This window comes from Pyrgilauda ruficollis, unplaced genomic scaffold (assembly GCF_017590135.1).
Source record: "Pyrgilauda ruficollis isolate IOZ18807 unplaced genomic scaffold, ASM1759013v1 scaffold7, whole genome shotgun sequence".
Taxonomy (NCBI): Eukaryota; Metazoa; Chordata; class Aves; order Passeriformes; family Passeridae; genus Pyrgilauda; species Pyrgilauda ruficollis.
Window position 1 is genome coordinate 3,431,958 of NW_024528821.1, and position 71,060 is coordinate 3,503,017.

The 71,060-nt window shown below is 45.3% G+C and overlaps 2 protein-coding genes and 1 long non-coding RNA gene across 6 annotated transcripts; all 3 read right to left on the minus strand.

Annotated features, from left to right (window-relative positions):
- Positions 1-7,612: 7,612 nt before the first annotated feature.
- LOC121363109 lies at positions 7,613-19,706 on the minus strand. 4 transcript variants are annotated; one of them, XR_005956635.1, is made up of 4 exons: positions 17,639-19,706; positions 16,094-16,361; positions 14,806-14,986; positions 7,613-10,746 (listed from the first exon to the last, which is right to left on the minus strand). It is a non-coding gene; the product is annotated as an uncharacterized LOC121363109 (long non-coding RNA). The 4 variants fall into 4 exon arrangements; XR_005956634.1 differs by having other exon boundaries at positions 7,613-14,986; positions 16,094-16,336; XR_005956636.1 differs by having other exon boundaries at positions 7,613-14,898.
- A 403-nt stretch (positions 19,707-20,109) lies between these two features.
- LOC121363227 (transmembrane protein 182-like) lies at positions 20,110-34,693 on the minus strand. The gene is made up of 5 exons (XM_041485376.1): positions 34,433-34,693; positions 31,790-31,907; positions 29,766-29,864; positions 27,165-27,302; positions 20,110-20,400 (listed from the first exon to the last, which is right to left on the minus strand). Exons 1-5 carry the CDS (start codon positions 34,583-34,585, stop codon positions 20,171-20,173), a joined length of 738 nt encoding a protein of 245 aa, XP_041341310.1. The 5' UTR covers positions 34,586-34,693; the 3' UTR covers positions 20,110-20,170.
- Positions 34,694-42,098: 7,405 nt separating this feature from the next.
- LOC121363185 (sodium/hydrogen exchanger 2-like) lies at positions 42,099-66,943 on the minus strand. Its single transcript, XM_041485320.1, has 12 exons — positions 66,904-66,943; positions 65,055-65,518; positions 64,018-64,268; positions 60,579-60,796; positions 56,816-57,012; positions 53,484-53,573; positions 51,266-51,336; positions 50,053-50,217; positions 49,510-49,624; positions 48,170-48,304; positions 43,145-43,211; positions 42,099-42,244 (listed from the first exon to the last, which is right to left on the minus strand). The coding sequence occupies exons 1-12, from the start codon at positions 66,926-66,928 to the stop codon at positions 42,099-42,101; spliced, it is 1,944 nt and encodes a 647-aa protein (XP_041341254.1). The 5' UTR covers positions 66,929-66,943.
- Positions 66,944-71,060: the final 4,117 nt, after the last annotated feature.

The window sequence follows — 71,060 nt, forward strand, 5'->3', positions numbered from 1 at the left end:
CTGAAAAAGGGGGACAACTCAGTAAAAATAAGTAAAGCAACCCATGAATGATGTGTGGGAAGTCACAGGAGGAGGAAGCACAGCTGTCACAGAGGATGAGAGTAGAAGGGAATAACCACCAAGAAATAACATTTATGAGCTAATCATGCTCTTTTTTTCCTAAGGATTCTTATTCTTGATTTAATCCCTCTGAAGGTCTGGCACAGCTTTGGTGACCATGACTCCTGGGAATGTTCATCACTATCACTTAGGTGGCAGGACTGTAGTACCAGGCTTGGCACTGCCTTTTTATCTCAAGGAATTTTGAAGGTGCTTCAGGCAACTTTAGGAAATTGGATATAAGGGAGAAAATCCTGCTCCTGTTGGGATGGTGATAAAGGTCCTCAGCCTCCATCCTTCCCTTTCAAGCTAAGCCCTGCCAGACCTTGATGAGATGTCTCAGACCACAAACAGAAAGAGCTCCAGACCCCATGGGAGGAAGGGACAGCCTCTGTCATGAGAAATTTCTTTTGCTATTCAGAAAACTCAAACACAAATAACACCTTCCCAGCTGTGTCATTGCAGCAAGGTGAACTTTTAGTGCTCCAGGCTGAAGGATTCCTCTGGAACAGCACTTCTCCCATCAGGAGCCCCTGGCAGCATGATGTGACCATCACCTTTTCTGGCCACAGCTCCTGGGTGAGCAAGTGACCCAATGCATGATTTGCACGTTCCAGAACCTGTCAAAGTGAGGAGAAAATGAATGTGCTCAAAATCTCATTGCAAATTTCAGTCTTCTGCTGAAACAGAGCCAAGAACTTTAATTCATATTCACATCCCTAATCAATACTTCAACAAAATCAAAGTGTAAAGCTCAACCTGTATAATTGTGGTTCTGCCTTCATCCTGATTGCACTTAATTTCATCAGGGTCACACTGAAGAGCTCAGGCTTGTTTAATTCTAAACTCCAATGACAGTCAGAGGAACCCAATTTTTGTTGTGGCTCTGTAAGATTTTTTTGTTCAAAAGCAATTAAATGCCTTTCTTTGGCCTCCTTAAATTGACAAACTGTAAATAAGGGATGTTTCTCCATAGGAAATTATACCACCATATTTAAAACTTATATAGAATGCCTTCTGATAACTGCTGCTACCTCAATAGATGATAAGCCAATAAATTAAAGTAACAGCTCATGAAATTATGAATTCTGGTAGACTTAAGGTTATATAAAATAATTGGAGACTTCACTGCTATTTCCATTTTTAATGGGGTTCTGTGACAGTACGTTCTGGCAGCAGGGCTGGAAAGGTAAATTAATCTTTATGCATCATCATCAAGCAGTGTAAACATGGCCAAACTTAATTAGGACATAATAGATTGTTAAGTGTCTGCCCCTCAGAGGTGAGATTTCTCTGGCAGGTGATTACAGACTCTCAGGCAAGGTCTTCTTTAAAAGACTGGTAGTAGTTCTTCCATGCCTCTGACAACAAACCCCATGGAAAAGCCCTGCCAGAGAGGCAGCTTTCCATGGTCCCAGGGTCAAGCACAAATCTGCAGCGAAATATTAATGCAATGTGGCCTGAGGTTGCACTGCTTTGGCAGGGAAAACTCTTGGTTTACTGCAAAAATACCAACAGGAGTCATTGAAATCTCTACCAGAATGGAAGTGCTGGGCCTTCCCAGCTCTTCTTCCACAGCCATGGGCACCTCATCCTGCTGGGCTGGACAACCATGGAGAGGGGGACTGGGCTGAAGTGGGTGTACAAAAATAGCAAAAATCTTACTTGGCATACTGTCTTTTAGACATTATTGCACATTAAGTAGAGAAATGCAATGCAGTCTATTTTTCACTTCTATTTCTGATATTTTCTTTTGTCATTAGCAGATCCATTCCTGTGTGATTTTCTGAACCTCTTATACTGTGGCCTCTCTTTCCATGGCAGCAGTTTGAATTTACACTTTCATATATCAGTATATATTTACACTTTACTACACATGCTCTTGCTTCTTAAATGGACTAAGTTCACTAATTGAACACAAGGTGATAATTTCTGGTTTAAAATAGCTGCAAAATGTAGCTCCAAAAGCTCAAAGCTTTTTGTGAGAAATGTTGGCAAAATCTGAAAAGAAAATACATTTTATTGAACAGTTTCAATCTGGATTCAATGTCTGTACAATGTGGACAGCAGAAAATCTGGGCAAGAAAACATATTGTAGTCTCAGGGGAATTTTAGTTGTGTCTGCTTTAAAACTCATTTTGTAGTATGGGTTTGGTGTGTCAAGGTCACGACGCACAGTGGCACGAAGTGGCCAGATGTGGAGATCTTTTTCACACTGTCAAATACCAAAAGGTGTCTTAATAACTGGAAATCAAACTGCAGCATCATCTTGAATGCCTTGATTACTCCAAGGTTCCTTTTGGAGTTCAGCATTCTTGATTTTATTTCCTGATAATTGTGTTAAGAGTTTTCTGCTGCTCAATTGCCTCAGGAATTAGGAGATGGTTTTGAGAGCAGGGGAAGGACTCCCCTGCTAGCACAACTCTCCAGGGCAGAAAACATTTCTCATTATGGAAATTATCATAGATATTGTATGAAAAGGGGAAAAAAACAATTTCAGAGCTGTAGGAAAGGTCTGCTGCAGACCACCACACTGGACTCATCTTGTTAATCAGGATAAAATAGCAGAGAAGCCAAAAATATCAAGTTCCCAGGTTTATTTGATCACTACCATCCTTGAAGAGGGGTTTTATGTACTTTAATTTCTATTTTAAGTCTTTAATTCACGTTTTAATTCCCTCTTTGCTAATTTAATATGTTTTGCTTTTGTTTGCACCACCTAAAACTAAAGCAGCTTAATCCATGTATATCTCAGAGTCAGATTCCACCCCTGTGTTTGCTTTTGCATTTCCACTCTTTGGTAATAGCTTTTACAAGCAGACCAGTTTAAATTCTTAATTTTGTCTAATTCCTCTAAATGCACAATGATTCTTCAACTGGAAAGGAAAGAGAGTAGCTCAGAATGATCCATATGTTGAAGTACTGTATTTTCATCATTTAAATGATAAACTTCCCATCAAATATCCACAAATGTACATTCATGACTCCCATCCAATGATCCATTGGCCAGAGGCACATACATTGTTTTAATTTATTTTGGAGTAAAGGTGCTTTCCTGCCGAGTTCGGATAAGCTTGCTATGCACCAAACAGATGTTCAATAAAAGAGACTTTACTGAATATGACAGAGAAACTCAGGGAAAGGGGATGAAGGAAGGAAAATTGCAGGATGTATGGATTCCTGGTTCATCAAACAAGAGGCCACACTTTTAATGGGGGCCCTTTTATGGATGGAGCAGTAATGAAACAGAAGGACTGGAGATGTCTTGGAAGAAGGTGACACCAATGTGTTGCTCGTGGTGGAATTAACTTTGGCAAACCCACTGCAAGAGCACACCAATCTCCCCATCCTCTGATGGGTTCAGTTCCTCCCATCATGGGGAAAAAACACCTGCAAAAATTCAGTTGCAGGATCTGGGAGAATTATAAGTCTGGAGGTGGGCATGTGAGGGTTCCTTCCCACCATGTGAAACACCCAGTTGTGCTCTCGGAAGGCAAAAGGGATTCTTAAACCACCCAAGCCTTACATCTATTCAGGCTTTTCCTATTTGGAGAAAGGTGCTATTTAAGGAGGAGCTGAGGAGCACAAAGCCAGCCTGATTCATCTTGAGATCAAAGAGGGAATGCTGCCTTTGAGATAAAGATGGCTCTGCTTTGAAAGGTTTCTCCTTTGTTCCGGGATGTCCACCCACCACGTGGGACAGCTCCTCCTGAGAGACACACACCAGGAGAAAAGCACCTCCCCTGCCTGCTCCCAGGGAGCTGAACCTCCAATTTTTGGATGTCTCCGTCAAAAAGAAAATTCATTCCTGACCTTCTCCAGCCCCGCCCTGCCTCGGAGCCCAGCGGGAATGGGTCTCCATCTTGTGACAGAGAATTGACTCCACAAGGCCATTTTTAAACCTGGAAAATTTTAACACCACCCTGGAAACTTTCTTATCCGCAAGATGTGAGTCCCAGTGTTGATTTGCCAAGGAAGGGGAACTGACATTTTCCACCCAGCAATCTGCTATGCTTGTCCAGGGGCAGTTCATAACCAGCTTCCCTCATTCTACCTTCCACTATGGATGTGTCAGTGTGATGAAAACTTGAAGTATTTCAATATTTTTGTGGGCATTTGGTAAAATCTGATGATATAGAAGGTGGAACAGGTTCTGCAGGTGCAGCTCTTCCATCAGTGCTCTCCATCCAGATTATTTGATGTTTTCAAAATCAGTCCTAATGGTAGTGGAAATGCCTTGGAATGTGGTGTAGGACAATCAACAAGTGATCTGATTTGGCTGCTGAGGTTTTCTTTTGGTGTAATGGAATGGAGAGAAAAGATAAGAAGGGGTTTCTGGAAAAGGGACCTTTATACTGGTCTATTTCATAGTTTATTTCATAAACTTTCATTCAGGAGATTCTCAGCTTGGCTTAACTCTCCTACAGTCACTTCTTTAGAAGGAACTTCCTTTCTACAACCTACAAAATCTGTATTTTCATGTAGACATGAGATAATAAATAAAAGTGAGTAGGATATATGGGGAAAGACAGCAAAAATGAATGGCAAAAGAGGATCTGAAGGAAATAAAAGGTCTACGTGGTAACTGGCATTAGACCTAGCTACTTATTTTTTTAAGAAGCTGCTGAGATGCTGACCCGAATATTTATCAAGGTTTTCCTGGGCAGAATTACCTGGTTACCAGCAAGTTGAGATGAGAAATTAACTGAGCTGCAGGACTATGATGGGCTTCTCCAAAATACACATTGAGATTTGTGAATTTGCAATGGGGAAGAAACACTGTCCCTTTAATAATAGATTGTTTTATAATTTATTATTAAAACCACCAGCCATTGACCCCACCACCAAGGGTCAATAAACAGGAGTTTGCAACATGAAGTAGGATCCTGTGTAGATTTTCTGAGCCATTACTACATGTAAGTATCTACCAAGAGCACCAAGTCTCCACTGCTGCTGATGAATTCACACATGATGCTGAAGTTTCAAAACACTGAAGCCTGGACAATATTTTTATTTTCTGAGCAATTACTACCTGTGAGTATCTACAACCAAGAGCACCAAGTCTCCACTGCTGCTGATGAATTCACACATGATGCTGAAGTTTCAAAACACTGAAGCCTGGACAATATTTTTCACAAGTTGGATTGGCATTTTTAATAATTCCCAGATCCCAAACACATATGAAATGAGCCCTTGATGAGAAAGGTCTGATTACAAATAACCTGCAGAGAGATGAAAGTTTGTTTTTAATATCTGCCTTTGACTTTCAAGAGGCTTCAAAAGAAGGCAAAGACTAGAAAACAGTTTGATTTAATACTGTTAGATGTGTGAAATAAAATGCTGGACAATAAGAGATGTAAAACAAGCAACAAGTGCAAATGACTTAAATCAAATTAAAGAGCTAATTGAAAATAATGGAATTAAACCCTTTTCTGGTTGTTTTTATTCATCTGGTTTTCAGCACTGTTTGCAACAGCATTTTTTTTTTTTATTTTATCTTCTTTACTTTGAAGAACAAACTTTCTCTGCCATGAAAGACAATGATTTTAATCAGGCTCTGAAATGTCATTCTCTGGGGATGTGGCTGTTAAATGCCAGCAAGGAAGAGAAGCACCATCAACACAAACCAGCGGGGCAGCCACGGAGCGGAGCGGCCTCGGCGTGTGGAGCTCTGATACAACATCCTGATACCGAGATCCTTCAGCTCCCATCCCAGTGATCCTCACCAACACGACCTTGCTTTCATTCTCTCTGTATCTAAAGGAATTCTTTTTTTGTAACGCAGACACTCACAGCTCCAGCTGAGCAGATCTCGGACTCCAGCGAGGAACCACGAGGCTCCGCTGGTAAATCTCTGTTTTCAGAATGGATCACCCAATGTGGAGTGAGCTTTTGTTGGTTTTAAGCAACTGAAGGGAAATGGGGTTTACATGAGGGTGTTTGGGTGTTTTTCTGTTCATTAAAGCAAAGGAGTGACTCCTCTGCAGTGGGGCTGGTGTGACTGCAGACCTGCCTGTGCTGCTCATGGCTGCTCCTGGTTCTCCTGGCAGAGGAGTCCTGGCAGGAACACGACTGTCCTTATGGCTCCTTGCTGTCCCTCTCTTCTAACCCTGTCCTTATGGCTCCTCACTGTCCCACTCCTCTAACCCTGTCCTTATGGCTCCTTGGTGTCCCACTCCTCTAACCCTGTCCTTATGGCTCCTCGCTGTCCCACTCCTCTAACTCTGTCCTTATGGCTCCTCACTGTCCCTCTCCTCTAACCCTGTCCGGCTCCTCACTGTCCCACTCCTCTAACCCTGTCCTTATGGCTCCTTGGTGTCCCACTCCTCTAACTCTGTCCTTATGGCTCCTCTCTGTCCCACTCCTCTAACCCTGTCCTTATGGCTCCTCGCTGTCCCTCTTCTCTTGCCCTGCCTTGCAGTGCCAGGCTGACTTCTCCTTGCTCTCCTCTGCCCACTCCAAAGCTTCCTCCTCATCCTCCAGCAGGATTTGAGCTCCAGGGCAGGGATGGCTCAGGTGCATTTGCCCAAAGGGCCTGAAGCCTTCAGTGCTTAGAAAAATCCTGCTGAGCAGAATCAAGGATTTTAAGGGTTTTGTCAAACTTAAATGATCATTCTGTGATTGCAGAGCACATCTGCAGGGGGATGTTGCCCACAGACCTTGAATGAGGCTTGGCTTTGCAGAGCAAAATTAAACCTGTTATAAGCATTTTGTACAGAAAATTCCCCCATAAAACCCTGTCATCAGCGTTCAGAAAGTGTCTCTCTTTTTTTGACTGCAGGCTCACAGAAATAACTTCCCTGTGGAGTTCAGAGCTGGGCAGCACAGCAGGCTCGGCTGCTCCTTGGTTTTAGAGGTTATTTTTGCTTTACCCCATCCTGCACAGGAGCAATCCACGCTTGGAGCAACCTGCTCTAGTGGAAGGCTGGAACGAGACGATATTTTAGTTCCTTCCAACCCAACCCACTCTAGGACTCTGTGATTAACTTTTCTGCCTTTCTCATGGGCAGCTTAATTTTAAGTCTTGCAGAAGAACAAGGGGAAAACCAACAGAGACAGCACAAGGACAATCCCCCTGCATGTGGAAATGTGGTTTTTTTTAAATGAAATTATTTCCCCTGTGTACTGCTACACAGCCTCTTCATTAGAGGGACAAGAGAAGTGTGTGCTTGCTCAGTGCTGAGCTCTCATGGTATGCAGGGGTTGCATAGAAAAAATCATTCCTGGTGCTAAAAACCAACCTGACACTACTCCTTAAGTTTGGTGAAATATCCAATCAGTCTCAGTGGGTTTTTCAGGAAAAGGAATAAATAAAATAACAGAAAGGAACAAAAAAAAAAAAAAAAAAAAGAAGTGGGGAAATAAAGAAAAAAACCCACCAACCATAATAGAGGGTCTAAAAATGCCCCACTCATTGATGCAAAATTACACTTATTGTTTATCCTCCTTCTACTTCACACAGCTTTATACAATACACACCACGAAAAATACAAGCAAACAACCGACACATTAGTTAAGAGACCTTCCATTTTACTTTGGCAGTTCACGATAATGGAATTTAATTGTGGAAAAAGCTGAATAATTTTAGCTGAATGTCATTTGGTTCATTCAAACTGGGAATCAGGGACATTTTTAACAAAGGTTTTCAAACTTCTTTTGAAATCAGGAAGCTGCTGTGCACAGATAAGGGGAGAGGTTTGAGGATTCTCTATCAGAAATTTCAAGGTTTTTTCCATCTGCTTTTTCACATTAACTGGTAATTATCCAGAAAGGCACATAATAGTGCAGAAATGACAGAAGCTGACAAAGGTTTTCCTAAGATATGTAAATTGTCAGTGATAGGCAAGGTGCAACAGAAAGGCTTTCTACAGCACAATTATTTATGCCAGTTTCATTTGCTTTTAGGTAGCACTGATGGTTCTACCCCACTGCTGCCTTTATCACAGGCACTGCACATTCCCTCACCACCAGCACACAGGGAAGGTGGCAAAAACTGAGCTTGGAGCTTGGTGGTCTCCTCCAATGCCTCTGTTTTCTATTAAATACGTGCACAAGGGGCTGTGTGTGGAGATATTTCTGAGGTGGTTATAACCTTCCCCTTCATTCCTCACGCTGCAGAAATAAATAAAGAATGTGATCCTTCCCAGTGAAGCAGCTCCCACATGGTGGTGGTCTCAGAGCCCACCTTCCTCACAGCAGCTGCTTGAGGGAGGAGGTGTTAGAAGGGACACTCAGCTGTTTGTCTCTGAGGTTCGTTAGCTCTCTCTGCTAATTGCCTAATTCCAGCAGACAGATGAACCCCTTAGAGCTGCTCAGACAAAGCCCCTTCCTCCAGCTCTCTCTGTGCAGGGCTTCTCTTGATGGGGTTGGACAGGTGGGTGGTGGGACCACCACTCCATTTGCTTTTGAAAATTCATTCTGGGAATGTAGAATTGTGGAATTTGAGCTGGAGGGGACCTTTTGAAGGTCATCCAGTCCAACCCCCCTCAATGAGCAGGGAGGGCTGATTTGGGTGCCTTTAGGTTGTACTCCTCAAGGGAGGAAAGATCCCCTCTCCCCAGATTGTCCATTCAACCTCAGGAATTATTACCCATGGCATTACAAACACGCCATCCCCTTGCTCTGTCCCAGCAGGTCACCAGGCTGGGCTGCAGCTCTTGAGCAGGGTTTTACAAGGATATTTTAAGTCTCTACTGTACAGACAGAAGCATTGGGTTTTGATAAATACTCCTTTGCCAAAGGAGAAGTTGGGCTGGGCTTCTGAGTCCTTTTGGGAACTTAATTCTTATTTAAGTGGAGAATAAGGGGCTGTCCTGGGAGAATTTCATGCCTGACCTCCCCCTCATCCAGCTCATACCAGAATTACAGGTTTTAATTAACCTTTCCTGGGAATAGGACTTCCCATGTAACTTCACCTGTACCAAGAGTTTATAGGATCTTTAATGGACGGAAGGACTTCACCTGCTGTAGTGGCACCAGTGGTGTTATGGTGGGATAATCACTTCCCATCAGCACCTAAGTGATGTTAAAGTACCCTGATGGGAGGAGTTTCCATGTGTTTGTGGGGGTGGAATTAATTTCCTTTATGGTAATAGTCCCTGAAGTTAATGGGTGCTGAGAGAAAGGAAACAAGATGCAACACAACAAATTTGTATAAAAACCCCACAAGATTGCATTTGAAAGTCAATAGGCTTTGTTATTAACTCTAAGGACCTTTTCTCCTGTCTGGTGCTTTGTTTTCCCAAATCAGGGAGGTCAAATTCAGTGAAAGGCTTTGGGAGGGGTGGACAGGAAGGGTTTCACCCACCAGAGCCTTTGGGCTGCAGCTGTTGCCCAAGGTCTGTCTCTGCAGGAACCAGCCTGGGGTTGCTTGTTCTCCTTATTTTATTTGGTTTTTTTTAAGACAGATTTTCTTCCAGGGGTGTTTATGCCATAAAGATTCAAGAAAAACTTCCAAGAGCTTCTTGGTCGGTGCTGAACCCCCCCAGGATGTGCCGGCTCTGGGGGTTTGGATTAAATGTCCCAGCAGCTGATTTTTGGGGGCTCATGTGTTCATGGCCCCTTTTGTCCCCCTGTTAATTCCCAGGACTCCTTCCTTTCCCTGTGCAGCCCCTGGTAGTGCTGGTGGGGCAAAACCAGCAGCTCCAGATGCTGACACTGGGCTGTAGCTCCACTGAATGCTGTGAAAGCAAAAAAAAAGTCAATAAATTATTAATTGCAAAAGGAAACCCCAGCTCATGCTCAGGGGGGACTCCAGGACAAGATGAGGTGGGGGAGCAGATCCCAAGCCCAGCTGGAAATGGGTTTTGGGAATATGCAGGTGAATTAAATAAGGTGTGTGGGCCAGCAGCATCCTGCTGATGTTCACACAGAGCATTTAGGATATTAAAAAATTGCCTGAGTGGTAATTATATCCTTAAACTTTCTGGATTTCCTTTGGTTTTACTTTTTTGGGGTTCTTTTTTAAAATAAAGTTTAAATTAGATCAAAAACCACCAGGCCTGTGAAGAAGGTCCCGGGTGGTTTGTGCACAGCAGAGCTGAGGACTTTGGAGTTGTCATACACAGACATCAGGTGAGAGCTGGCAAAAGCACTTTGAGAAGGCACAAAGACACTTAAGGACAGAAACCCTGAGGATGCTCAATAAACAATCACAGGAACGGTGCCTGTGCCGTGAATGTGACTTTGCCACTGTTGCACATTTCTGCTCCTGTTTGTAATGACATTTTGGCCACTGTCTAAATACACAGAAATGGCCTGAATGCATCATCTGGATTATCTGATGTTAGTTGGAGTTTTTGGAGTTTTTTTCTACAGCCTCTTGGTAGACTTTGAAAGAAAAAAAAAAAAGGAAAAGAAATTAAACATATTTCAGAGTAATTGAACTGTGTTCACATTAAGTTACACTAAAATTATTTTTAATTAAATGAACTTCCCCTGTTTGTAGCTGGAAGGTACTTGTGTGAGATAAAAACTCCATTCTAATAACGCTGAGACTCACCAGCACTTAATTAGCATCACAACTCAAGGCAGAGGGAGCAGGGAGGTGGGTCTGTTCTGCTGGGTGGGATTTTGGGAAGGGATGCTCAGCCCCCCATCCCAGAGCCCACCCAGCACCGCGAGGAACACCAGGAGGGAAAATCACACCTAGGATTTGACACAGTTTGTGGCAAAAGCAATTATAATTAACATTATATTAAATATTAAGTCAAGATCATAAAATGTTGATTGGTACTGATTAGCTGCATAATCCATAATTAGAAATCACTGCACCCTTCAGCAAGTACTGTAGTGCCTTGCCTGTGATTTCGCCGCTAAATTAAGTGAGAGTGATTCAGCTTCTGCCCTGAGTTTTACTCCTGCATTTCATTTAGGGCAGAAGCACATCCAGGTAAAGAAAGGCACAGGATCTGTTTCCACTCAGTCTGCTCCCAGATTACCCATCCTAAGGGCAGCCCCCCACCCCTCCCATGCCCATGGAGAAATGATGGCCAAATTGCCCTTGACCATTCTCAGCTCTGCTTTGGTTGTGTCCAAAAGATGTAGGGAGAAGCTTTGGAATTCCCTGGGGAAGTGCTGGAGTCCCCATCCCTGGAGGGGTTCAAAATCCACGTGGATGTGGCTTTTGGGGACATGGGGTAGTGGTGGCCTTGGCAGTTCTGGGAGATGGTTGGTCACAATGATCTTGGAGGGTTTTCTAAACCTAAACGATTCCATGACTGGATGGAATTCTGCATTCTCTGAAAATTCCTTGTGTATTTCCTCACGCCAAAACAGGGACTGCAGAAGGTCAAGCTGAGGCCGTGCCCTCCTGGCTCAAGCCAAGATGAAGCAGCATCAGGCAACTCCAAGGTAATGATTTTTTTTGGCCCAAATTCAAAATACACCTCAGGACACCTCAGCAAGGAGGGAGCAAAAAGAGATTCTTTATTCTGATTTGAGTTTAGAAGACCAAACCCATCTGTGCCTCGCTCGTTAATGGGGTGGAAACAGGGACCCTGTGGGGAAGTCGGTGGCTCTGGGCTGAGGAGCTGCTGCAAGAGGGTGAATTATTCAGGGTGTTATCAAGGCTTGCTGCAGCAGCCCTGCTTTCCCCTGATTTTATGGGTCCATTTATCCTGGATATCCATTTGTAATGGATAATGTCATCATCACACACTGGGAAACGCTCAAGTTTTGTTGAAGGAAAGAACAAAGTCCCCTAAACCATGAGGTTTTATGTCTTTCCTGCTAATTTCAGTCACTGCCTTGGCTGGTGACCCAGCTGTGATTTTCCACAGTAGAGCTGGATAAAAATAATAAAATTTGGTGGATAAAATCCCAAACCCATGGCAGCCTGGCTGCTCCTACTGGAACTCCAGCAGCCTCCCTGCAGCCGAGCTGATCCAGAGGGACCCTCAGAGGCTGCGCTGGGCACCCGCTGGCAAACCCAGGGCAGCAGAGAGAAAACACATTGTCGTAATTCCCTCTTTTCCAAAGGCACTTTGGAGTCCTGGGGAAGAAATCTTTTCATTCCTTCTGCTGTTATCTTTGGCTCTGATTAGCATTGCCTGGGAGTGGAGCTGAGGTTCTGGGCAGAGCCTCAATCAATTAAATCAATGCGGCCGTGACGCTCCAGTGATTTTCCCTAAGAAAAGGTTGGGTCTAAAAGGAGGGCACAGGGAATCACAGGGAATGTGGTGCTGGGCAGGTGGGGAGAAGCAGGAAAGCTGGGCTGAAATCCCTGTTTCTCTGTGCTGGATATCATGGAATGCAGCCCTGGACTGGGTCAGGGGGGTACTTGCACTCACACACTCGTTCCTACAACATTTAAATTATTCTCCTTATTGTATTAATGAGTATATTTTTATTTAAATCAATAAATTTTTAATTTTTTATGTGTGCATTTTTATATTTTTATATAATATATATTTTCTTATATTTATATATATAATATATATTTATATATGTGTATATATATATCTATATATATATACATTTTTATTTTAAATTAATGAGATGGCATAGACCATCTCCATTTTTAAGAGCTACTTTTGGCTACTCCAGGGAATGCTCTGCCCTGCCTGAGCTCCTCGAGCAGCCATGTGTCCTAAGAAGATCTTTGTCCCACTACAAAGCATCCAAACCCCACTGACATCCTTGCAACAACCTGGAAACACCAGCAAGCCCCAGAAAATGCTCCCAAACCTGGTTTGTTCTTTGCTGAAGCATTGAGAGTGTGGGGCTACCTCGGGTGAGCAGCTAAACAAATAAATTCAAAAATTTAAGAAGATTCCCATGCCGTGACTATCAAAACGAAGGTATTTCCACTCTTTTGGCATTTTCATTTTAAAAAATAAAAATTGTAAAAAAATACAAGCAGAATGTCCTCTCTCCGTTGCCCTTCCCTGGGCAGGAGTGCAGGAGGTGCTGGGCACAGAGTGCTGCATTCCCAGTATAAAACTGGATTTGCATCTCCTGCCTGGGACCTACAGCAAATCCCCCCATCCAGCAGACAGCCTTTTGGCTTCTGGAATACTGAAAATGTCTCTTTTTTTGCCTGCAGAACCAATGCATTAAGTCTGAGAAGGGGCAGCAGAAGGAAAGCCTGGAGCTGCTGCTCACCCTGGAGCTGGAACATCCTCTGAGCAGCAGCAAAACAAGAGAAAGCAAAAACACCCCTCTAAGATGGCTGCAAACAGAAGGTCTCTGCAGTCCCTCCTTAAACACTGAAGATATTTTCATTTAAAATATCTACTTAAAGGTAGGTTTAATCTCAAAACTGCATTTTCCACTTAAAAAAAAAAAATCACACGCACACAAAAAACCCCCACCTTCAAAAATGTCTTATTTCTCCTTCAATTTTTTTTTTCCAATTAAATTAATTTAAACAGAGTGAAAAATGCTTTATGCCCTAAGAGCCTGAAACCTCTGGTGTCAGCTGAAACAGGCACTTGTGCTCTCAGCTTCAGCCCTCGCTGCAGGCACCTCTGCTTTGAAGCCTTTGAAGTGTTTGTGGCACAGGAAGAGGCTCTCCTCAGAGAACACCAGTTATTTTACAGATATTTAATGTGTGAAGTGTGTGTGCCTGTGTTTGGGTTCGGATAACGGGGGTTTCACAAGGCAGGTGGGAAAACAGGGACGGGATCTTGACTCGCAGAGCAAAATTGAAGGAAAAACCACCCTGAGAGCAGCTCTTAAGATCCTTCCAGCCTTCATCAGCACCATCCTGAAGATGCAGATGAAATTATCTGACCTTCAGAAGGACCAAAATATGTTTTTAGTGCCTTTAGAATTCACCCACTCTCCCAGCACCAGGATTTCCCTTAGGGGAAGGGATGCCACAAAAAAGCCTGGGGACACAAGGAGCAAGGGGCTGGGGGTGCCCATCCCCACAGGGCAGCTGGCACCACCCCCCGAGCTTCTTTTGGGGATGTGATGCAAAAGCCTTGCAATAAATTTGATTATTGGCTGGATTTTGGAGCTAATTATTTAACTCATGACCTTGCTTGTGATTTGAGGGGTAAAACCTCTGCCTGCATTTCAGGGGGGCTGGTGCAAAATCTCCACCTCAACACCCAGCAGGACCAATTTTGAGGCTGATTTGTTTAAATTGTTGCATTTCCCTTCTTTTTGGGGGGCAGGGGTGCCCAAAGGTTGATGCCTCTCTTTCAGAGCAAGCCACATTTATTCACTGTGCACTGCAATTATTCCAGCTTGTAACCAATGAGGTTTAATTAACATTAAAATCTTAAATCAGCTAGCTCAACCAATGTTATTTGAGCACTGATGGTTTGTTGAACATCTTCTCTCATGGACCGGTATTTAAATAGAAAAAAATACAAAGAAAAGAAATTGTTATATCTGAAATGGAAAAACAATTATGTTCTGTGACTTTGCAGAGTTATTTTTGAGGACATATAATATATTTTTGCTGAGTCCCTATTCTAGGAGAGGCTCTTTCTTCTCAGTGCTTGCTGCTTCTCTTAAAGTAAATACAAGGAAATACAGGGTAATAGATAGGGAAATACATAGATAAGGAATATAGAATAAACCCTCTGTTTTTCAAAAAATTGCCCTTCATGCTACTTTATTTTTAATTTTTTCAGCTTTGCTGCAGCTATCCTTGTCTTAGCCAAGGCCAGGTGAGACTTTTTCCTTCTTTGCAGATCCTGAAGTTTATAAAGCTTCAATCTACTTTTCCATAACCAAATGTTTAGTATCTACCTATTGTTTTCCTTTGGTATTTCTTTTTAACAGTAGTCCCACTCTTTAACCCTCTGGTTCCATTGGGTTGAAGCAAGGGTTCATCTGATCCACCTGGAAATACCAAGTTCCAGGAGATAAGAGTATCACCTGCCCTCCTGACAATTTTCAAACCAAATGCAGCGCAGAATCTTGGCTATATCTAGAAAATAGGTGATTTTTAATTTTTTTTAATTGTAGGAAAAAAAATATGAGAAGAAAGAAAGAAGATCAGTGAATGTCCAGCATTGATTTAGAAGCAGGCTCTGCCAGGCAGGGGGAAAAGGAGCCTTTCCCAATCCATTCCATTTATGGTTATTAGTATTGATATTGTATTTCTCTTGGCTCCCAGAAGGAAAAGTGGGGAATGAATTAGGGGAAAAAATACTTTTCTGTAAATAACTTTTTTCCAATTCAGATGTTTTTAGGAAACAAGGAGGGGGAAAAAAAATGCTTCTCAAATGTCAAGGACTTGAAAGACTAAAAATACATCACCGGAATAAATAAATTAACCCAGAAGACAGGACTGATGCTCTGCAGGCATCAGGGATTAAATAAATTCACTAAATTCAAAGTGGTACTGCAGATAAGAGCTCTTTGTGCTGCAGCATGTACAGCTTATTGATTCTGGGATTGAGGTGCTGTGCACTCTTGTAGAGGGGGCTCTGCCTGATACGGCTTGATCCTGCCCCAGCGCACAGCCCCGCGCCGAGCGTGGAGCCCGCTCCCCTCTCCACATTTATTTTAATTTGGTCTGCGCCTTCGTTTGCTGCACCACATCTGTGCCTCTCCCCCAGCACTGCCTGAGGGACAAGGGGCACTTCAGGAGGTGCTGAGCCAGCAGGATGGGGCTGCTGCAGGAAAGGGGCTGTGGGCATCTTCCATAGGGATGGAATGCCCAGCACTTCCCTTCTCCAGAGGGTTTTGGGGCACTGCGGGAACAAGGGGTCCTTAGGGGAGCAGCTCCAGTGGGGATCGTGGCTCTGCACGCTCACATTTTGTTACAGGAGCCACCAAGGAATGTGTCTGACCAAGGTCAAAACATGACCTGAACAGAGAAGATGAATTTTTCTGGACAAAAAAAAGAAAAAGTGGAAAGGTTTGTAATAAATTCGAGGGGCGGTTGCACACCCAAGTGGAATGAAGCTGGGAAAGTTCCAGTTTACCTGTTTTCCACGGCAGAGGATATTTTCACCCCCTTGGTGAAAAAGTGTCAAAGTCACTTCCCACTAACACGGAAGGACATTTAATCCCTCCTTTGGAAGCTCACCTGGTGCTCAGCTCAGGTTTCCTCCACAGGCTGCTCTGAAGGCCCAGCAGAGCTCACCAAACACAGAATTCCATGATCTCCCAAGGAAGAGAAAGACCTCCAGGCCTCTGGAGGTGTGAGGAAGCAGCTGGCAGGGCAGTGATGCTCTCGGGATGTGCCGGTCCCCTGGGCCATCCCTCCTTGGCTGAGGTGGAGCAGCACCAGCTCCTTCCCAGCCTCGGGGCATCCTTGGGTGCTGACTTCCTGAATCACACCAAAAAGAGCTGATCTGACCAAGGGGAAAGGCTTTTATTATTAATTGTGTCTTAGGTACGAGGGAAGAGCTCAGGGAAGAGCTCCACGGCATGAAAGAAGTTGCCAGAGGGACTTTTGGGTGACCTCCCCAAATCCCTGTATTTCCCTCAGGTTTGGCAAATCTCCCAATATCTTTCACCAAAATCAAGCTCTTAATCTCAAGACACCTCTCCTACGTCAGGCTGCCTCCTGAGCACGATCCACAGGGCCCGTGTTTCAACACCCAGGATTCATTAATATTTCCTGCAGAGTGCTCAGTAAGTAGCAAATAAAGCAGGAAGTGTCCCAGATGTTGGAAAGAAAAAATGGAATTATTCATTGCTTACTAACATCAAATGCTAATGTGAGAAAAGCATCCTTGAAGAAATCCTTGACTAAAATTCATCAGAGTGATGTGAAATCACTGTTTTAATTATGCATTTTGAATGTATTTATTAGTCCCGGTTCTGATCTGACTTACAGATGTTTAGCAGTGATAAGGGTCTGCTGCAGCCTTCGGAATTACTCATGATTTATAATGACAAAACTTGGATCAGAATTAGGTCCTTGTCACTACTCTATAATATCCTTTCATCAAACTTCACATTCAACAGATGAAAGCGAACGTGGTTTCTGCAATTTCCAACTCTACCACTGAGCCCATGAGTTCCTTTTTTTAAAATTTCTCCTACAGAAGTGATGACTCTCACAGCAAATTTTGTCTGCTTGAGTTATACTAGCCATGAGAAACTTGAGAGCAAAGGAATTGGAGTCTTTAATCCACTAAAATGATGTATTTGGCCTTGTGTTGGCAATAAACATGGAATTTTAATGAAAGAGTTAATTGCTTTAATTATGCAAGTCTACCATCTCATTCTTTCTTATTGTTGTGACTATTAGATATATACCTAACATTGAGAGATTTTCCAAATCTGTGGAAAATCCAGGGATTTGATGAGGTTACCCAAAAGCTCAATACCAGACAACAATTGGATGTGCTCAATACCAGATATTTAAAATAAAACACCCTCTGTTCAAGAATTATTCAAAGCCATGTGGTTTATTTCCAAAGAATGATGGAATTTTAAACTATTGCTTGTTCTAGAGCTGATCCAGAAAGAGCAAGTCTCCAGGGATGCTTTACTCCCTAAGGCATGAATGCATGATTAAGCTAAATGTATTCCATAAATGCCTTGATGACATTAAACTAAATTTTTTAAAGAACAGATGGAGAAAGTTAATAAATATTTCATTCTATAATATAAAACTCACTTCTATATTCACAACTTCAGGGATCCTCAGCTTCACAGATATCAATAAGTCTGATGGATTTCATGCTGCATTCTCATTCTTCTGCCCTGGTGTCTCTTATGGGATCATCATTTCTGCATGCTTGGATTGTTTTATGGGATCAGTGAAAGGCAAGTGACTGTAAATCTTGACCTCTTCTGCTCCTGGATTGTATACTTTTATTCTTTGTGACCATAAGTGCTCATCTCCACATTGAATAGATAATTAAATGACAAAAATTATTCAAAGGTAATTTACTGTGAGAAATTATCCCTTGAAGAACTGATGGGGAACTAGGCATAACCCAAAGAGAAAAAAAACCAGTTTAGAATGTCCAAATAAAACACTAAAATCTCTGTGTGTTTGGGGATGTCATGAAACATCCATTCACTGGGAAAAAAACCATGATTTTTACCTGCACATCCCAATTCTATTCAAACAAAATTTCTATTAAGGGAAAACAGCGTGGATATTGCTTAAGAACTGTAGCCCAAGCCTGTTATTCATATGAAAGAACTAATCTTTACATGAGGGAATTACAATTCCTCACTCTGTGTATGCCATGAATCTTGTAAAAGAATAATTAGAACTTGCTCCGAAAAGAAAGAAGCGGCAGACTTGAATAATATTTTAGGAAGAGCATTAACAAACATTTTTACACTGCTAACAATCTTCAGCGCTTCCTAGCAGAGATTTACATTCCATTATTAATTAACTGCACTGAGTCAATAGTGTGACATAAAGCTCGGGAGATGTGAGTTGAGCACAAACTCTGACATCCACGAGAAGGGCGCGTTTTGAGAAGTTTGATTTAAAATTTATGCAAATGAGCTCAGCAAACAAGGACCCAACAAACTACTTCAAAGCACCATGCTCCAGCCTGAAAAACACGACAAGATCAAATCTTTGTCATTTCTCAAGTGTCTCTACAAACCTCTGCATATTCAGGACAAATAATTTCACCCCCAGTAGCCGGATAGTTTGGTGGAGAACTAGGAGGTGATTGCTCTTTGCAGGGTCACTGCCACATCAGCCTGAGTGACTGCAAGAATTTAAATGTATTTAAATGTCATATAATTTGTCATTTTAGATCTGACTCTTGTAAGGTGTCCATAGAATACAACAAGGTCCCAGCTGAGCTGCCTGATAGGGCTGACCAAAACAAAACAAAAAAAAAATAGCAGTGTCATTGTCCTAACTTCTGTTCCTCCAGCTCCCACCATCATTCAGTTTTTGGGTTGAGAAACTTCCCCAAACTGTGTCCAGGGAAAATATGCAATTCAGGGTAAGGACAACAATTATTCAAAACAAATTTATAGTGAGAAATTGCCACTTGAAGAACTGATGGAGTACAGGCACAAACCAAGGTGCTATCACATTATCATGCTATTGTCCTCTCTCCTTTTCCCTCAACCAGGATCACCTTTCAGTTTTTGGATTGGGAATCTCCACAAAACTGCATCCAGGGAAAATATTAAATGCAGAGCAAAGCATTGCTGCAAAGAAATACTAATTAATTCATGTTATGTTTCAAGCCACAGAAATTGGTTTATTCCCTTATTGAAAGTTAGGTTAGGTCCAGGTACATTTGTATCTTCAGAATCAGGGCTTTTAAGGAAGAAAAAAGTTTCTCATGTTTCCCGACATCCCATTAAAATGGTTGTCCTTTGACGTCAATTAGAGCTGGCTAAGAAAAAAAAAATCATCCTTAATTGCTTTTTAGAAATAGACATTATTGCTTGCACCATTGCAGCCAGATTCGATTTCCTTTTACAAGAAACCAGGATGCTGGGAATGCTGTAAAACTCCAGCTCTGCTGAATATGGATGTGGAGCTCTGCTGACAGAGAGCTGCTTTCACCTGGGCTGCGGGAAAAACTGGTGCAAACCCCACCAATGTGGTGAAATATCTCCAAAGTGGAAAAAGGCTGGAGCTGGATGTTCAGCTGGGGCTGGTTTGGGATGGGCAGTGGTCGGAGCCAGGCTGGCAGAGCTGGGGGTGCTCACCTGGAGAAGAGAAGGCTCCAGGGAGAGCTCAGAGCCCCTGCCAGTGCCTCAAGGGGCTCCAGGAGAGCTGGAGAGGGACTTGGGATGAGGGATGGAGGGACAGGACACAGGGAATGGCTTCCCACTGCCAGAGGACAGGGGGAGATGGGAAATTGGGAAGGAATTCCTGGCTGTGAGACTCTGGCAGAGGGTACCCAGAGAAGCTGTGGCTACCCCATGCCTGAAAGTGTCAAAGGCCAGGTTGGGTGGGGTTTGGAGCAACATGGGATAGAGGAAGGTCTCCCTGTCCATGGCAGGGGGGGGAAAAGGATGGATTTTAAGGTCCCTTCCAACCCAAACCACCCTGGGATTCTGTGGATGCTCAGTGCTCCATCCCTGCCTCCCCACGAGAGTGAGTGTAACCTATCCCCACAATTACAGCTACAAAAACCATCAAGCCCTCAAAACTTGGGTGTGTTTCTTTACAAGGAGCATCACCAATTTTCTCAAAGCCTTTTCCACATTTGCCTTACTGCAGGGAATCCACAATGTCTCTGCCCACCAGGAAGAAGAGGAGTCCAGAGAGCAACACCAGGGGCACCCCGGCGGCGGCGAACATGAAGGACCACCCGTAGTAGACGTGCACGGGGACATCATCCAGGCACCTCTCACTCCTCTCCAGGAGGATGTACTTCTGAAAGTCAGCTGCAAACTCCTTCCACATCACGAAGAGAAACACGAGCAGGAGAAACAAACCTCCTGGGAAGAGAGAGAAAACTGAGTTATGGTCTGTGCAGGGAATACAGGAGTAAAGGTGAGAAAAGATCACCACAGCTTCTCATCCATGCTCTGCACCAAAGCTTTGTGTGGCAGAATTGTTGTTGCTGACGTTGCTCTGCAGGTTCCTGTGGAAGCTGAGGCCACACCACAGTGACCAGTTCCTGCCTCTGACACCTCCTGCTTTGACCACCAGCACTTCTGAAGGCTCTGCTTCAGCAGGATAAGGCCATGGAGAAACCACCCGAGCAGGGCTGATGTTCCCAGCAGGGACCTGCCTTCCTCTCTCCAGGGTGGGATGTTTCACCTTTTTCACTTTTAATTTCTCAGAGATTTTTCAGATTTAATTTCAGAGATTGAGGAGACACCAAAACTTACTTCCTTTTTTTGTATCTACCCTTGGAAGCAGTGTCATAGCCAATCCCCACCAGGAACACAAAGATGCCATGATAAATCCTGGTGCTGGTGGAAAAATTCTGGCACTGCCACCCCCAGAGCCAGCACATTATGGGGTGGGAAAGGCACACAGCCATGAGATGTTAATCTTAGATGGGCTACTAAATACCAGAATAATAATAAGAATTATTCCAGCAGTTTATGCCACGAAGCTGGAAGCAGACGAAAAAAAGAGTGGCCCAAATCTCATTTACTCTGTATCTTTAAAAAAATATATATTTCTATGGTGCATTTTAAACTCAACATCTATTAAAGCTAAATAGTGATGGTGTGATGACAGGTCTGAAAGCAGCTCAGAAATATCTGATCTTGCTACTTCACAGGTAGAAGCTGCTATTTTTAAATGGTGCTGTATAACATATAGATATACACACACACATATGAAAGAAATACATCACAGCTTATATTATTTTTATGGTTGAAGTGAACTGCTCAAAATTAATTTAGTTGACAAGTTACCACACAGTTCTGTGGATGTGTTGTGGCTTCTGCAAGATTTAATTTCTCCCCTTGCCATTTTTAAATCAAAGGTAGTTGTGGTGTATTTAATTATTCTTCCTGGCAGCTTATATACTCCAAAATCCAGCTTTTGAGCTAAGGAAAGGAAAGGGGTAAAGACTGACGTTGATTTATCTGCTTAGGGAGGTTACTGAATCTTCAGTCAGGGAAAACACATCCGTGTTTTACTGTGATTCTGTTTATAATGGTTATAAAAACATCTCAGAGACAAAAATAAGACTCACATGAAGGTAAGAGGCTTCAAAGTCCTCACTAGGAGGGAAATAGAAGTGACAGTTCCCCACCCTAAGCTGTCACATTTACTAAACTGCCTCCCATGCCCTAAAAAGATGCAATCTTACCAATCAAAAATTGGTGTAGCCATACAAATATTCTTTACATCACCCCACACTGAAATTCCAGCCATTCTCCCTGATGTGGAGGAGTCCTTGTTTTTCCTGGAGAGGCAGGCAAGGAGTTAAACAGCAGCTGCTGGAACATTTGCATGTTCATTGAGGTTTTGATACCACTTGAAATTAAGTGCACAAATAAATATTTTACACTTACTATGATAGTTGTATGCTTAAAATACCAATTATTCTACTATAAGAAAGCGATGGTGTGTTCAAATAGTCGCATGTCCTTTACAAAATACAATGTATTGATAAGAAGGCAATTAAGTCTTTATTACTGATGTAATTTAAAATTAAATTAATTAGATAGCAACTGAACCTTGAAAAGTGCTCCTTTAAAGATCAATTTCTATTTCATTAACTTATAATACCTACCATAAGAGACACAAATGAAAGCGCAGCCCCAGTGGGACAGAGAACGTGGGTATGGAAATGTACTTTGGAATTTTGCTTTAAATAACCGGGAATTCTGTGTTGATTTCTCCCAGGACAAATTATATGGCCTAAGTCTTGTTTTTTGAAGTAATCAGATCAAAACCTTCCAGTTCTTACTGAGGAGGGTGTGGGAAGTCCCATGTGTGGGTGGCACCATCCCCAACCTCTTCAGGAGGTAAGGAATGGGGATTGGTCCCCCCTCTGGCCTCAGGAGAAGCTCCAGGTCCTGGCACAGAAGGATTTATTATTAAACAGGTACTGGAGGTGATGGCATGGCCATGGCATCTAAATTAAGAATGTTTTCACACTCTGGGCAAATGACAAGAATATGTAAAGCAAGCAGCCTTCTTCCCTGGAATAATTACAGCTGAGTGATGAAGAATCCCTGGGATTTACACAATGTCCTCAGTGGGAAGAGAAAATCAGGAGGGCAGGTGCAGCCAAAGGATGGTGGGAGCTCAGGAAGGGCAGCTCACCGAAATCTGCTCAGCCAGAAATGCATGTTTGGAGCAATCACAAGTGTACCTGAACCTGCCTAAAATTTGTCATACTTACAGCCATCAGCAGCCTCTTCATCATGAGAAAATCAGGATGTTTCCCTCCTATATTACCAAAGTGTTTGGCGTTTTTGTTTTAACATGCTGGGTTTTTTGGGATTTTTCATCTGTTGAACAGGTTTCACTTTGCTCCCTCCTTTCTGGGCCTTTTAGTGTGGGAAACACAGCAGAAATTATCTTTGTTTCCTGACAGCTTTGGTTGTAGAGACATAGATTCCTTCCTGCTTTGGGCAGCAAAATGAAAAACTGAAAAAATGTAATTTTCTGTCTGAAATATAACACTGCATTGTGGTGCATCGGCACCCACACCCAAGACACAGGGTGTATTGGGTTTGGGTAAGTGAAGACCTCATCAAACCTCATCCCCATGCTCCTCTCAGCATCCCTGTGCTTTCTCCACTGGAAAATTACCCGAGTGATCCCTTCCTTGCCTCCTTCTCCCTCTTTGCCTCTGTTCATTAGGATGGTACTGGGAAAAATTAACTGCGAAACTCCATCTCCAGACTGATGAGGTCAACGGCATCTTCTGGGGAGGGGCTAATTGCCAGAAAATTGCAGTGGGGTATTAAATCTGTCTCCTTTGTGCACTGCAGATCTGGGAGCCTGGAGCTCCATCCCCCTCTCCCAACGGAGCTACGTCTTCCATGTGGGCAAATTGAAGTGGAGCTTTTCCTTTCTCTCACTTTATTTCCTTGTGACACCTTTATAGCTGCTAATTGTGGGGACAGGTGAGTGAACTCAATCTTTAACTCTTATTCTGGGGAAGCTACTGAATTTTTGTGTAATCTGCTAATTAGGAGAATAATGAACTTTGACTCGTTCTCCTCTCTCGCTCGTTGCCTCTTAAGGATGTTAATAACAGCGAAATGGAGGGGTGACCTTCAGCTGCCCCTCCATAACTGTCAGCCTTCACTGCACGTGGGGAGCCTGAGACTGCCAAAGTGGAGCTGCTCCATTTGGGAAGCAGGATCTGAGCAAAAAATCCGGCACTTTAACTCACAGGACTGGGAAATCTGCCTTTTTTCCCATGCTGGTGGGTCATGCTGAAGAACAGGTTGGTCTCACCACAGGCAGGGATGTGTCCCACCATCCCAGGGTGCTCCAAACCCCATCCAACCTGAGCAGTTCCAGGCCTGGAACACCTCCAGGGATGGGGCATTCACAGCCTCTTTGGGCAACCTGTGCCAGTGGTGCACTTCTACGTTTGTTCTCTAAAATGCCCAAAGGAAAAGAAAACCGAGGGGCACAAGGTAGGAAAAAAGGAAGGACCAAAATGAAGCAAAGTTGTCTCAGCAACTCAAAGAGCTTCCAGAAGCTGCAGCACAGAGCTCACCCAGCCCTCTTGGTGACATTCTAGTGACAATCAACCAACCTCTGACTACTGAAACAAAGGGACAATCCAGCACCAGGAAGGATCTGCCACCCTTTGGAAGCACTGAAGCTCATTCCAAGATGGCAAATGCTGGGAGGAAAGCAGCACACTGGCTCTTGCCTCATGTAATCCAGGTGTTTTTGGGAGAAGGCTGGCAGGGAAAACTGCTCAGAAAATGGCCTCAGCTGCAAAGGCAGCACCAGCAAATGTCAGATTGGCTTTGGCTCTTTCCAGAGTCACCCAGGGGAGGAAATCCAGAGAAATGACTCCACTGCTTTGGAAAGGCTCTCAGAAACACCTCCCAGAGCAGTCCATTGGTTATTGGAGCTGGCACAGTCAGATTTGCCCTCTGCAGTGTACAGTAAATAAAAGGCATCTCAGGGGGAAATCCAAAGGGATCCAGTTGAGCCAGAACAATCCTCACCCTTCGGCCCTGGATTCTCCCAGCGACAGATGGACACACAACCCTGCTCAGGCTGGTCATCCGTAAATGTCTGGGAATGCATTTGCACCAGGGATGTCTTTAAAGCCTTTTGGTGGAAAAAGTGATGTCATTTTGCAGTGAATAACCACAACTTCCAAAAGTAAGGAGGTTGTGGGCAGAACAAAGCTGCTGGTGAAGGGTTCCCTGTGAGGCCGGGACATCCCGCAGTCCTGGTGCTCCATCTCCCATTCCTGCTGCCAGACCACATTCCCACTCTGCAGATTGCCAGCTTTTTCACACTTCCTCAAGGAGAGATCCTTTCTGCAAGGGAGGTTAATTAACACTGACCTGCAGGCCACGATTAGAAGACAAGAGGCGCTTTCTCCTGCATCCTCCCTGCACATCCCGCTTTCCGAAGGAAAGGGACGGCTGGGGACTCGAGCCTGTGTTAAATCCATTGTTCCTACTGCTTAGTGTAATTATGCAAAATATTTTTAGAAGGGATAACAAGAAAATAACCATGGAAGGATGCAACCCAAATCCATCCAGAAGCTAGGGCCAAGCAGGATCCAGAGGTCTGAGATCAGGATAAGCCCCCCAAATAAAAGGATCAGTTGAAACACTAAGGAAACTTTGCTGAAAAACACATTGAATCCTTCTGCTATCATCTGAGTGGAAAATATAGCAGGAAGTGTCTTCCAGCTGAACTCGTTCCCCCGAATGACTGTTAATAACAATGATTGCTGTTCAGATTGAAGCTGCATTAATACAAACTTCAATTTTAACAGCAGCATCTTTGTCTAACGCCAAGAGGTTTATGTGATGCATAATCAGCTCTTCCAAAAAGTGTCACATTCGAAGCCCCAGCCTTTTAATCAAGGACTAGTCAAATAAAGTGGAAAAACAATGAAGAAAAAGAAAAAAAGAAAAAGAAAAGGAAGACAGTTGAGTATTACTCGGCATCCTTCTCTGTGACATTTCTGCCCAATGTGCAGGCTGGACACACTCCTCAGGGACAGCTGCTGCCTCCTGGGAGCCTGGACTACAGATAGGAAGGGAGAGCTTCCTGCCTTGGTACAGCCCTTGGATTACTGTCCACTACGGGATCACAACAACCCCATGGAAAACTACAGGCTTGGGAATCTGTGGAAAAGGCCCAGGGGGTGCTGGTGCCAGCAGCTGGACACGAGCCCAGGGGTTCCCAGGTGGGCAAGAGGCCAATGGCACCTGGCTTGGGTCAGGAATGGTGTCCAGGGGATCAGGGCAGTGCTGTCCCCTGTGCTGGCACCGCTGGGGCACCTCCAGTGCTGGGGGCAGCTCGGGGACCCTCATGACCAGAGGGACATTGAGGGACTGGAGTGAGTCCAGGGAAGGGAACGGAGCTGGGAAGGGGCTGGAGCCCCAGGAGAGGCTGAGGGAGCTGGGAAGGGGCTCAGCCTGGAGCAAAGGAGGCTCAGGGGGGACCTTGTGGCTCTGCACAGCTCCTGCCAGGAGGGGACAGCCGGGGGTCGGGCTCTGCTCCCAGGGAACAGGGACAGGAAAGGGAACGGCCTCAGGCTGGGTCAGGGGAGGGTCATGTTGGACATCAGCAGGAATTTCTTCATGGAAAGCCTTGTCCATCTCTGTCACAGGCTGCCCAGGGCAGGGGTAGAATGACCATCCTTGGAGGAATTTAAAAGTTGTGTAAATGTGGCAGTTGGAGACATGGGTCAATATCAGAACCTTTCTTGTTAAATATTTTCACTGATGTTTATTACAAGGCAGCAGGAGCTGGTGAAGGATCTGCAGTTAAGCAGGGGTTTTTCAGAGAAAGACCTGATTTCATTACGAAGTTCTTCACTTGGCGCAGCTCAACTGAGCTCCAGCCTGTGGCTGCTTGAGTCATAAAAGAGCTTTTTTCTGAGTTTGAGTCACTGGTACAAATCAAGTATTTCTAATATTGAAGCCAGTTATTCCTCTCAAATGCAGAAAAGGAAAAAGCCCAAGTGATAATTCAGTGGAATCATTGGTAACAGCGGTGGGAAAAATGAATAAATGCCTATTTTTAATTCATTTTCCTGCAGTGCCATCGTTTCATCTTTTCAGGTCTCCTTAAGCCAGCCCTCCCATTTTGGATCATGGGGTTTGCCTTTCATCCCTCTGTGGGTTTCCAGCTCTATCAAAGCTAACAGCAGAGGAGCAGCCCAAATGCAAAGCCTGACTTTGGGGAACTGAGCAGGGCTGAAGCTGCCCAGACTTAACACACCTGCAGGCTTTACTGAAATAAAAGGATTGCATACAGGAGTAGTAAAAACAAAGTGACTTTCAAAAATCTCAGCCTTGCTAGGACCAAGGACTATCTTGCTAAAGCCTGGCTGAGCACAGAATGATGGAATCACAGAATGGTTTGGGTTGGAAGGGGACCATAAAGGGCACAGACAGGGACACCTTCCACTGGACCAGGTTGCTCAGAGCTCCCAGGGGTTTAATTCCAGTGGGGAAGAAGGAAATAATCATTTGCTGCTCCCATCAGAGCCCCATCTCCCATGGCAGCACTTCATCCCCACCTGCCCCCATTCCAAAGCCACCCTGGCCCAGCCCTGTCCCCTCACCTGAGAGCAGCAGGAATCCTCCCCCAATTTTGTAGGAGTGGGGGCTGGAGAAGGGGACCCCACACACCAGCAGGAGCCCCCCCACGAGCCCGGCGGCCACGGCCAGCAGGATGAACGCCGTCCAAAATCCTCTGTACACTGCAACAGGAGCAAAGTCAGTGAAAGGAGAGGGAAAGAGGGAAATTTCAACCTCAGAAATCTCTTTCTTAATGATGCCATGTTTAACTCCTGCTTTAGCAACAGTAAAAACAACAACCTGTGACGCTGCTGGGTCAGGCAGAGCTGAGGCTCCGGCTTTGCCAGGACACCTGGAACAGCCACGGGCTCAGGGGGAAAGTCATGCCCTACAGAATGGCACTGGAATGAGGCCAAAGGGCTGGGAAGGTTTGCCAGAGAAGCACACAAAAAAAAAGGGTGGGAGGAAAGGACACCGCTCTTAGCTGTGCTGGGAGGGTTGGAAAAGCTTGGCAAGAAAGGAAAGAAAATAGCAAAATTTGGAGAGGTGGATTCAGACCACGGCTTTGTTCCACTTTAATTAACACTTCGGGAAGGTGCCAGGCTCCTGGTTTAAAATAAAAGCAGTGTTTGCTAGCAGGACTGCAGGGAAAACAGGAGCTCATGAGTTCCCCCATTAATGGCCTTGTTAGACTCTGGGAAGAGAAGGGGGCAGGAGAACAGCTGCCTGTCCATCCAAGGAATTTGGGGTTTGGCTGTGACTTCATACAGCCACCCCAGGCAGAGCTGAGCAAGCTTGATCCATCACATCCCACCAGATGGAACAGGATGGGATGTAGCCCACTAATTCAAGTCTCCCAGTAGCCAAGTGTCTTGCAGACACTGCCATAAACCTTATCCAAAGGTATCAGGGGTCCTCCAGCAGAGACCCTCTGACACCCTGCTCCCATCCCCTGATTTATCTGATCCCTTGGACCACCACATCTCGCCCTGCCAGGTGTTTTCAGAAGCTCCAGCTCGATTTAAGCCGAGCACGAGCAAGTGGGTAGTGCTGAAATGATTCACACTTGAAAGAAAAATGATACAGAGAAGATGCGTTTTCCTCATTTGAAACCATTTTGTCAGGAGAGCCACTTAGGGAGAGATAAGTATCTTGAACTCTCCAAAACCACAGAATTCATTTTCATGTTTAACCTCCCGTCACCCGTTTCTCTCAGGGAGCCTAAGAGGATGCAGATAAGGCAGAATTATCTCTGGAGCAGGTAATAGCTGGAGGACCCCTCTCCTTGGACAGCCTCCTGCTTTGTCAGCCTTTGCAAATGAGGACGGGCTGCTTAGCAAGAAGAGGTGTCAGCGACAGAAGTGGCATCCCCCGAGGGATGTGCAGAGGATTGGGGCAGCGGAGCAGCCCGGGCTCCCCTGCCCAAAATGTGGAGGCTGAGCCACCCCCAGGTCCCCCGAGGTGACGGGGACAGGCAGAGCCCGGGATGCATCCTGGCACCTTTCCAGAGCCACCGGGGTGGGAAAAGAGCTCTGGGACACCGAGATGGTCCCGGGGCTGGGAAGGCTTCACAGCCGGGGCTGACAGGCAGGGACAGATGCTCCAGCGCCCTTTATCAGGATGGAAAAAATAGTGAGAGTGTGTTTATCAGCAGGATCATTCCGAGCCGGGACGCTGTGCACGTCTGTCCCAAGCAGGAGCAATCCCACTGCTCATCCCACGTGTTTGCTGCACATCCTCCTCCTCCTCCTCCCTGCACAGCTCCCTCGGATCCATTCGACACCACGGAGCGTTCCCCGGGGCAGGAATTCTGCACAGCCAAAGAAATGAGCTGCCCTTCCTCACATGCTCCTACTGACAATTTTTTTTTTCAATTAATTTCTCATGGAAAAAAAAAGGTAAAATAAAACTAAAAAAAGGTACCACTAAAGGCTAAGGAAAAGGTCAAGATGTTTGTTTGTGCAGAATGTCTGCCCTGCATCCCCGGAGGCAAGGCAGACTGATGCACACTATTTAAAGAAATCAATTCATTTCAAAAAAAGATCATTGAATTAATTCTAACTGCTGCCACCAATTTAGCAAATTAAAATTCCTAACAGCAACTGATTCATTAAAGAACTTGGAAAATATAGAGAAACATAAATAAAAAGGGACCCGGTTGAAAGGAAGCTCTCCAACTGGATAGCGTTCATTGCTTTAAAAATAAGCCAGTCACTTATGTGGATTTTCTAACAATTTGGTCTTTAACCAATTTTCCTGTGCTTGTTTATCAACACCTGAGCTATCCCAGGAAACCAATTCTGGGACGGAGCCAGCACTCAGGCTGGATTTGGGTGGCTCCAGCTCCTCCCAAAGAGAGAAGAGATGGGAGAGAATGGATTTATCCTCCTGCCTTGCTGCCAGGAGCAGGAGCTGGGACCCGTGGGAGGGAGCTCAGCCCATCCCAGCACGCCAGGCTGGAGGAGACAGCGTGGGGGAACCTCTCAGGTGGGCTTGGGCAGCCAACCCAGCAGGAAAGGCTTGTGAAGGAGCTGCCCAGAGGTCTTGGACATGTGAATTCACAACAGGAGAACCGGACACACATCCCAGATCTCTGCCTGATCCCTCGGAAAAGGAGCTGCTGGGGGAGAAGGAAAGGAACTCACCTGCAGTTGTGTCATAGGAGGGATGGGGGAAAGGTCCCACAGCAATGGGCATGGGGAAGAGGTAGCCATGCATGCAGAACTTGGGGTGTGCTTGGCTGGCTGGAAAAGACAAAGAAAAAGAAGAATTCAATCCCAGTTTGCTTTTATTTCCAGCAGAATCAGTTACAGTACTGAGATGGTGATGTGCTGTTGAGCAAAACCTGCAAAACCCTCAGTGAAATCAGAAGGCTGGGGAGGGAAAAAAGATAATATATCTTGGTTAAAGAGAAAAATAAAAATAGAAATAATAATTATGAAAGAGGAGAGATATCAGAGGATCTGAGACTGCTTCTTACACATCTTCTCATCTTCATAACCTGACTCTGAGGTGGACAAAATTCATGAAAGATGAAACAACTGAAGTCAGTGTCAATATTCTTGTTGCTGTTTTCCTCCAGACAACGTGCCTGACCACCTGGAAGGGTCAAAATATTTGGGTACCAGAACAAGGCACTTCCAAGACCTCCAGCTGGTGAGAAGGAAAAGCACAATTAGAATGGAAGTGCCCCATCAATATTAATACCACTGAGGCTTATCATGATTAACAGTAATAGAATGAATGTTAAATGAATTAATTAATGGTTGGCCACTTATTTAAATATGTTCCCCAGCTCAAAGGAGCACTTTATAATAGGTGGACATTAGTTCATGCTAAATTGACTATGGAATACCTATTGAATTAATTATTACATCCACAAGAGCAGCAAATTAATTTGCCATGATCAATCCTATTATAATAAATACCTAAAGAAGTAGCAAAAAAATTTGCCAGTTATCAGAGTGACTCATTTTACTTCAGGTAAAATTATGTTATGTATTTCCATATAATGTAATTCAGTAGCAAACTCCCTGTCTCAAGCCTGTCCTTTTTTATCACAAATTTCCTGTGTGAAAAACCTCCCATTGTTGAGCGGTGGCGGGAAGTATTCCTGCAAGATTTTACAGGAAACGGGTCAGGGACTGGGGGACAGCGAAGTCATTTGAAATTTTAATCACTGCAGAGTAAATTTAGTGTGGGAACCTGCACTATTTGCAGGGAAGTGCCCTCTGAGGTGATTGTGCTGTTCCACAACCACAGGAACATCTTCCATCGAGGCCTCGGTGGGCACAGGGCCAAGATTTTTGTGGTGCTTAAAGCCTTTGCAGAACTTATTTAAAATATGGGGTGGGTTATCCCAAATCCTACTGTAGAGTTGTGGCTCCCAGCAAGGCTGGTGCCAGGTGTGTCCTGGTGTGGTCTCATTCCTTTCCTATTCCTGGTGGGAGCACCTGGTTCACTGGGCCAGCCCTTCACTGCACGAGGGCACCAGGGTGGCACCAGCCAGGGTCACAGAATAGGTTTTATCCTTTCCTTCAATTTGTTTTTAAAGAGTGAATGTGTTTTCCAAAAAATAAAGGATTTAGCATCCCTCTCTGTTTATTCTCAAGTGTAATTTCAATGATCTTAAAAAGTAAAAAAGGTGAGAACTTAAAATAAAATGGTTTTCCACCACTGATCCTGAGCACTCAGAGACACCACGAACGTGCAGGTCCAGCCTTCCCAGTGCTGAAACCAGTGGGAGCTGGGAATGCTGAGCACCTGGAAGGCAGAAAACAGGGACAGAAGAGCGATGCTGGGAAGGGCATGGGCTCACATCTACAGAACTTTGCTGAGCACAAGCATCAAGAGGTATTGAGAGGGAGGAAAGAAGAGTTCTCCTTGCTGGTGGAAGCCACCACTCCACATAATTTTGTAGGTGGTAAATTAAATGGCCTCATGAGGTTGCAACATTTCGGTGAACAGCTCTCTGAGAGCAAAATCCAAGTCAAAAAATGAGCACAGAAAGGACACAAAAAGAGAGAGCCAGCTTTGCTTTTGACAGAAGATGAGAATGACAAAAATGAAATAAAAACTGTCACCCCATCCCTGGGAGCACTTCCTGCATTTGTTTCCCATTAAGCTGTGATGGAATGCTGAGGATAGGGAGTGGTGGCATTGTACTCACTGTACCAGAAGGTCCAGATGCTCTCGGGGTGGCCCTCGCCAAAGAACCAGCACCGCCAGAAGAAACCCTCGTGGTGGAAAGTCAGGATCTCCTTCCCAACCTCTGTTGGGGCTTCAGCCTGGGGAGGAATGAAAGTTCAGGCTGAAACAGGGAACATCATAGTACAAAGAGTGGATGCTTCAGTTAGACAAACGTTGATTTAATTTTTTATGGGGTTTTCATTTGTTTTTTGAGTCAGTTTTGGAGGGATTGGGGAACACAGAGGAGCTGCTGTCCTTGACTTTCTGCTGTAACACAGATACGAAATGTTCTGAAAACAAATTGTCCTGCAGAGCTGCACAAAACATTTGCCTCCTTTTCTCCTGTTTTTAAACCCCTGCTGGCCAGAGATGGATGAGAATTTCATGGAGCTGGGCCTTCTGGGTGTGTTCTGTTCCTCAAACACCTTCTTCCAACCCCCAGACCAGACCTGCAAGCACAAGATTTTGGTCTTTCCTGAAGGCACAATACTGCAAAGTCAGTCATGGAAGATTTACCAAAGAACTTATTAAAATTATCCTCAAAACCAGCTTTATCTTCCCCACACACAGTTTGGTAAAGGAGACAGGACTGTGACAAAATTAAGCTTTATGATGGATAGGGAATGTCCATGGAGGAATGGCCTCTGTGAACCAGAGAAAGGAGATGGGACCCAACAGGGAAGTGCCAGAGGTACTTATCCTGTCACAGGTTAATTGGTTTGGGTGGAAGGGACCTTAAAGCCCATCCAGTGCCACTCCCTGCCATGGGCAGGGACACCTTCCACTGTCCCAGGTTGCTCCAAGCCCTGTCCAACCTGGCCTTGGACACCTCCAGGGATCCTGGGGCAGCCACAGCTGCTCTGGGCACCTGTGCCAGGGCCTCACAGGGAAGAATTTCTCCCCAATATTTCTCTGGCAGTGGGAAGCCATTGCCCCTTGTCCTGTCCCTTGTCCCCTCCAGCTCTCCTGGAGCCCCTTTAGGCACTGGAAGGGGCTCTGGGCTCTCCCCAGAGATCTTCTGCTTCCCTGGCCTCGATTTTATACATCACCTTATAGCAGCTTCCAGAGTTCTGACCTGATTCTCCTTTTACTTTCCCTGACTATGACAAGGGGAACATTCAGCCCTGAAACTTCCTCAGCTGGTGGCTCTGACTTGGTGCATCCACAGCACATTTCTCTGAGCTTGCCAGATACTCAGCACATCCTTATCTGTAAGGGACAGGATTTGACAGTTTAAGAAAGGGCAGAGAAGGTAAAAACAGAGCCTGTTATCCACAACCAGTAACAGAAATAGAAATAATAGAAACAGCGTCTGAAATAGAAATAAAATAGCTCAGAGGGAAGAGTAAGAGCAGTTCCTATTTCTGCCTGGTGCTTTTGAAGTCACTGCCTCAGCATCAGGCTCCCCAGTCTTGGCCAAGAGCGTCTCTGAAATGTTTGAGATGCTTATTTGTGTCATGCAGCGCATCACCTCTGCTCTCTCCACTTTTAAAAACAACTAAAATGTGAAACAATTAACACTGTCACTTCCCAAGTGCACGAAAAACAAGTGGCACTTCCCTGTCTCTGCCATCCCCAGGCTTTACTGAGCTGCTTGAAACTAAAGACCCTGTTTTCTGTTTCACTTCTCCAGGCATTTTTTCCATTATATTTTTTTTTTTAAGTTAGGAAAGTCATTTGGAACCATGACTCAAGCAAACAGTGCCCTACATTTGATTATGGGATTCTGAAATGAAAGAAAAAATATTTTTTGCTGGCATCATGATGCCTACCCAGGGTGACTCACTGCGCCAGGAAAAAAAAATCAAACCTAATTGGATTGAACTTTGAAGTAACAAAAAGTCTGCACACAACAAGGATCTTCCTGTCATTTTGTAATGGAAACCACACATTGATTGGCACAAAAACATTTTGGGGGAGTGGGTGGCTCGAGGAACTGATCTGGTTGTTATTTCATTGAAGAGTTAGACAACAGCAAGTGCAGCAAGAATCCAACTTGAGGGATCTATAAACGAGTGACACCAGCCCTTAGGAGTAAAATATCAAGCTGTCCCTTGAAAATTACATTTCCTGCTAACTAAAATCCTATATAAACCTTACTCTGAGGATATCCAGGCCACTGGTCAGATGGGCAGGAACCTTCTGCTCTGCTCTGTGTCTGATGTTCACTTTAGTTTGGTGTCTGTGCTGCAGCTGTACCACTTCAGATGGAAGTGATTGCCAAGGCCCACACTTTTAAACATGAACTAGTTTTAAATGAAGAAACTACAGAGGGAGAAATCTTTTAATGGCAAATATCAGGAGATATCTTTTGTCTTTAGAGGGAAATGCTGTCAACAGCTAAAGCTCTTACATTTTTGCCTTTCATTCTCTAATGTTCATATCTGCCAGATTACAGAGGTGCTGTCTTAATGCTTCCTAGACACGATTTACTCCAGTCAAAATGCTCAATATTATGGAAAAGCCGTGTTGGATTTTAAAGAATTTAAAGTTTTACCTCAGGCTGACGTTTTACATTAACAGGTCACTCTCACTGAGCATAAATATTATCACAGATTTCAAAACTTTAGATCTGAAATGATTTAGGTTAAGTTCTTTCAAAGCACAAGATTTCAGAGCTCACCCCCCCGGTGCTCAGAGTGCTGTTGCCATGCTCGAAGACCCCGCAGGTGTCCGTGGCCAGGAGCCAATAATCCGTCCCAAAGGCGATGAGGAAGAGCAGCACGCCGGTGCCCCCGAGGATCCCGGCTGCCAGGGCGGCTGCTCCAGCCTTCATGGGGCAGCAGGGGGGAAACCAGCCCAAGTGGAAATCAGAAAAGGAGGAAAACCCCCAAGTTCCCCGGGTCTCTGCGAGAGCGGGGCCAGAGAAATGCTATTTTTGGATGTGGATAATGATCTCCTGGCTGGTGTGAGTTTCAGTGGGTGGTGGGGCAGGACTAATAAAAGCAGATGACCTGGCGTAAGCGAGCAGCTGCGGCATTAAGGATCACGACAAGAACAGGGAGCCATCCAAGGGGACACATGGCTGCTGCTGCCAGAGGAGTGGAGCCAGGAGCCCTCAGGACACAGCTCTGGGTCACGAGTGCAGAATTCCCGGGACACCAGGGAGTTATTCCCATCCCTCCCTGCACACATGAGCAGAGGTGGACTCAAAGGTCTTCCCCACGCCGCGGAGCCCGTGGTGTCCTCAGCCATTGTGGTGACACCTCTCACTGTGTCTCCACAAATGGCACTGCTGGAGTTTGCGTCCCCTCCTTCCTCTGAGCAAAACTGATGTGGCTTTTACAGAAAGTAACCCCAGGGATGCAAGAAAAGTATTAAAACACCAGGAGATCTTAAATATCTCAGTGCTCTTGGGAGGGTTGCAACCACCCGGGCAGGTCCACATGGAGCTGGACAAGGAGCATCCAACCAGGTGCACACACGGACACACCGGGGATGTCCTGCAGCTCTAAATGATGTTCTCCCTCCTACCACGGAAAAGTGAATTATATGGATCCATACCCCTCCCACCCACCCAGCCTGCTGTGGGAGAAATGTCTCCTGGGAGCAAGGACATTCCTGCATGGAATTTCACTGTCATTTGCTTCCTAATGTTTTTGGCTTCTGCTGGAGCATCTGCTGTAGATCACTGCCAGGAATGGGATGCCAGACTAGGAAAATTATATTTTCTGTAGGGCAATAACTATATTCCTGTGGCATGCCAGGAGGATGGGAGAAGAAATTTAAATTACAGTCAAAAATCAAGTTCTGAATTTCTAACCTTAGCCTTAGTCATGACCTGCTCTAAACAGGGGAGGTGATGGTCTTGACTTCCCTATCCTATGGGAATTTGTGTTGCCAAATTAATTTCCAAACCAATGTAATATCTAAAGTTACCTGTGAACATATGGGTATCTCAAAGCAACTGAACACTGGTTGGGGAACCTGGAGAGGGCTGGGAAAAATTTTGACTACACTTCTTATTAAGGCATAGAGAGTGATGAATGTTCTCAATCTTCTGTTGTGCTTCTACAAGCACAAGAGAATTTAAATTATAATAATTTATTTTATCCTCTGCATTGTTTTTCTTAAATGTTGCAGGGGTAGCTGTTAAATAACACATCAGACCTCTCTCCCTCACTGTCCCAGGGGCAGAGCTGCTCCTGGTTTAACCTGACCATTTGAGGAATTCCACAGGATCCAAGATCCAGAGCAATCCCTTCACTGGCATAGAGAGAAAGGAGAGCTGGGGCAGGGTGCAGACTTACCATCATGCAGGGTCAAAACTCAGCCACAGAGCTGGGATTCTGCAGGAATAAACACACCCTGTCCATCCCATTGCCCTGCCATTCCACTGGAAACACTGCCAGCTCTGCAAGGGATTTCTGTGCAGGTTCTTGTGATCAACCCTCCCTAAACCTCCACTCATCCCATTCCTACACAAATTACCCCTTCCCACCTCATCCCAGCATATTCACTCTTTTCCCATCGTTTTGTACAGCAATAACACACCCATCTCCCAGTCACTGGTGCATCACTGCTGCTCTTTGTAGTGAACATAAAATGGCTGATTAAATACAAAACACAACTTATCTATCACCTAAATAATCAATTAGTGCAATTCCAATCAGCCATTTAATCACCTGGCTAAACCTGTCTGCAGTGACAATGACAACTGGTTGCCACCTCTTCTTGTGATCTCCTCAAAGCTGGACACGACTGACAGGAGCTTTGGCAACGCTCAGAGGAGCTGGGTGAAGACAAGGATTTGCACACCAGGAGTGAGGAATTTTTTTTGTAGCTCACACTGCAATTACATAAAATTAAAATGCAAAGTGGGTACTTGCGTATTTTTGTTTTAAAAAAGGGATTAATGCACACTTCCACACTTCTGGGTGTGTTTTGAGCCAGCTGCATTTGGCGCTACTGTTTTTGTGCTACTGCACATCCCAAGTTAGTGCTGTTTGCCATTTGGAAGTGTCCTCTGGAATTCTGGGTCCCACTGGCAGCAAAACTCTGTGTGGCTGAGGCAGAACATTGCTGGTTCCCAGACTTGGCTCTCCACAGGATGCCTTGTGCCCTGTCAAATACCCTCCAAATTCTGAGGGTGTGGAACAGGAATTGAGTTCCCAAGGTTGAAATGTCTCTCCACGCACTGAAATCCCACTCCTGACAGGTGCTTTTTTTCAAAGACAGGTTGGACAGGGATTGCAGCAACTGGTCCAGTGGGAAGTGTCCTTGCCCAGGGCAGGGTTTGGAACTGGATCATCTTTAAGTCCCTTCCAACCCAACCATCCTGTGACTGCAGGATGATTCTGTGACTCTTGTCACAGCCCCAAGCAGGTCCTCATCACCTTCAGGATTCAAAAAAATCCTGGGCAATGAGACTGTGTGGTCTCTCCCACTGCCTGTAGAAAGTGGGAATGGTGAGGTTTGTGTTGGGATTTTGGGAATGCCACACCAAAGCCAGGGGGGTGAATTAACTACCCAGCACCACATTTCATGCAAAGGCAGACACAAACACAATTTAACTCCCAAGGAAAACAGCCCTTCCTTTCTTCCCTTGCCTGTCCTGGTGCCAGCAGCAGGGACCAGCCTTCAGCATCCTCTTATCCAGAGGTCACATGAGAGTGCCACCACAGGCAGCTCCAGGACTTCAGTGGTTGAAAAGGAAACTTGTATGTTGAGCATTTTATTAATTCCTAATTGACCTTGAGGATTTTTTTTTGTTTTCCCTTAAGCTTTTAAACCAAAATTGTGACTCTCCAAAACATACATATTCTAGCAAGGAGCTGGGGCAAGTCAGCTCAGATTTTTCACAGAATTGGGTGTTTTACCTTTGAATTGATCAAAGACTCCATCAGCACAGTCTGTGTTGTTATTTCCTGTAGTTTGATCCACGCTCACAGAAAAATTTACATTTTATGTAGATAGATCAACATATTTTCAGTCTCTCATGCGGAAAGCAGAGGATTTCTTGGAATTTGATAAAGAGATGAGTTTCCAGGGCTGCCTTTGGAGATGTCACTGAATCCCTTTGGAGATCTGCAGACCTTTCCTCACTGGAGCTTGGCCTGATGATCCTGGGTGGTGAAATCTGAACAGGCCCTGTTCAGGGCAGTGGGGGGAGTCCCCATCCCTGGAGGGATTTAAAAGCTCTGTGAATGTAGCACTTGGAAAACCAGGTCATGGTGGTGCTGGCAGTGCAGAGAGAATGGTTGGGCTCTGTGGTTTTAAAGGGTTTTTCCAAACTAAATGGTTCCATGGTTCTATGATCTGCCCTGCTCCAAAAGGTGTCCCATGGTTTCCTTAGGTAGGTGAGTGAATCTCTCTAGTCTCTTCTTTTACTCTTTTCTCCCCAAACCTCTGTGCAAGAAGACACCAAGGACAGCAAAGCCAACCAGACCATGACAAGAGCACCCCAGCAGTGCCAGCTTTACCTTGGAACAGCCACCAGTGTCCCCAGTGGTGTCACAAAGAGCAACCCCCCAGCCTGAGCTGTGCTGGAAGGGAGAGCAATAGATACCCATGTTGACATTTGCCCCTTTAATTCTGCATTAAAATGATAATCTCCAGTTCATCTCCATCACATGCTCCTTTTTCATCTCTCCCGTCTCCACGTCTCTTGGAAGAAGCACATAAGCCTGGATGTTGAAAGGTCCTTAATGGTTCTTCTGAGGCTGAATCCCCTCCAGGACTTGATGTCAGTAGAGAAAAAAGCTCAGATTTGCCTCACCTGCTTCTCAAGCGCTGCCAGCCCTTTCCAGGATTAAGTCATTATAATCTCCTTAAGCAGTCATGAAATAAAATAAACACAAGTGTGGTTTTCTGCTCAAAATAAAAATACTAAAGTTCACATGAGGAAATGCTTTTGGAGTTGGGAGATTTTGCCTGATTTTCAAATGCAGCTGACTGATGTCTTTGCAAAGTTTTCTGATGTGGTTTTTGGGCTCTTGCTTTGCCATCGAGCTATTCCCCCTCATTAACAACTTTTGCCCATTTTAACCTGAACCTTCCACAGACTCCTGTAAACTTCCAGAGTAGGCACAGAGCAAAAACTCTCTGAACTCCTAAAGGAATCAAACTGATGCAATTTATTTCCACAGAACCATGCAATATTCATTGATACACTGAATCCGTGTTTTTAACACTTTTTAAAGAACTAAAACCCTGGAAAGAATTAATTAGGCATGCTCTGAAGCCTGAGCACTTAACAGTTTTCCACTCAGTTGTAGAATTTTAAGACCACCAACACTGGATACTGGCAAAGATTATCAAAGGTATTCTGGGCTGAAATACAAACTAGTCAGAGGGCTTGGCCACTAAGTGACTGGAAAATACTTCATAAAAGCTTTGGCCAGGCTATTATATTTTGTAAAGAAATTTTAAGAAAAAATCCACAGTATCCAGAAGGTTAAATTTAGGGCAGAGTGACTCACTGGGAAAAAATGTCCTGCTGGGAATATTGTCTTCTCTGCAGATCAGGCAAATTGTTCATGCAGCAGAGAGGTATGGAAGGACCCAGCACTGGGGCTGGAAGTGGGGCTGGAAGGGAATGATGGGCTGGGATCCACAAAGGATCCCATGCCTGAGCATGGGAACGTGGGGCTGGGCTGGAGCAGCCTCTGCAGCCACTGCACACCTGGAGCCAGCAACCTCTGGGAGTGCCAGAAGCTGGGAGATGCTGGCATGGAAACATCCCTCACGCTGAATTGAGATGAAAATGTACCATTCCCCAAAAAATGGAAGGATTTTTTTTTTACCTTTTTTTTTCCACATCAGATAAAACTTCCATTCGATTTTCTGGCATTCTTCCAACCACTTCTGTTGCCTACAACAGTATTGCAAAGAAATCTACCCCTGCCAAAACAGCCACCATTAAATAAGGTCCTTGATAACCCATAATGATATTGCAAAGAACTGATGGGAGTCTCAATTGGAAAAAGTTCCTCATTTAAGTGCCTGGTGCCCAGAAAAATGATGCATGCTGTACAAAGATGACACGGATGGATGCAAGACAAAGATGGTACAGACACCTGGGTATTTTGGACACAAATAACACAGGTCAGATGCAAAAGCATGAAAACAAAATAAAAGAGCCAAAAAAACCCAAACAACACCCAAGCAAGAATTAGTCAATCACAGTTCCTATCCTTGATTAAAAACTCCTAGACAAGCAAAATTATTTAATTTCCTTTTTGCTGTCCCACTATAGAATAAAAACTACTCACCTTAGTAAAACCTCCTATTGACTATTTACTGTCCAGAATTAAAGGAGAAATTTAAAACACTGAGGATATAAAACTGCAGGTGAAGAGGAACATTCCACCCTTCAGGTTCAGTCTTTTTTTCTCTCTCCCTTGTATGCAATGGCTTTCACCAGTAAACAACAACACCAATTTCATTTCCTTGTTACAATCACTTTCCTCACTCATGATCTTGGGATCACTGGCCAAGGGTTCAAGGAGCTGCTGTTCCAAGAGGATCTCTTGGATCTTCCTTGATCTAAGAGGATCATCCTGGAATGACACCCAGAGACGTCCCTGAGTGTCCCCAGCTCCTGATGATGTCACCAGCAGCACGCTGAAGATGCAAGGAGAGAATAACTCAGAGATGATCCCATAGCACAGCGAGTTTAATTGAAACAGAAATGTAGAACACTGCAACATATTCATAAATGTCTTAGATTGTATCATATATTACAACATACTCAAAGATGGGCTGTTTTCTAAACCAAGTACAGCCAAACCCACACGGCTCCCATGTACATGGATTAAACTAGGAAACAAACCAAAACTGTCATAAATGGAAGCTGACAATGAGCCTATATAAAAATCCATGCATATGTACATATATGTATATACACATGTAAAACACACATCTATTGTAAAAGCTCAAATTTTCCTTTGCCATGAAGTGAATTTCCAGTGATGGAATGACCTTCAAGTCAACACGAACCCCCTCAGCTTATGCCAGGACACTATCAAGGGGTTTTTTCAGAAGAGCATGAGACCTTGGATCATTGCAAAGCAAATTCACACAAATTTGTGCCTTTAATTTAGAATTAAAGCCCTAATGCACCATGCAGGGGTCTCCTAAGGGAGTATTTCTGCAAACAGGAGACTGGTTCTGCGAGCCCAAAAATATCATGGGGGGGAGTCTGTGAATTTCTACAGTTTCTTTTAATGCTGTTTCAAAAAGAGCCACTTGTTCAGATTAAACACTGCTGGATCAGAGGAAGGAGAAGAGAAAGAAAAATGTCAACGCAAAACTAAAACTTGTCCTGTCAGGTTCAGTAAGGACAAGAATTCAAAGGCTTGAACTTACCTGGAGTTTCAAAGAAAATTACCCAAAGCTGGGGCTACCTGTCTTCCTCAGGTCTTACCCCCAGAGTTTTCCTGCATCTGCTGTGCAAAGGGCTCCCACCTTTCCTGGGAGGAGCAGCCAGGGTTTGGGTCACCCTCTTGGCACTTTCAAACCCCTCTAAACCCACAGCTCCCAGCTATGGCAGCACAGATCATCCCAAAATATCTTTACAGGATTAATACAACCAACCAACGACGTCAGAAACCTTTCTTATTTATTTAAGGGCTGTCAACCTCATCTCCTGCTATCACCACTGGGTTTGGAGCCTCCTCATTTTAACTTTGAGGTGAATCATTCCTTACATAAATTTTCAAAAACCAGTAAGAACATATTTTGCCCTTTTAACTCAGCTGCAATAATTTTTCATTAGCAGAATTGTGTCTGGGTGAGGGTCAGTCCCTCAGGTAAGACACAGCCCCTTACTTAACTATGTCATTTAACTTTGGGCTTCAAGAGATTAATGTTTATAGCCAGGATCCATCAGTTCCTGAGGAGAAGAAGAAATCTGTTGCTGTTTCTGCGCTTTCCTCCATCCCCTAATAAAACCTTCTTTAAGATTATCAAGTTTTTCCCAACCTATAATCCAAATGCTCCCTGCTGTTTAGCCTATCCCTGAAAAATAATGAGAAGATCCCATATCTCACCTTATTAAAACATCCTTCCTTGCAGTTGTAGGCAGTTTCAGCAATTTTTCCAGACTGAACAGGCTAATTTTTCCTAGAAATTCCTTAGAAATGCCCCCTCAGCCATTCCCTGGCATTGCTGATGCTCAGCTGGGCATCTTTGCCCTCAGTTCCCCCTGAAAACACAACACTGGGCAGTAAGAGCGACTTTCCATGCAAACCACCCTGGATATTCCACCCTGTCCATGCTGTCCTTTCCACCATGCATATTTACATTATCTACACATCCAGCAGCCCTCCCTGAGGGAGTCAGACCCCTCATGGGGAGCCAGAGCATCCCTTGTGTTTGTACATCTCCAGAGTCAGCTCTTTCACCCCCGTGCCGCTGGGCTGGGGCGGCGGGATGGCACACACGGACTTGGAGCGGCTCTCCTTCATTTCCCGAACCTTCTCCGTGTTCCCCACTGTGGGAAGAGAAACACCACGAGAAACACCCCGAGAAACAAACACCATGAGAAACAAACACCCCAGAAACACCCTTCTTTGTGGCTCAGCAGGAATGAAGGAACACCAAGGTGGCCCTGTGCTCTTTGGGGATGAGGTGCTCCATGCCACTCCCCAATTATAAAGCAGGAGACAAAAGATCAGTGTTTCCATGGAAGAAAAAGCCAGAAAAGGTAATTTAAACCCAGGTTTACACTTCAAAATACATCAGGTGTTTGGATCAATATCATCATTCTTTTGTCAGTCCTCATCTGCAGCTTTGCAGAGCAAAAATTCACCTTGGTGACTTCTTAAACCATCTCTGGACAACACATGTGTCCTGCTGGAGCACCTGGAATATCATGTTATCACATTATGGGATTGTTTGATGGGGATGAACATGCAACCACAACAGAAGGGTTACAATCTCCTTCTGTTCTGACACCACAGTATGTCAGGGGCCATGGTGGTCATGTTTTCCTTGGGGTGGAAAAAAAAAATTGACCCAGAAATAATGGTTTTTTATCACTTTTCTCTGCTTTACAGTCATGATTTTCTTCAGGAAGAACATTACTGAAGTATTCCTGATAAACTGTGGATTAAAACAGCTACATCCCAGGTTGGATGAGGCAACCTGACCTAGCTGGAGATGTCCCTGTTTGTGGCAGAGGGGTTGGATTAGATGGCTTTGAAAGAGCACAAATCATTCACTCAACCTCAGGTTGGGTGGAGAGGTGGCACCAAGGCTCTTTCAGCTCTTCTTGCTCACCCATGAGGCTCATTTGAGGAGCCCCACTTTGTCCCACAACCTCCCTGCCACCGGCTGGGCCATTCCACAGGGAAGAGGGTGGGCAGGGAATGACCCCAGCTCCCCAACTTACCGGTGAAGGAGCGGCAGAGCTTGGGCTGCGGGCTGGCCTCGCCCTGCGCCGAGCACGCGTCCTCCTTCTGGGACTGAGGGAGAGAAGGACTTCAGTGCCTTGTGAAACCTGCTCACTCCTGCCTCACAAACAATCATCTGCAATCCCTAAGGATTCCACTCCCTTTCGTTTCACTTTTGCCATGTACAAATAAACAACAGCAATGACAAAAAAAAAAAAAAAAAAAAAAAAAAAAAAAAAAAAAAAAAAGATGGATTGCTAAGAATAGACTGAAGAGATGGCAGGAAGTATTTTGCAGATGGTGAGTTGCTACAACACAGAATCATGGAATGGCCTGGATTGGAAGGGACCTTAAAGATCATCCCATTCCAATCCCTCTGCCATGGGTTCCAATCCCTCCTGCCTCTCACAGGACCAAGTTGCTCCATCCAAACTGGCCTAAAACCCTTCCAGGGATGGGGCATTCACAGCTTCTCTGAACAACACTGGAAGCTCTTTATGGGCTGTCAAGAATTTAGAAATAAAACTGAGCCAGTGTCAGAGGCTTAAAAAATTTAAATGGCACAATACACCAATTATGTTTTGAGTTCTGGAAGAGGTCTGAGCTCCCCAGGAATGGTTCAGCAGAAAGGATGGGAAGAAGCAGCCCTGGAGCCGGGAGAATGGGGCAGGGAGTGCAGAAGGCAAAGCTGTCCCCAGGATATGGATGTTTCTCACCTTGGCTGTTCCCCACGTTGGCTGCAGGCCAAGGAGGCAGGTAACGAGCTGGCACTAACGAGCTCCCTGTCCTTTCACTCCAGTGCTAATCTCCACCCTCCAGGACAAAAAAATAGGAATGAAAAAAATAAAAATCAGGTAGCACAATGCCGCCTGGATTGTTCAGTGCCTCTGCAAACTGGGAATAAGTCTCTCACGCAGCTGTGATTTGGCACCTCGGTCCAGAAACCCAGACTGCCAAAATAACTCTGGACCCCTCCCAGCCTGGTTTTCTGTTTTGTTTCAGTTCGTTCTCCTCCCTCCCCTAACGAGGACCGCTGCCCTCCATCCCTTGTTCTCACTTTTATTGACCATTTTAATAACAATGCCTTCCCGGCTCCGGCAGCAGCGCCCCGGCTCCCTGGAAAGCCATTCCCAGGGGCATTGAACGATTCTCAGAGCATGCTCCATGAAAGGGCTCTGACATAATTACCAAAGGCACTGTGTCATTTGCGCACATGGCTCACAGGCAGCTCCAAATAAGCTCCTTCTGGGGGAGTGCGCTCCTGTTTTGGCAGGAGAAAAGAGGACCAAGTTGCCTGGCTACAGGTGCAAGGATTTTCTGGGTGCTCCGTGGTAAATAAAAGCTGTCCTGGGTCTCAGAATCTGCCCTGCCAGCTCAGGCTGGGCTGGATCCCTGCCTAAAATAAGACAAGCCCCAAAAGCAGCCGGCGCTGGAAGCCAGCAGTGATGCACAGCTCCAGGAAGCAGCAGCCTTCGGCAGGAATTTTGTCCTTAGGCAGAGGAAGGCGAACTTTCTGCTGGAAATAGATAGTCTTGGAGTTAATCGTCTGGGCTGTGGTTCAGAGCTGAAGTCACCTCCTTCTCCTGCCAAGGTCCTTCTGCCTGGTGTAAATCATTTAACCTGCTCTGGAGGAAGGAAGATTGCTCTTTTCTTGCTGCTTCTCCCTGTTTGCTCTCCAAATTCTCCTTGGAGGAGACTCCAAGAGCCCCCTCTCCATGCTGTAAAAGCACCTGAAGTGCAGGAGACCCCTGAGGCACTTAAAGCCACCCAGGAGAGGTGACTCAGAGCCACAGAAGAGTCTGGGCTGGAAGGGGCTTCAGCCATCCCTCTCCAATGCCAAGCCCTCCTGGCTGGAGCCTGGTGTTGGGCACAGAGCTGTGTCCATCCTGGGAGGGCACTGCCTTCTCCTCTGGAAGGAGATGCATTGTCCAGCAGCCAAGATGAACTTGGATCCTCCCCAGCCTGCTGAAGCCACCAACCCAAGCAGGAATATTCTCCCACACATCCCTGATTTTGTCTGGGGGGAAAAGACCGACCAGCCCCTAATAAAATATGATAAATAAAATATTGAACTGAGCTACAGCAGCTTCATGTTTAACAGCAAAGCTCTCAGCAGCTCCACTAAAAAAGAAAACCAGACACTCACCAAACAGAAAAAAACAGGGTTTCTACTGAAGCAAAGGGATTTTTTAATTATTCCCTCAGCTTCTAGCGCTCAAGGTATCACCAAAGCTTTTCTCCAAGACTGGCAGTGGAATTGCAGGAGTTTCACCAGCACCACAGGGTTCCAGTGGCCCTTTGCTGGAAGTTTATTTCCCGTCACTGGATTTCCAGTTGGGGTTGCAAACACAGTTGTAATGCTTCCATCTCGTGGTGAGATGTAGAACAGAAAAACGTGGGGAGCAACAGCATCCAAGTTTTTCTTGCTGACTCAAAACCTGGAAGGCCAAACCCTTCCCTGAGGGACTACAAAAGATGGAATATCTGACAATCAGAAAAATCTCTAACGCTATCGAAATTTTTCATTAATAGCTTTTTTTTTAATAGGAAAATACAATTTTCTTTTCAATTTGGCATGGAAGAAACATGAGTAGCTGCTTTTTTCCCAAAAACTGCTAAGTATTGAGCTGCTTATAATAAGCTAAAATCTACTTTTCAGCAGAGTGTTCTTTCTTTCTGCTGACAAATTCTGCAATCTGTCCTCCTACAGCATGAAGTAACAGCATTCACCCACCCTCCTTAATATTATATAATATTATATATATATAAAATTAATATGGTGTTAATATTTCAGGGCTCTGTTAGAGCATTATCCCATCACTTTGGGGCATCATTTTATTTCTTTTCACAGTAAATGAGGCACCTATTCTTAAAAATTAGCAGAAAAGCTGCTGGTGACACAAAACAGGCCTGGCTTGTCCTTTTGGGCACTGAGGGATGGTTCTTGGGTTAGAACCACCCTTACAGGTGTCACTGGGATCAGCTCTCAGTATTTACTAGCATCTCCCAGGTTGGACAGGACATCCTGGTCTAGTGGAAGGTGTCTCTGTCCATGGTAGGGGGTTGGAACTGGATGATCTTTAAGGTTTCTCCCAGCCCAAACTATTCTGGGATTTACATCTGCTTCCCTTCACCCAGCACAAAGCCAAGGTGGGTGCAGTAAAGGTGTGTGAGCACCACCACCAAGTGGCTCCAATGACACAACAGTCAGTATTCAGCATCAAACTGGCATTTTCCATAATCCACAGGGCATTTCCCACCCTCAGAGGGCACTTCCCATCACCCATGAGTCAGTACAGACACAGAGTGAATCCTACTGCTTTTGCAATTCCCCAAAAACTATTCTGTTCCCCCATAGCCCAGCTGCACTCACTCCTGCAAGGAACAGGAGAAACAGCTTTCCCAAAGCTCCTGGATTTCCCACCAAATGCAGCAGAGAAGGGGAAAGCAGGAGCACAAGGGTTAACAATCAAATATCCTTAAAGTAGGGAACGTCGTGCTCAAAATCAGCCGGAGTTTGATGTTGCTCTTTTGAAGTTTAATTATACCAAATGTTCTACAGGAACATGCCATGTTCTTGCCTATCTATTCTGAATTGTAAGTACCAATCAGCATGTAAATGATCAAATTAAATCCTTTAAGTTGTTTGCAAGAGCCAGAACACCTTTCTGGGAAGGAAGGGCTGAGCACCAGCAGCGTTTGGTGCGGTGCTGCTGCTCTCGGTGGGCTCCTCCATGATTGGCACTTCCACGAGGAAATTGGAGTGGAAAAAAATCCACAGCACTCCCAAGTTCTTGTGCTGTCATGGAAAATTGCTATCTAAATAGGGAAGGGTAATTTATTTCTCTCTAAAAGGTCATTTTGTTCTCATCAGTGATGGAGCTTGGCTGCTCAGATTAGAGCTCACAGCTCACGCTTGGACAGTGCTCCAGCTCAAGCCATCAATACCTGAAATTCGGAGAAGTGAGTGAAATTTAGGGATGGCTCAGCAATTACTGCAAGCACCACCCCTGCCAGAGCTCAAAGATTGTTTGGACAATACTTTCAGGCACGGGGTGGGATTCTTGGGGCTGTCCTGTGCAGGGCCAGGAGCTGGCTCGGTGATCCTCATGGATCCCTTCCAATTCTGGATGTTCTGTGATTCTGCACCGCTGCTGACCTGGGTATTTGGGAGCAAAAGATGACAAGGGTGAAATGCTCTTCCTCTAAAGAATTACAGAGGGTGGGAGGAACTGAAAAAACCAAGCCTGCTCCTCATGCATCATTCCTGGAAACCTTTCTTTTCCATAGATAAATGTTGGCCCAGCTTCTCTCACCAATCTCCAAAGAGCAAAAGTATTCACCAGGCACAGATATTGTATTAACCCTGTTTCTCCTCTGATTCAGAACATAAACCAACACAGAGCTATGCAAGCAGTAAACTGGAAAAATTTTCATTTCTCACAGGAATCTGGTAAGCAAAACTTCCTTCTATTTTACTTCTTTCAAGCCTGCTCAGAACTGTAGATGTGTTTAAAAACAAAGGACTCACCCCCAGAATGCATAAGAAAAATCACAAAAATGCTTCTGTCCTTTCAAAAGAGGTAGGGAAGGCAGTGGTGGTGGGGGGAAACACTGAGCAGTTTCAAATATTTACACTCTGGACCACTGACAATGGGGGAGACAAATTCCTGACTTTGATGAAATCTCCCAGAAAAGAAAACACGGGAAAACCAGACCTCAGGATGGACAGAGTGAAGCCCAGTCAGTGACATTTGCTCAGTAAAGACCTTTCCCAGCACGTGTGGAAGTCACAAAGCCCTGAACAGGGCTGTGCCTGGGATGGCTCCTTGCTTTGCCAGGAGCTGGGTTGGGGGGAGTTTTTCCCTTGGTATTTTTCCTATTCGTTGGAATGCGATTTGGGATCGAGACCTTTTTTTTAAGTTAAAACAACAAGATTTTTTTTGTCTTCCGAAGGGAACACCACCAGCAATAAGCAGGCTGTGGGGAAAGCAGCCTGTGCGTGGTCCTGTGCTCCCTCTCACCTCCTTCCTGGAGCTGCAGGTGTCGCTCCCGGCCACCTCCACCAGCAGGCTCTTGTGCCGCAGGATCAGGATCTCCTTGGCCTGCTCCGTGGGCTCGCTGTCCCCGGGCAGGGTGTGCCTGTTGTACGCCGGGCCCTGCAGGGACACACGGAGGCTGCTGGACACGGGAGCATCGCTGCCCTCCCGCAGGATCCTGCTCCCCCTGCAGCCATCCCGCCCAGCCATGGGCATGCACTGGTTTAGGAGGGGATGGAAAGAGCCACGGAAGGGAGATGGGACTCCAGACTCTGGGTTTTTATGTGAAGTCAGCCAAGAACTCACTGAATGACAAGGCTGAGTTACACCTGGTACCCAGTTACACAACGAGTGCAGTGACTCTGCTCCAGGTGCCTTCACAGCCTCAGCCCCCAATGTTCTGTATTAACCCCACCTTCCCGTATAAATCACTGGGAACCATAAATCCTCCTTCAAAAGCCACCACCCAGCCAAGCTGAAATCTCCCACTAACACCAGTGGGAGCTGGGATAATGCTGTCCCTACAAGGGGTGAGGCTGGATAAATGCAGGACTAAGCTCAAACTGGAGCTGTGCCTTCATCTTCATCCCTCCCCTCCACCAGGTCCATAGGTTTCTTCCCAGCCTTATCCCATTGTTTCCCTCAGCTCAGCAAAGGGACAGGAGGGGGAGGCTGATCCCTCTATGCTGAGCTGCCCACATCAGCCCCACCCCTAAGGACTCTGTATTTTGTGTGTAATCCATAAAACAAAGGCCAAGGTGGATTTTAAGGCTAAGTCTCCCTACAAACAGCAATTCCAGGTGCTGTGTGAAACCCCAGACATGATCCATGATTCTGTAAACAGCAAGTGGGGTTTATGCCCTGTAACCACTGGTACGAGTTCCATGGCAAAACTGCTGGGTGGATTTAAAAGCTCTGCAGATTAATTCCCACTCACAGCTCTCTTCCATGGGGAAAAATGTACCATGAGGATAACTCCATCCCTGCTCTGCCCTAGAGCTGCTGCTGGATCTGCTATAACCCAGTGCCTGAAGTTCCACGTGCTCCTCCTTTCTCCTTTTCCCTGCCGGGTACCGATGCCGAAAATATTCCATGAAATTATAGGCTGACTGGGTGAACCTTTCAAAAGCTGTCAGGCAGCAAACAGAAATGTGCCACTGACTTGGAAACTGGATCTGGCTCCACACAGCCAACTATTCTCTCCTCACAAAGAGACATCCTGGGTAATTATGGAAATATTCATAACATCTGCTCAGGCTGTTCGGATAACCGAGGAAATTTGTGTCATTGGACACTTAAAATATGGATGGAGGGAGAAGTTGTACCGTCCTCCTGATCCGGTACAGGTTCCTCGCCAATATTTCCTGCATGTTGTCCAGGACATCAGGATTTGGAGTGTCCTCCAGTTTTTGGTCTGTTATGACAGTCCTGTCGCTGCTGCTGCAAAGGAAAGCAGAATACCTTATTTTGGAAGATGCACAAGAAGTGCATCCCCAAATCTCAGTGCCCCTTTGGGATCCCACCACAGCCAACGTGGCCAACAGCTCATCTCTGCAGATGGAGCTCGTGGCAAAGCAGGAATTTGGCATTTGCATCTGGGCTGTCCATATGCTCCCTGGTGGATAAAAGAACCGTGGGGAGCTGTGGCAGAGCAGAACCATCTGTGAGGCCTGAAGTGGCCATTCAGAACATTCAACAGTGCACACCCATCCAAAATTGGGCAGGAGCCTCTTCCTCAGAGCGCCACTTCCCTGTAACTCGTGGGGATACAGGTGGCCCTCCACGTGCCACCATCAGAGCCGGGGGATGCTCACCCATCCCACCATTTTTAGCCCCCAGCTGCCGAGTTTGAGCTGGAGTTTGCTCACAGGAAGGAGGGGTGGGCGAGGCCGTGGCCCAGCTGCCCAGCCTGGGCCAGCTCCATGGCGTGCTTGCGCTCCAGCTTCTCGTAGAGCAGCACGATGCTGGACTTGGGCTGGTCGTACTCCCTGAGCAGGATCTTCTGCAGGTATTTGCTGTTGAAATATTCCAGTCTGTTGGAGAACAAAATGAGATGGGGTTAGCCTCTCCCCTGACTCCCCAGCACCAACAGACCTGAGCAAGGCAGCAGGGTCACAGCCCAGGAGTGCCCCAAATTCCATTAAATTCCATTCTATCCTATTAACTCCTCCTCAGAAATCGATGGTCCAAGAGGTCAGTCCCTAATTATTTCTGCATTACAGTGCATGAGTCAAAATATTAAAACTTCACTAATTAGAATAAAAACTCCCCAAAAGTGCCAGATATATCATGAACTCTTCTAGAAGTGCTACATCTGCAGTAGCCACAGATTTCAACACTCCTAGATTCCCTCTTAAGCCATTTCCTCTTCTTTTCTGCTCAAATCGTTGAATAATTTAGGTTGGAAAAGACCTCTGAGATCATCAGTCTCTCTAAGATCTGCTCACAAGGAGCCAGGATGCTCCTCAGAAGCAGTGTCTCCCATACCCTCTAGTGGCACTTCCAAGCATGGACATTCCTACAAAATCTACCATCTGCATCTGTGTCTGGACCACCAAGGAATTAAACCTGGTAGATAATATTTTTAGTATATTTTATGGTATTTGTATTTTATTTTTAAATCCTGATGCATTTTTTTTAAATTTTAAAATGTACAAACTCCCAGAATTTAACGAAAATTGAACACTTTGCTACAGAAATCTGTAGAGATTGTCTATAATTTCAGTCCACAACAAGCAGTTCTGCAAACTCAGCTCTTTAATGTTAATTGTGCACAGCCTGGGACAGCCTGCGTGTCATGGCCACGGCATTTCCAGCAGATTTCTTTGGGCAAGAAGGGACAAACACAACAGGAGAAGAGAAAGGATCTTTTTAGTGTGATGCACAAGAGGTGTCTGCAATCAGGGAAGTGCCCTGAAAACCTGGTGTCCCCTTGGACAAGGAAAAGCTGTTCCTCTGTCCCCTCCCTCGTGCCACGAGGATGAACAAGGCCCAGCTGCCCACAGCAGAAACTCTGGGAATAAAAACCAACCTCCTTTTTTTCCTACACGTGTACACAGTTGTATTTTGGCAAATCCTTACTTGTCTTTCCAGTAATACTGTCCCCAGTGTCCAGATATATCTTCAATGCCAGCCAGCAAGTGATCCAAGAACTGAAGAGGAGAGAGGATTTCACTCTACGCTGGTTGCATACCTGATGAACCCAGCCAGCAAACAGCAAAAGCCACACACACACAACAGGGGATGCTTCCAGCCCGGGATATGAGCTGGGAAACAAGGAGAGAAGGCACTGGGATCATTCTCCATCCACTCATCCATTGGTGCTGGAGTGGTTTGCTTTCAGGTGTGGGCAAGCAGAGGATAAATGCTGAGGTCCATGAATCTGCTCTCTGTGATGGGTACAGGAGGGCTGATGGCTCCCATGTTCTGGGCCTTGACCAGCAGGAAAGGCTCATTTTGGGGTTTTTGAGGACAATTTGTCTCAGGAAATCACTATTTTCAGGATACAAATGTAGGTAACACATAAATGTTAATCTTGAATAATAAATACTGCCTTCCCCCAGACACTTCCCACTAAATAAAATCATCATATTATACTTTATATAAATACATTATTATTGTTTAAAATTATATTAAAAATCCCAGCCTGGCTCAAAGTTAAATCCTTGTAATTTCCCAAACTGCCTTCCCTCCTAGTGGCATCTCTAAACTGGGAGAGGGCTCTGCTCTGCTGCCCTCCACACTCGGGTACCAATGAACCTGGAACTTTCTACAGCTCTAAAATTTTTTTAAACTATCTTTTTTGGGGGTCAGAGACGGAAAAGATTCAGAGCAGCTGTCTCAGCCCTGCAGCCTGGTGTGGGTTTAGTGCCCTCACATGGCTGCTGGCAGCTGTGAGTTCCACAAACACGACATTGGAGGGAAGCACTGAAGTGTCCCATCCCTGGGAGTGTCCCAGGCCAGGCTGGACAGGGCTTGGAGCAACCTGGGCTAAGGGAAGGTGTCCCTGCCCATGGCAAGGGGTGGAATGAGATGAGTTTTAAAGTCCCTTCCGACCCAAACTACTCTGATTCTCTGGAATTACACACACACTCTGATCATTGCTCCTACGAGCAGGAATATCCCAGCTATCCAGATGGCAAAATAAATTTAAGGAAGAAAGCTGCTTCTGGCTTCTGCATCCCTGATTTCCAGCTATCTGCATTTTTACCTTCTCAACTTAATTGGTGCATGGCCATTTTCAGCTCACACCTCCTAATAAACACATTTCTGACATGATTTACCATTCACACCCTAACAAAAGAACAAAGTCTTCTCTGTTCACAACTGGAAAAGGATCCTCAGCCTCCTGAGCTGTTGTGTTAACCTCAGACAAAGCCCTGCAGTCCAACCCCATTGTGAGGATGCCAAACAGGTTTTACAAATGTCCTCAGCCCCAATGGCTTTATTGCTAAAGAAACAATGACAATAATATTCCTGAAGGAGCCATACCCACAGAAACGTGGCTGGGATTGAACAATTAGATTCAGAAATATATTAATTTTCCATTGGATGCAGATGCATCCAATGCAAAGGCTCAGCTGAGTGGGAGAGCAGCTGATCTCATGGAGCTGAACCTCTCCCTGAAGTCCTCTATGACCACAAATACCAACATCTGGGTGGTGAGAACAAGGGGAATGAAATCCCACCTTTGAGTTATGGATGTAGAATTACAGAATGGTCTGGGTTGGATGGGACCTTACATCTCATCTCATTCCAGCCCCTGCCATGGGCAGGGACACCTTCCACTATCCCAGGTGGCTCCAATCCCCATCCAACCTGGCCTTCAATAATTTCAGGGATGGTGCACTTCAGAGGTTCCCTCCAATATAGCACCAACCTCATCCTCCCTTTCCTCTTTTTTTTTTTGCAAAAATATCTGAACCAATGGTGGTGATGGGACAGGAGAACACATGGAAATTCCTAATCCTGAAAGAAACCAAGCCTCATTTTCTTTCCTTCTCTCATTCCAGAGAGCAGAGAAATTGGACTTAGGTCACAGCTTAAAGTTTTGGGCAAGAAATCATCTTTTTCTCTCATGTTTGTGCATTATCTTATGTTACATCAGCCTGATTGGTGGCTGCTCTTCCAATGCAAAAAAAGCCCACGGTTAAGAAGCTGAACAGGACTTCCAGCATGGAAAGGGGCTGACCTCCCGAGGATTTGGGTAAAGCTGCAGATCTGCAGGGTCCCTGGAGACACACACATTCCAGGAGATCTCAGAAGGCTCTGGCCACCTGCTGATGGAGGCTCCACTCACCCGGATGTGGATCTGCTCTCCCACGGTGGGAGCACTCTCCCTTTTCCTCTTGACAGCCAACAGGTCAACGAGGGGACGGATGGTCATTCCCTGCAGAGTAACCACCAACACAGAAATCAGCCTTTCCTCACACCCAATTTTCCTCCCCTGGAACAAAAGCCACCAGTGCGGGGCTGAGCCACAGCGACCCTGTCCTGGTGTTCGAGCAGCCTCCCTCACCTGCCCTGCTTTCCTGGCAGGATAAAACCTGCACAGCTTCAACAGGACTAGAAATTGTTCTCCCGGGTGTACCCCACACACTCTGATTGCTCCTGGTAGGAACCTGTCAATGGGAACTCACAGAGAGGCTTCAGGGTGGAGGGAAGAAACTTCCGCTCGCCTCCTCCGAGGCCACAAAAAGCCAACCAATAATTCCAAGGTCAAGCCTGTGGTTTGCTGCTGCTCGTGGCCTCCCAGATGGAAAGGGGCTTGAAATGATCCAAGTTCAAATGCCTGAAATGGGGATAATCCTTGAGAGTTCTCAGCACGGAGCCTCCGCCAGCAATTGTCTGCTCGCTCCTTAAGCGCTGTGTGTCACACACCATTACTCCAGCGATCTCTGATGGCCAGCCAGGGGCTAAGTTTCCTAATCAAAGCATCCACCTGGTGGGAAGGGTCAAGGAAAAGTTTTAATATCTCTAAGACTCGTGAGAGAACTAAAAAGCTGCTGTGGTGTGTTTCTTAGTCCGGCTTCCGTATGAAATGACTTTTCTAGGACATGTTTACAGCAAAAATGATGGAGTAGTTGATGTTTATGACTTCTGAATGTCACAAGTGCTGGCACAGAGAAGAGTTGAACACATTTTTAATTGCAGAAACAATTAATGTGTCATTTTAATAGCTAATAGCAATAAAAAATGGGTCGCTATTCAGAGTCAATAACACAGAACTCACAAATTCCAGAATAACAGATAATACAAAAATTAAGCAGAGACTGTGCAATTTGGCCTCTTGCCTTCCTAGATAATCAGCTGCAGTTGTTTCCATTTTAAAGCAGCATTTGGGACTGTTATGGGAATCCCATGTGTCATTCCAGGCCACACATCATTTCCCAGCACACCTGCAGGTCCCCTGTGCTGCTCCTCCACCCACCAGGGATAACTCATCCCAGGGAGTGTCTGACCGCTCCATCACAGCTCACACAATGTTTTCCACCTCTGGAAATCTAGTGGGACAGTGCAGGCATCAAACAACCTCCCCCCTTCACAATTATTACATTTGCTCAGAGTTTCATGGCAGAGGTCAGGGGCCAGTAAGTTGAGAGAGTGAACTTCCAGCAGTATTTGATTTTAAAACCACACCAAGAGGCAGAACAATGAGGTGGGGTTTGTGACATTCCAGACAAGCCCAGAGAGCTCCCTGGAGAACTGCCTGGTCTACGTGGCACATAGCCAGCCTGCTTGGAAGCACTGAGGAATTGACAATGGCTCAGTCAACCTTCCCAAAATGATTAACCAGGCTTCTTGTGGGAAGAGCCTTATGCAACTGGGTTAGGAAGGCCAGAAGAGAGGAGTTTCCTGGCCTGTGGAATGCTCTGATAGAGCCACGGGCAGCCAAGCCCAGCTGTTCACAGGGTGGTCATTCCCCTGTGGCAGGAGGGTTTCCAGCCAGCAGGGGCAGGATTTCCACGGGAATCATAGGATGTGGAGGGTTTCAGCTCTGACAAGATGGCCCAAACCAGCCTAGGAGGGCCCAAATCACCTCTGCCTTGGTTTCTGTCCTATTCTAACACAGACACTCCCCAACAAGTCTATATAGGGATATATATAGAGAATATATGTGAATATAGAGAAAACATTTTGCATTAAAAAAAGAACAAGAAATGTCCACTATGCACAGAACTTGTTTCATAGCCAATATTTCTCTACCCTTTCCACACAGAGTGACCATGAAAGACGCTGGGATGGTAAAAGTATTTCCTCCCCCATTGATGTGTCTGGCAGCAGCACCACAAACTTGATTTGCCAACCCAGGTTTTTGAAGGTTCTGTTACATTTACCCACCTTTTTCTGTGCTGAGCTGCAGCAATACCTTTCTGCCTCAGGTTTTAAGTAATTTTCCTGGTTTTTCCTCCCCCTGTTGTCGTGGTGGCCCTGGCACTGCAGGTCCCTGGAGCCCAGCACTGCAGACAACGTTCCCGAATGGGTGAAGGTCAGGGGCGACACGGGGACCCTGGGTAACTCTCACCCTTTTGCACAGGGATGACATCACCAGCTGAGCTTTGAGGTTACACAAAAGCCTTTTCCCAGCCCCAGGAAGGATTTCCCAAAGCCTGGAGTTGCTGCCTTAGAACAACCTTTGTGTGAGGCTCAAGAGCTGCTCTGCGTGAGGGACGTGCCTGGGGACCGGGGCTTTTCAATTTCTCACCCACATTTGCATCTTAAAACTTGTCAAGCTCCACCTAAGCACATCCCCCAGCCGGCCTGGCCCCTTCTCTCTCCTTTCAGGCTGAGGCTGTGCCCAGTCCCTCTGCCCTGCAGCTCCCAGCTCTGATCCCATTGGCACAACACACTCTGATCCGTCCTCCACCACTTCACCAGCTCAGGACGAGGATTTGGGTGGATGTCCAAATCAGCCCCAACCCTCCACATTTGGGGAAGCAAAATCAACCCCAACCCTCCACATCTTCCCAGTGCTCGACACCCACCTGAGGGGTTCAGTCAGGAAAAGCAGAAGGAATTTGGTCTGAGGGTGATGCTCAGCCACGGGGCCACTCAGAGCTGCCACCACGAGCCACCATCTCCCAAAGGCCCAGAAACTGCTCTGCTCCTGGGCAGCAGCTCCACATGGACCTCATGTCCCTGACCAGGAGCTTGTAGGGAGTTTTTCTACATGAGATCTTTCCCAAACCTCTACATCCCACTCACTTCAGTCCTGTGGAGAACCACTCTTTACTTTTTGGGATAAACAGCAGGTGGACATCAGCCTTGCTCACTCCAGCACCACACAACCCCAATTTTTCCACCACAGCTTCCTTCAAATGTGGCTGTGTTTGCCAGATGAGCTAAGAGCTGAACTTCAGAGAAGCCCTCAGAGACCTGCTGCTGGTCAGAGAAGGGCAGGGACACATCCAAGTCCCTGATCCCACAGAAAGCTGCAGGAATGGTTTTACCACTAGATGTCACAGCAATGCTGAGAGCTGCTGCTCCTCCCGAGCCCTGGAGCACCACAATTCCTTAAAATTCAGTGTTGGAGCGCCAGAACTTACAGCCCCAGGGTGAGGGAGAGGAACCTTCTCCACCAGGCTCCTGGAGGGGACCCAGTCCTGAACCTGTGCCCCGTACTGGTTTTACCTGCACGAACACGGTGAAGAGGATGACGACAGTTGTTGCTGCAATGAAGAGCTTTTTCCTGTGGAAGTCAGGCAGCAGGAAAACCAAAGAGAAGCAAATGGCCCCTCGGAGCCCCCCGTAGGCAATGATGAACTGGTCCTTACTGGTGATGGTGTTCACGTGAAATCTGTTCACAAAGAAAGTCAGCACAAGAACCCCTGAAAAGCAGGAAGGTAGATTGAGGCGCATCAGTCAAATAGAACAGTTAGAGAAAACTCATGATCTTACATTTTCCAGTAAAACATCATGGAATTGGTAAATACCAACTACAAGGAACTAGCCAGGGCACAAGGGGGTATATTCCCCACATGCTACTGGAGAATTTTTCTTCCAGTCTGATCTAACAGGTTGAAATTTGCTTTGTCCCGATAAAACTTAATCCCCAACATATTTCTAATTTGAGAGACTACAAATATTGACCGGCTACAGTCCTGAAATATTAATTGATTTATTCTAATTGGTGATAACAAATGACTGAATTCCTGAGGCTAGAAATGCTTTTGAGGCAAATCAACAGCAACAATTTAACCACGAATTGCCCTCCCATTTGCCAAAGTTTCCAAGCAGTAGCTTGGATAAGTAGCTATATTGCACCTGCATTAATCTGCGTTAATGTTATTTCTTTCCCTCAGATTTATACTATACAAATTGAAGGCCACGTGAGGTGACACAGCAATTGCTGTGATTTACAGCCATTTGCAAATGCACAAACAGATGCAGAGAGGTACAAAAGTCAGGCCTTAAATCAGTAGGCCGTGATTTTAATCCCAATGGAGGTGATAAACATCCCATTTCTCAAAGATTAACAGCCATTTGAGAGCTGACGGCACCGCCTGTCACTGACTTTGGTTAGGAATTAGCTGGAGCCACAGCACTGTTGCTTTTCTAGAGGGTGTTTGTAAAAGAAACAAAAACAGTGCATTTATTATGTACATATCAAACATCTTCCCACACACCTCCAGCTAAAAATAGCTGAACTTTTACTGTACATTGGAGGAGTGTGAAGAAAACAAAAAGCTGGGGATGTTTGGGAATAGGGAACTCAGCTAACTGAACCTTGTGGCACCTTCCCCATTTCTGGAGCTCTGCAGAACTGGTGCCCAGACCAGCAGACAGGAAACACTTGGGTGTCAAGGTTCTTTGTAACTTAAAAAATAAATAAAACAAAGCCTCCCACAGATGACATCCACCCCTACTCTACAGCTCAGGCAGTGCCGATGATTTAAAGGAACAAAATTTACTTGAGCTGATATCCTGGCCTTTGTCTTAATTTAATCCTTCCTCATAAATTATTATTAGCATTCCCTAAACTAATTCAAGGCCAGTTTGCTCCAAGAGATGACATACAATTAATCATTCGGAGCAGAATGTATTTTCTCCTGCAGATACCTTGGGAAAGAGCAGGAGGAAATCTCCCCAGGGCTTGGCTATCAGCAGAGCCCCGGTGCTGCCATGCAAGGGCTCTACTTTCCTTTTTAGATGATCTTCCTCATACCAAAGGAATTCCCCAGGTTTCAGCAGAATCATTTCTCAAACATTTAAAGCACTGAGAGTGTTCTAGGAAGGACTGGGGTACAGTTTACACACCAATCCCAGCACTGCCCACCCAAAAATCCCCAATTCCTGCAGGGAAATGTGGGGGCACCTCCCTTTTCTGGATCAGAGCCTCAAGCACCTCCAGAATCCTGGCACTAAGATTGGAAAAGTCCTCCAAGATCACCAGGTCCAACCATTCCTCCAGCACTGCCAAGGCCACCACTAATCCATGCCCCCAAGTGCCACACCCTCACATTTTTTGAGCACTTCCAGGGCTGTTGTCTCCACCACTGCCCATTCCAATGTTTGGCAACCCTTTCCACAAAGAAATCTTCCCTACTATCCAATTATTAATTAATCATTAATTAATCCAGAGCTGCTGGATGGCCCGGAGCAGGCCAAGGTCTAATCTCAACCACCATCTCCAAGGCAGGAGTTTCCCTGGCTTGTGCAGCCCCTTCCCAGTTCTCATCCTCCCAGCTCCCTGACAGCTTCCCAGAAAGGTGCTGCAGGACAGGAACACCCTGGTCAGGACCACTCAGACAATCTCCAGCCCTGGTTTGTGTGTTCTTGTTTAATTCCAGGGAGATTTTGACTGGAAAAGGGGGGCTGCAGCCTGAGCCCTTGCCTAATAACATGCTGCATAATTTAAGCTGCTCTCAGAAGGGCTGTGCTTAGAGAGGATTTTTGGGGTACTTTTGCAGCATTGCTATGTTCTTCTATCTTGCAATGAAGATTTTTTGAGCTAAAAAAAAAAAAAAATCAAACTCACTGAGAACTCCTTTCATCTGAGCAAATAATTTAAGAGAAACCACTTAATGGAAATAAAACACTCGAATGTACAAAAAACTGACTAATGAGCACATTTCCAAGACTGGTGCACAGTTATTAAAACAAACTTTGGCATGTCCTAACAGCTAATAAACCCCATTCTGCTCGGCCTTGCTAATCATGGCCTAACCTATTTAAACAATTTCTTGAAGTGTCTGTCAAATTCGAGTTCACTGCTTGACTTACTGGTTTGTAAACATAAATCCTGCTGAACGTTTTTAAGCTCTCGAATTCTTTTCCAAAAATGTGTGCTGTTATTTTCCCAAATGTTGTTAAGATATAAAAATACCCATAACTGAGGCACTCTGCACTCATTAGGTGCCAAGCACTGCAAGAGGAATGGAGGTCCAGCCTCTCCCAGCACGGAATCATCACAAGATGCAACTGAGGAGAAAGGAAACAAAGCACATCTATTTTTTCTGGTAATTTTCAATGCATGAAAATGGGATCCCAAGGAATCCTGGAACCAGCACTTGGGTTTGCATTGTAATTGTGGCTAAAGAAACTGCAGAGATGAGTTATCAGGAGAGTATTTTCCTGCCTTGCTCCTCATTATCACCAAGCCTTGGTCTCTTTATTGCTGTGAGGTTGGTCACACACCCCGATGAGTTTTCCAGGGATGCTGTAGACTCTCCATCCATGGAGATAACCAAAAGCCATCTGGACACAGTCTTGCCTGCCTGCCCCTGCTCAGGCAGGGGGTTGGAGCAGATGATCTCCACGGGCCCCTGCCAACCTCACCAATTCCCCAGCTCTGCCACTCTCAACCCTGACCTGAAATTCTCGAGTAGGAGCAGGAGCATCCTCACAGTTTAGGTCCCAATCTCGTCTACCCAGGACAGCTACTGGAATGTTCCTCCAGTTTCCCAGTGAAGGATGCTGCTGTACACCAGCTTGTTATGAATTAAATCCCTTAAATTCAGAGGATTTTCATGGATCTCTTGCCCCAAGGTATGTGCCTACAGATTTCCTCCTGTTGGGAGAATACCAAGGGACTAAAAAACACTGAAATGGAAGAGGAGATTGTGGCAACGAAGGAGGGTAAAGGAAGATCATGGCAAAAAAGGGACATTGATAAAACAGATCTCATGAGAGCTTCTATCCAGCACCAGTGAGTGCACAGAGCAGGGAACTGCAGCAAAATGCAAGATTTGGAATCAAGTGAGATGGAGGAGCAGGAAGCATTGGCTGGGAAGTCCCAGTCCAGTCCTAGCATTCCCATCAGGAATGATCACACTGCAGAGTGAGGAGGAAAGGAGGATGGAGGGGCAGAGCACCTTCTCATCTAATGGAATCTCGTTCCTCACTCCCATAAACAATAACACACATGAAAAACAAGATCTACAATTTCCCCTACCAAGTGCTCTCCAAACGAGACAGAAAATAACCGTGAAGCAAATGTAGGGCCAGTTCCACTCGTGGTTTTCTCCGATGGTGGAAACTCCGAGGAAGATGAAGATGAGGGTGTCACTCACACTGCTCCACATCTTCATGAAGTACTTGACTGTGGTGTGGGACTTGAGGGAGATGTTGGCCTCCACGTAACGCTTCATGCCCATGGCACAGGAAATGATGCTGAGGAAGTGAAAATTAAACAACAGAAAATAAATAAGTTTGAAAAATGAAAAAAAAAAACCCAGTTTTTCTACTTTAACACTGAAAATCAACACATCAGTTACGAAAAAAGGGGATTTCATCAAGTCTTGGATGTTTGCAGACATTTCACTGAGGGCTGAGTCACTTCCTGCATCAGTCCAAGAGTATCAGGACCACTAGGACAATAAAATACTTCATAGGTTGCCCAAACTGACCAAATCTGGATTTTAAGAGATGAACAATTCATCACCTGCTGCATTTTATCAGAGCACAAAGCAACACCTCCAACTTACACCCAACTCTTCCCATCTTCACACACTGTTTCCAGTTCTTTAACTTTGCCAAACTCTGACCTTGCAATTGCCTGGCAATTTTTCATGGATAATTGGTTCTTCAGGTTCCAGGGAACATGGCATTAGCCTAATTCATCAGCTTTTCGAATCAATTTATTTTCAGGCCAGCAATCCTAGGAGGTCAAAAATCAATACATTTTCAGGTCAGCAATCCTAGGAGGTCAAAACAATTTAGCGCTCAAAGTGCTGAAGCTCTGTTTTTTATATTTTAATCTGGACCAAAACATTTTTGTTCTAAATATTGCAGCAGGAATAGAAAAAGGGCTTTAAATTTCCAAGACCTGACTTGCAGTGCTGTTTGGTAAAGCCATCCATATTTTTATTGCACTGAAAACTGATTCCACAGGAAACATCACAATGTTGGATCACAGCAAAGCCAAGAGAGAAGCAGATCCTTGGCTTGTCCCTGGCTCTGGGTGTGACCAGGACACGGAAATGACCCAAACAAAGGTGTTGAGAGAGGTGGTCGCTCACCCAGAACTATCAACTAGGAGATGCTCAGAGAACTGCAAGGCAAGTACTGCTTTGCACTGAAAATACCCTGTTTAACCCCAGAATTTCACTAACATTTTGCATTATTTTGAAGACACAAACATTTGGGTCTGTTTGAATTTAAAATGGGGCTTTAGGGAGAGGATTTGCGGCAAAAGCAGAGGATAGGAAAGGTCAGAACTGGGAAAGTCATGATGCTTTCGCTGAGGAATGGGATCCTCTGTTATCCAGCAGCAGGAGACCAAGACTGAAGTCCCTTTTTCACCAAATGCTTGAGTTCACATCTTTCATCGCCTAAGAAAATGTACCAGTACATAAAAATATTCTAATACAGATCTGGTTTGATTTATCCTTTTTAGGTCTGACCTGCTTTGCCAGAAAGAGCAACAGGGACTGAACCACAGACTGAAAAAAAAAAAAAATAAATAAATCCTTCTGCTTCTGTGTCTGCCTCAATAAATAGTGGGGAATATAGATATGGTCAAAAACTAAGAAATCCAAGTACTTATGGGCAAGTGACTTCCAGAGCTGTGGTTTGGGGGAATGCTTATTGGAGAATGGACATGGGATCACAACATGGTCACAGAAAGAGAATAAACTTGTTTTGTCTTGGCTAAAGATGGACATTGCCACCAAGGCAAGGGGCAGGGGAAAAGAGAATAAGAAAGAAAAAAATCCAACTAAAATCCATTTGCAGAACAGTTTCACAGACTAAGCTGTATTCAGATTTTTTATATTTTTCTGGAGTATGTAGAATTGATTTTTTTGGCAATCAAATTATTTTTCAAAGAAACAAACTGCCAAAAGCTGCTTCTTATAATACAGTATTCCCTGGCCACAACAGAAAGAATTGTTTTGAACTTCAGATCTATAAGACAGGCATTTATAATTTGGCAATTAGAAGGGCACAGTGCAGGAATCAGCTGCCTTTGCCATTGTTTTGCTTCAGAAAAAAATGCATTATTCAAAAGAACAGCAAATGGGTTCCATAATGGGTACAGCAGATTGTGATTGATAGAAGGAGACACCATTAGGATTGAATGTTTTCTGCTCCATGATGATTATGCAGCATATTTATTTCACTGTTCTGTCTTGCACTCCTATAAATAGACTTTTCCTACCTATTCCCTGAGCTGGAATTGTTTTCAGCAACACTCAAATATTGCTCCTATTAACCAGCTGAGGAAACAAAATCTGCAAGACACAGGGACGGTTTATATCCAAAGCAACATCATTAGTTTTAAAATAGATCTCCCAGATACTTCTGTGCTGAGCTGGGAGCCCACTTCATTTTTTTATTTTCTTTTTATCTTCATTCTCATCAACTGCACAGTTTACACTGCAGCCACTGATGCAGGGTAGGTGCATTTTGGTGTCTTTGGGGGAATATTAAATGGTTGTGATCCTCAGCATCAGCTGACTCAGTTTGGGTAGGAGAACCACACTCAGTACCAGCCCACAGAATACAGGAGGGCTGGATCCCTCTGGTTTTCCTCTCTCTCTGCTTTCCAAGGTGAGATTTTTGGTGAACATTGGGGTCTTTCTGGCTATTTTTGTGTCAGCATCTGCTCTGACAGCAAGATGCCCGACGAGATAAGCACAAAGCTTAATTAGTCCCTTAAATCTGAAGGATCCAGCCCAAAATTATTGATTTTATTGAAAGATCTATCCAGTTAAAAGAAAATTAAATGAACTGAATGATCTCTGACAGCTTTGGCTGAAATTGGCCAGCAGATTCCCAATGTTACTGGAGACAGAGGTGTTGGTTGACACCTGAGGCCAGACATGAGTTGTGTCTGAGCTTCTGGAGCCAAGTCAGAATCTCCAAAGCAGAGGTCTCTATTAGAATCCTCTGTTGCCAAAAAGCAGGAATATTTCAAGCTTCAGTTCCTGTCCCATCACTCACTACCCTGTCACACCAAGGGTTGCCAGGCAGGACATGCAAATGGGGAAGGGGATGTGAGAACAGAAGTGCTGTAAACCAAGATCAAACCTTTCCAAGGAACTGACTAAATTCTCCTTGTAACTCTTCCCATGTTGGTTTTGACTAGGCCATGTGGAAAATAACAAAATAAGCTAAGAAACTTCTTCTGACTCTGCCAAACCTACCAGACACTGTTGGAACATCCAGCCTTTCCAAATAAAAACCATGGAGCTCAAACAAACTTTCCTCAATAACCTACATAAATCCACCATCAGCCACCATTGTGCAATTTGGGAAACAGAGTGACTGTTGGAGAGGGCCCTGTTCCTCATCAAACACAGATTTGCAAATTTTAAAATGTTTTTGGGTATTTTTCAGTGAATATAGGCAGGAAGCTTTCCTGGAGAGAGGAGGTGCAGGGCCTCACTTACGCCACGATCCCGGAGAGGTGGAACATCTCTGCAGTGAGGTAGGACAGGTAGCTGTACAGGAACACAAAGAGGGGCTCGATGACACGGATGTCCTTGGTGAAGCGCGTGGTGAAGGCAGCGGTGAACCCAAAACTCAGCCCCACCAAAACTCCTCCCAGACCAACCACGAAGAATTTTCCAACTCCAGCAAAAACATCCACGCTTTTGATGGTCGGCATCTCACAGAAAGAGCGAAAGAGCTTGTAGAGCACCTTGTGGGGGGAAGGAAAGAGGGAAACAGCTGTTAACTGGATGTGCACCAGATGTGGTCATGGCAGCAAATACACTGCTGGGATTTCTGCCAGTCATCTCCTGCCCAGGAGGTCTGGCTCCCACCAGGGGACTGCTGTGGCCCCCACGGACATTTCTGTCCACAGACACGGAGTCAAAGAGAAACCTGAAAACTTCAAAGTTCACCTGAATGCTGCCCAGGACCTCAGTCCAGAGATTTGGACCAGGAGTCCTCTGCTAGAAGAGGTTGTTGATGACTTTTCCCTCAACAAATCACAGAATCATTGAGGTTGAAAAAGCCCTCCAAAATCATCAAGTCCAACCAATAACCCAGCACTGCCACGTTCACCACCAAATCATCTCCCCAAGCGCCTTATCCACACGGTTTTTAAACATTTGCAGGTGTGATGACTCCACCCCTTTCCTGGGCAGCCTGTGCCAATGCTCGACTGCCTTTTCCATTAAGAAATTTTCCCTGATAGCCAATCTAAGCATCTCCTGGTGAAACTTGAGACAATTTCCTCTCATCCTGCCACTTGTTCCCTGGGAGAAAAGATCAACCCCCACCAGCTACGAACTCATCTCAAGGAGGTGTAGAGGGAAATAAAATTTTCCTTTTCTGCCTCCTTTTCTGCAGATCTTCCATCCCATCACTCCTGTAGAGGGAAATAAAATCTTCCCTGAGCCTCCTTTTCTGCAGATCTTCCATCCCATCACTCAGCACCATCCTCTGCAGGTTAAACACCCCAGCCCAGGCTGGTCCTTACCACAGTCACGGCATCGTTGAGGAGCGATTCCCCAAAAACCAGGATGTGCAGCTTCTCGTTGACGTGGATCTCCTCGAAGACAGCCAGCACGGCCACGGGGTCCACGGCGGCGATAAGGCTGCCAAACAGGAGGTTGTGCAGCAGGGACACGTCCTGCAGCCGGAAGGCTTTCACCTGGCAGATCCCATACAGGGAAAAGCCGATCCCAAACACGTTCCAGATGGTCCCCACCACCGCGTAGAGCAGGATGGTGCCGATGTTCTCGAAAAAGGGGCGGCTGGGCATGAAGTAGCCGGCGTCCAGCACGATGGGGGGCAGGAGGTAGAGGAAAAAGATGTCGCTGTCCATCACTGGTGGTGACCTATCATTGAATCCATAGATGATTCCCCCCATGATGAGTCCCACAAATATCAACAAACAGCTTTCGGGAACGACGGAAGGCAGCTTGTTGTAGAGGTGGAACCCTGCAGGGCACGGAAGGATAAATCTGGTGTTACCTCACCAGCCCAAACCCTCAGAAGGTCCCCATGCTCCCACTGTCAGCAGGTTACACCTCCAAGTAGCACAAATAGATTCATACAGTGAGGGTGAAGTTGCTCAGAAATTGGTTAGAAAATCTAAAATTTACTGAAAATTCCAAACTTTCTCCAATTACTGTCTGTTCAGACCTCATTTCATCATAGCATAAGGTTAGAAAGATATATTGAGGTAATAAACAAAAAGTAATAATCCACATAAATAAAACTATATTTGGAATTATTAATTATGTAATCTAGTCAGCAGCCCATCTTCAGCACTAACTGAAATAGCAATTTCTAATTTTAAACACAATACAGATTCTATACATTAAAAAAATCACAGAAACCCTTACCATTAATTATGAACAGATCCACTTTTAATACTATTTAATCATTAGCATTTAAAGCTAAACAGCTAAAAAACATCCAATCAAGCCTGTCTTGTGCAATGCCCAACATTAGAAAAATCACCACAAGTACAAGGTGAGTTATTAAAAGAAAAAGTCATTGAAACAAACCTAATTAAAATATGAATAAGAAATTTTAAAAATCTCTGATCATTATTATGTCTTCATGCATGTGACTAGAATTAGGGTCTCATTATGTAGCATGAAATTAGTGAGACAAAAAGACCCTTTCCATCTGAAAAATTCTGATCAAACCCAATCTTAGAGACTTCTACATTCTGAGGAAAAGAAATACAAGAAAAAATGCTGTAAAATAACTTTTATAGCAGTAATTTAACAGAATTGAAGATGATTCCTGGAGAAAAATATTTATATATAGTTTTCACTTTCCTGTGCCCAGTTTTCAGAGGAAAATATAAAAATGTCAGATACTTTGCATAATTTAATCTAGTTTAGATGACCTTGCACAGACAATCAATGCCCAGAGATTTTATTTTAGGCTGTGTAACAGCCTGGACATGGATGGAATTATTCCTTGGCCAGACACAGGGCACTTTTAGAAGAATAAGGAATCTTCATTTTAAGATGTAGATGTCAGTGGACCACCTGCACAGAGCGTGGCTGGCAAGGAAATCAAGGTGAAGACACACCTTAGAATGTCCTGCAGTTAAATCAAATTCCTACTCCTGGAAACCTGGTATTTTTCCTCCTAACAGCAACAGTGAATTTCTAGATGGAAAACCACCACTTCCAACCTAAAATGCAACTTATTTTCCACCTGTGCAGTGTCTCTGGCACACAGTGTGTGAATTCCAAGGGTTTGGCACGTTACCTCGAGCTCCAAACCAGAGCGGAGGTGGAGCAAAGGCCACACCACCTCCACAGGGATTCCCCGTCCCTCCTCATCCTCTCAGCAGGCCTCACCTATTTTGGCCAAGGACGCCAGCATGATCCAGAGCGTGATTTCAAAGGGCACCTGGACGTGCTGATAATCCAGGGAGAAGAAGGCGTGCTCCGAGGAGTGGTTGCCCTGGGCTTCCTCGGCAGCCCAGCTGATGTTCTCCAGCGCCGCGTCCTCCAGCAGCGGCTCCCGCAGGGCTCCCACCCGCGGGGCTTGGAGCGTGCAGGAGAGCCAGGAGCCGGCCAGGACAGCTGCAGCTCTGCATGCCCGGCTCTCCATGGCCCTGGAAGCCGCAGCTGCTCCCGCTCTGGTGGGTGAGCGGTTGGAAGCGCTGCTGGAGGCGCCAGAGCTCGTGGGGGCGGCTGCAAAGGGAGGAGCAAATGTTCCACCTCAGGCTGGGTTCCCTCCCTGGTCCATCAGCTTCCAGCTGGGAGAGCCCACTGGAGAGTGGTGCTTCTTGGTGCCACATGTCCAAATAGGGGCTCCTCCTGTGGATGCTTCATTGAGGAAATTCCTCAGGCCAATGGTACAACTCACATTTAATCCCAACTCTTGATGTGTTCTGGCTCCCAGTCCCTCACAAACCTCTCTTGGAGGGAAAAAAATAACCTGCACTGCTGTTAGAACAGACAGACTTGACAGAACAGGTCCCATAAAAAACCCCATCCCAAAACAGCTCTATCACACAGGGGGCTTCCCTGGATTTCTGCAGCACCCACATGAAGAACACAACACAAAAATTACTGGAAATCAGTTTTCATTTGGTGAAACAAGCAAATCACCCAGTTTGTTGGGCTAAATACAGAGCTGCAGGAATGGCAGGCACCTGTGTGGGACAAATGAGGCTCTACAATTGCTTAAAGTTTCCTATAAAAAAGATTAACAGGAAAAGTCCTTTTCAACTTTTTTGAAAACGTCATCAGACTGAATAGTTGGAAAAATGGAAAAATAAAGGTAGTTGCCACAGTGTTTAACAGATTTTAATAAAACTGTGGAGAAAAAAACGTATTGGGTCAAATTCCTCCATTGTGAAGCTTCATTCAGGCTGACGATGCTTCAAGAGGCACAAATTTAGCCCAAAGAACGCTGGTAATTAAAATCTGGGGCCCGGGGCTGTTGCCAGACGGATCGATGGCCTGTTTGCTGCCTTCAGCCGCCTAAGTGACACCAAAATGGAGCGCCAGTGACAGGCTGGTGACCCACTTCTGAGCTGTGGGGACCCAGGACACAGATCCTGGGCCTCAGCACCACGCGAGCATCGCTTTGTAAAGCACGAGGAGGACACATTTTGGGAGGCAGGAGGGATGCAGTGACACCCTCGAGGAGTGACTTCCTTCTGCTTTACCAGGGTTCACTTGGATTTCATAGAATCAGACAATGCTTTGGGTTGGAAGGGACCCAAAGCTCATCTCATTCCAATCCCCCCATCCTTGGGACACCCCCCACTATCCCAGGGTGCTCCAAGCTCCATCCCTTGGACACTTCCAGGAAGACCTGTGCCAGGGCCACGGCACCCTCACAGGGAGGAATTTCTTCCTAATATCTAACAAGACATCACTCATTACTCTGAAGAAGGCAGAACAGTGCTGTTGACAGCAATTAAGAAGTAATTAAGGAACTATTTAGCCAGAGGAAGAGCAATGGAAGCAGCTCTGAGCCTGGGCTCACATCCCAAGCCATCATATTTTCCTCTTTCTGTTGAAATATTGGGCGTTAAAGTTAAGGGTTTGAGAACTTGTTCCATTTGGCAGCATGGAAAAGGAGTTCTGCCAAGCTCCCATTCCCCTCCATCCCCAAATGATCAATTTTCTTTGCTAATCTCACCAAAAAAAAAAAAAAAAAAAAAAAAAAAAAAAGAAAGGCAAAAAGTTAATGGTCACCTACACTTTCCTTAAGCCAAAATCAAAGTGTTTGCATCTTGGAGGGGGAAAAAGCCTTGCAGTGGGGAGTTCAACAGCATTCTGGAAACTGGTTTTGTGTGTAGAATCTATATTTATTTAATAATGGAACCAGGAAAAAATCCAACAGAGCTGGGACAGAATTTGAGGAAGGTCAACAGGGAGGAGAATTTTAAAATATGCTCCATTTTTCAAAGAAAGCTGCCTTATAAAATCATTAAGGCTGGAAAGACTACTCTAAGACTACCAGGTTCATTATATATTACCTACAAATAAGCCAAAAGCCAAAGACAAAAGGTTTTTCCAAAGTTCTATGATAACAGAATTCGTGCTGCTCCTCTGGTAATGGCTATTGATATTATTGATCCACTTCTTCATGTGAGCACCATTTGATCCGATGCTTATGGACAGGCTTTCATTTTTTTCCCTAATGTAATGCTCTTCCCTACATTTTTCAGTCTCCAGGCTGGATTTTGATTCCCACAATTGTGCTGATGGGCACCTTGCTCCTGGTGGAATGAGGAAGACTGGGAAAAGAACAGAGTTGTTGTGGAATGGGATATCAGTGACCAAAATTCAGGCTCTTGCAATAAAAACATGACATTTCTGCATGTTTTTGCCCAGGGAACACCCAGCTCCTGACCACGGGCAGCCCCACAAGTACCACGGTGGATTATCCCTGAGGGAGCTTTGCCTTTCCCTAGGGAAACCCTTCAGTGTTGTATGCTGACCTGTGGGACAGATATTGGGGACCACCCAGGAGATGGTTTAGTGTCACCACCTTTTTATGTCTGTTTTTTGGGGTTTTTTTAGAAGTAAACTTTTTTTTTTTTTTTTCAGCTTACCCTAAAAACCTCCAAGCCACTCATCCCACTTCCCCTTCTGGGAAGGATCCCACCCACAGCTATTGGGGCAGCAGGAACAGGAAACCCTGGAAAACCCCGAGCCACCACGTGGGGTCTGTCAGCACATCACAAGCCATGGGGACACTGAGAGGTGACTTGGGGCTGCAGACAGTGGGGAGCCTCATGGGCACCCAGAGCCCAGGCAGGCTGAGGTTTAATGTAAAATCAGTGATTCCAGTCCAAAATCTGGGTTTAAGGAGGATTCAAGCGGAGTTACATTGAGCAGCTGGGATATGATAAGGAACAAGTTAAAAGCACATATCTCAGCAGAGGTGTGAGCCCATTCTGCCTCCTTACTGATGAGATCTGGGATATTTAATTCATGGATTTCACCTCAGGGTGGAGATCAGTTCCCATTTTCTGGCTGCCCCCAGGACACCACGCCCTGGTCCCACACATGGTCGGGAGAAATCCACGCTTTCCCTGATGTTTTTTACCTGCTGGATGCAGCCTTTTGTTTCTCTTAGTGGAATAAACATAAGCAGGTAGCTATTTCCAAGGGTGTTTTTTGTTATATAAAAATATTCAATAAAACTGTCCCCAAGCCATTTCCCTGTGATCAGTGACCTGTTCTTGCTGCTTGATGGCTGAGCTGGAGCAGAGCTGTGCAAACACCAGCACCAATATCCACACGCAGCATTTCACACTCTGAGTTGTATAAATTTAACATGGGCAACATGAAGGTTTTTGCTTTCTATTCCAGGAAAGGGTTTTTTATAATTCAACTACCAGGATAGAGGAACAAAATTTGGTAGTTTAAAACTTCAAGGCAAGATTTTTAAGAAATTTGTTTGCAGTTCTGTTCCCTATTCCATTACGTTCATTCATCTCGCTCATTTGAAACAAAGAACCAACACAGCTTAAAAAAAAAAAAAGTGACAGCAGGTCTGGGTGCTTTCTCATCCATCTTTGTTAACTTTTGTTACCTCTCAGATTGGTAACTAATTATTGAAATATCATCTTTGTAAGTTGAGCTACAGAGAAAGGGAATAAATGGTCCATGGGTCAACGGAAAGCAGAAGTGTGTAATCACTACAGATGGGGACTGAGAGCAAAAAACAGCAACACAGCAAACTAGGAAATTGTATTATTGCACAAAATTAGAAACTTCTTTGAGGAGGGTCAAGGATCCCTAAATAGCAAACCAGAGCCCAGGAAAGCAAAGCCTCTGTGCCCCAACACAGGAGTGAGAGGCAGGAAAAAACCCTTCCTGCACCAGCGTGGGGTGAGAGGGAGAAAAGGTTAAAAAAATCATGGAATAACAGACTGGTTTGGGTTGGAAGGGACCTCAAAAATCATCCAGTTCCACAGATCCCAGAGCCCATATTTCAGCTTTACCCAACCAGAGCCACATTCAGGAAAGATGCTGTTCCCACT

Coding starts and splice junctions, on each gene's coding strand:
- LOC121363227 (XM_041485376.1), bottom strand. CDS start 34,585: ATGAAGGCTGGAGCAGCCGCCCTGGCAGCCGGGATCCTCGGGGGCACC. Junction 29,865..31,789: donor CATCTGGACCTTCTGGTACA/GTGAGTACAATG, acceptor TGTCTTTTCCAG/CCAGCCAAGCACACCCCAAG. Junction 20,401..27,164: donor AGGATTCCTGCTGCTCTCAG/GTGAGGGGACAG, acceptor CTCTCTTCCCAG/GAGGTTTGTTTCTCCTGCTC.
- LOC121363185 (XM_041485320.1), bottom strand. CDS start 66,928: ATGCTGGCGTCCTTGGCCAAAATAG. Junction 65,519..66,903: donor GGCGTCCTTGGCCAAAATAG/GTGAGGCCTGCT, acceptor CGTGCCCTGCAG/GGTTCCACCTCTACAACAAG. Junction 64,269..65,054: donor TCAACGATGCCGTGACTGTG/GTAAGGACCAGC, acceptor TCCCCCCACAAG/GTGCTCTACAAGCTCTTTCG.